Source organism: Bidens hawaiensis, unplaced genomic scaffold (genome assembly GCF_021521415.1).
Source record: "Bidens hawaiensis isolate Kalapana, Puna unplaced genomic scaffold, B.hawaiensis_p1.1 tig00003540_1, whole genome shotgun sequence".
Lineage (NCBI taxonomy): Eukaryota > Viridiplantae > Streptophyta > Magnoliopsida > Asterales > Asteraceae > Bidens > Bidens hawaiensis.
In genome coordinates this window covers 488,137-560,225 of record NW_027491200.1, presented here as the reverse complement: position 1 = coordinate 560,225, position 72,089 = coordinate 488,137, and the positions used below count along the sequence as shown (strand labels likewise).

Below are 72,089 nucleotides of genomic sequence, written 5' to 3'. Positions count from 1 at the left end.
AGTCTGTTGTGGTAGGTGATTGTCGGTAGTCTATTGTTGCCGGGTTCCGATTCCGAATCTTTGGTGGTGGTGATTGTCGGTACTCAAATCTTTTCCAACATACTATTGTCGAGGGCTTGAAATATCTTTAGGTGGTTTGTTGTTTTTAATATGAATTTGATATGAGGTATTCTGATGACGTTGTTGGAAGCTTTGCATCCTCTATGCAGGCAGTGTACGGGCTGGAAACTTTGAGTCTGTTTGGATGATAAAGTCCAATCCGACCAGTTACAAAATGCAGGCTGCAAATGCTACTTGCAAGCTAAATCGCTAGCTGAACATGTGCATACGGATCCGTTCATATGCAATCTGACCCGTTACCAACGAAATTTAAACTACAATTTGGTTTGTTCATTACTATTCGTAGGTTCTTCAGTTGCAAAAACTATAAGGTATTTGTATCTCCTATTCACAGTAGCTGCAAATTTGTTACATATTTACATTACTTATCGATTTTGCTTTAATTTGCAGCCTTAAAATGAAAAGGTTGTTAAGCATCTTAACTGAGCCAATGTTGTGTGTCTAAGGATTATATTGATGGCATGAGAGGATTGTTCGAAAAAGGTAACGTTACTTACATTTTTTAAGTCCTTTAAAGGGTTACGGTAGGTATTTCCTTATTGATTGCTTTCTTCTTTAAGGTTTGTGGCTTCTTAAACTACACTTTTAGGATGTATTTTGGTGAAATTAACGGTGTTTGAATTAAGATTTTGGATAGTGTTTTTTGGGTGCACACCATGTGTTCGATGAGATGTCATTTGTTTCCGTTGTTGTTAAAGGTTATGTCAAGTGTATTTTCTTTGAAATTGGGGTTCTTGAATTTAGTGATACCTTAATATTTTTATTATTTGGTTTTCTATGGTTGTGGCAGAAGCAGTGTCACTCCCCAACTTAGGGCCTATGAGTGTGACCAATAGTTGGTACCTGTTTTGTAAATATATCAGAGTATATGGGTTGATTTTAGCGGAAGACTTTAGATTGATTAAAATATTAATTTACATTGAAAATTTACTTGGGAATTAAATACCCAAGTATTCGTTTACAAAACACTTGTTATATTACAAAGATTTCATTATCAAAAACTGAGTCATCTTGTAACGCGCTTCTATGTCCATGATGATTCCAGTCCTTGCTATTGCTTGATAATACTTAGTTACTTGCAATGGGTGGGAAAATACGTCAGCTATGTGCTGGAGAACATGTATGACTCTAAAAATGTTTTAAGTACAGTTACAATACATATATAGTTTTCTGTACAAACTCAGCAAATTCTTTGGATTTGTACCACTACCCTACACACACAAAAGTGTTCCCCGAGCCACGTAGCCCATAATGGAGAACTAATTATGACTGTTAGCCCATGGCCACGTAGCCTTTGACTGTTTAGGCTGAACAGTAATGTATGAATCCAGACACATATGTAATCGGTTTGAGTTGCTTTTATTTTCTATTTTGTATTATAACGTTTTAGAGATCACGTAATCTCATGTAAACGTTGACTGACTGTAACATCATGGTGGTTAACAACGGATGACGGCTCCGGAATCGAAGAAATACCTTAAAACACGTAAATAGGAAGTTGACCTGCATATAAGGCGTAGAAGTTTATATGCCGTATATGTATGGACCGTATACGTATGTATGCAACGTATAAAGATTAGACCGCATAAGTATATATGAGACGTATAAGTGTGGCAGCGTGTATGTACAGCGCATATGCATGCAGGCGTATATGTATACGTGTAAGCTATATATGTTATAAAAACGTATATGTATGAAACGTGTATGTATGCAGCGCATATGTATGACTTATACGCCTGTGCACTTACACGCTAGAAGAAACCGATATGTCCAGAAGGAGCTTATACGCCCGTAATAATTTATACGTCCAGAGGATGACATATACGCTTGAAATGATTTTTTAAAATAAATGAACGATAAACGACGTAAACGACAGATATGGACTTATATGATATAATGACTAAAAAGTAAGCAATTAAAACTACTGAAAGGTAACGTTTAAAACGAAGATATGATTTGATTAAATAATTAAATTTCAGTTTTCTGAAGAGGTTTTTAGTAAAGGTTTATTAATAAAAATAAAATATTTCTCAGCTTAACCCCAGCTAGAGGCTGCCGCCCCTAGAACCCCGCTATCAGGGGCGCTTACCCGGACCCCCGTAGCTAGGGGTTACAATAACCTAGGAATATGATATAATTATGAGTAGTTAAGTGATGTATGCTAATTGATACACAGTTAGCCGAGCACAACTCAAGATGGGCATTACCGTAAATTCAGAGAGGGATCGTTTATAGGTGTGTTTCTAGCCCCATTTCCTTGTTATGTTTTCGGGGCTATGTGTATACTCGATGTGATTAGTTAATACACTTACCTTAAGTGGTAAGTGTATGCCTTATATGATTTATGTATGAATGAATGCTTGACGGTGCATGAACGATCTTCGGATATTACATGTTCTGGCAGGTGATAGTTTGAAGATATGACTGTTTTGTATATGATGTATGGATGATGTTTGTATGTTATGTACGAAAGTTATAAACAAATATAAAAGAATGGTATGGTACAAAAGAAGGGACCGGACCCTGCTAACATCTGAGGCAGAAAGGGACCGAGCCCTAATAATACTCTAGGTAGAAGGGACCGGACCCTAATAATATCCGAGGCAGAAAAATACTTGAGTCAGTAGGGCTTAATGCTCTTTAAAACGTATAAGTCTGTAAAGTATGAATAAATGTAAAGTATGAAAGAAAGAAAGAAAGAAATGAAGAAGTTATATAATTATGTATGTATGAAAGAAAGATAAGCAGGTTAAGTGTATAATATGTGTCTTTGGATGCGTATGTGAACGTATTGTATGATTAACTAGAACTCACTCAGGGTAGCTGACTTTTAGTATGCATGCACGTAAATAGATTGAAGCAGTTGGCTTGAGAGGGGGACACATGGCATGATTTGAAGGGACTGACATCCAATGAAGATTTTTCATGATCTTTCAATAAGATACTTAATGTTATGTATCAAATACAAGTTTTAAATGTTTGTAATGAATGGTTGACTTTTATCTATTCCGTGAAAGTTTTAATTAACTCTGCTATTTAGAACTGTGTTTATGAGTAAATCCAACACCAAAGTAGGGCACCGGGACCGGGGCCTTACACTGACTCTTTAAGATAAACAACCCGTTCATCTTATAGAGTGTAAACATGTTTTGACTGTTTGTAAAGGTTTAACGTATTCACATGTACCGTAGGTGTGCGTTTGAAAACCTTGATTGTGAATGAGAATGATATTAACCTATACATAAATAGGTTTGTATAAATATTTGAATGGTGTTTCTTGATTAAGCTATTTCCTTTAAGCTTAACCTTGATAAAGTTTCCAATTTTGTTCGTGAATGAAAACAATTTTGTTTTATGTGACGTTTGATATAACATGCTTTGGCTTGTTGGTGCATGTTTTGTAACATATATCTTTAGTGTTTGCTAGAATTGAGAACAACGGTCAAGGGGGAGTCTGTTGGTGCATTTTGTGACCATCGCTATGCAATTCCGACCAGCTAAGGAGAAGTTTTGGACGGAGCCAACTTCGCCCTAGATGAAGTTAGGACAACTTCAACTATTGGTGAAGTTAGAACAACTTCACCATTGGCCCAGGCCCAAGCCCAAGCCCACCAGTTTGTTTATCTATATATATGCGTGTCATGTTTAGGGTTTAGAGTTTCGATAAAGTGAGAGTATTTGTGTAGCTGTTATCGTTTAGAGAGAAACAGATGGAGAGAGTCGAGTGGGCAGACCCGAGGTTGAGCTCACCTCGGGTCAGCCGTAATTTGTTTTCTCGTTCGGTATGTAATGCGTTTTGATTAATATATAAAGCGGTCTGCAGATATGTTTATTTCGTTCGTGTGTTTGTTTGTGTGTAATCATGTTCTTCGTCTCCAACACCATAAACAAGTCTAGGAGGATTCCGCACTCCTAGACATCGTGCGGATCTCGCATCGATCATCATCGCACCGGGGACTTACAATTGGTATCAGAGCCTTAGGCTCTTATGCTATGGTTCGAGATCTGCGTTTTGGTGTTTTTGGCACGTTTCAGATCGGTTTTTTTTTGTTGGAACAGCCGTCAGAGGCGAAGTTATAGGGTTTTGGCGAAGTTATGGAAGGTGAAGTTAACAAAGGGCGAAGTTATAACCAGGCGAAGTTAAATTTTGATGAAGTTAAAGTTAGGCGAAGTTAAAGTTTGGTGAAGTTAAAGTTTGGCGAAGTTAACAAAGGGCGAAGTTATCTGGTGGTGAAGTTATCAGGTGGTGAAGTTATCAGGTGAAGTTATCAGGCAAAGTTCACCCGTAGGTCAGACTTTTGATATGCGAAGGTCAGACTAATGATATGTTTTCCTTTCTTCCGACGTTCAAGATACGGTATTCCCAAAAAAAAATCGGGAAATTTTCTTGAACGAAAATTTTCATATGTCATTCATATGAAAAGAGGATTATTGAGGAAAAATTTGGTGATAACATTTTTGGAGATCATAGATGCTCGGGTAATAAAGATCATGGAGGCTTGGTTAAGCTATTGATGATTATTACAGGGCAAGTGTGTTAGATTCTATCAAGGTGGTTTTGTGATGAAACTGATCATTTGCTGTTGAGTAGTTGAAGATTGAACCTTATCTTACGAATCGGTTATGGTTGAGATGATTGATTAGGCACCAGGATGCAGATCAAAGATCTCGATCGATATAATTTGGATGGGCTTACACTGAAGGGGAGATCTGATATGGAAGACGTCGGGTGATTGGTAGATTTGTGAAGCTACAAGACAGATTCAGACACTGCTGGTTGAGGACATGATTGATGTTGCATATATATGTGAAGTTCAACCTTGAAGATCACAGTGCAATGTTTGAAGATCGAGTCCTACCAGAAGAAGAACACAGAAGATCATCAGTTAAGGGGGTGTCTGTTCGTGCATGTTTTGTAACAGATGATCTTTAGTGTTTGCTAGAATTAAGAGCAACGGTCAAGGGGGAGTCTGTTAGTTCATTTTGTGACCGTCGCTATGCAATTCTGACCAACTAGGGAGAAGTTATGGACGGAGCCAACTTCGCCATAAGTGAAGTTAGGACAACTTCACCTATTGGTGAAGTTAGGACAACATCACCTATTGGTGAAGTTAGAACAACTTCACCATTGCCCCAAGCCCAAGCCCAAGCTCGCGAGTTTGTTTATCTATATATATGCGTGTCATGTTTAGGGTTTAGAGTTTAGAAAAAGTGAGAGTATTTGTGTAGCTGTTATTGTTTAGAGAGAAACAGATAGAGAGAGTCGCGTGGGCAGACCCGAGGTAGAGCTCACCTCGGGTCGGCCGCAATTTTTTTTCTCGTTCGGTATGTAATGCGTTTTGATTAATATATAAAGCGGTCTGCAGATATGTTTATTTCGTTCGTGTGTTTATTTGTGTGTAATCGTGTTCTTCGTCTCCAACATCATAAACAAGTCTAGGAGGATTCTGAACTCCTAGACATCGTGCGGATCTCGTATCGATCACCATCACACCGGGGACTTACATGGCTTAATAAGTTCTAACACGTTGGTGAGTTTATACAGGTAAGTAAACGGGTCCCGCGGTTGATTGGGATTTATACGAATTACTTTTCCATTGGCAAGAAACTCACTACTAGTGATATCCCTCTTACAGATTACTACATGCCCGTCAAAATATATCTTTGTTAACATTATTTCATAAAGAAATAACACTTATGAAAAATTCTTTGTGAATGTTATAAAATACTTTCAAGGTTAAAGGCCATAGCCTCGTTTAATGTCTAAGCTATAACTTAAATGACTAAAACATAATGTCTACCTTAATGCGTGTATTTGGAATACTAATAACCAGATAAGAGTAACGGATTGACGGGTAGGATCATAATATAAGCTCGTTTAAATGATTGATAACTTTATTGGGACTTAGATACCTGCACGTACTTCGAGAAAACGAAATGTTGGCTCGTCGTATAAATCGGGCACGCTTTCCTAGGTTGACAATGTGAAAATTGAGAGTGTTTTGGGATGAGATTGCCTCAATGCCCGTTACCCCATTTTATAGGCAGATTTTGCAACCTGTCGCGATACACGATTGGTTTCTTTTAAACCTGTCGCACAGCGCGACACCGCAATTTACACCGCCAAGCCACGTGGTGACACGTGGTCTGTCAAAATGTGCCACGTGTTGACATGTGGTTGAACACGTGTACCTGATTACTTAACATGGGTATCATGTATCGCGATGGTCCTATTGATTTAGCAATCGCGTATTGTAAAGATGCCCTAACATCATTTTATGTGCAAGTCCATCGTGTTACACGGTGGGTATATAGTTATCCCGTCGCGTATCGCGATGGCATGAAATTGTCAAAATTCCTATTTTATGTCCCTAGACTTTTGGAATTGACATTATTGGCTTAAATTTATACGAGTAATTTCCGTGGTGTTACATCCTACCCACCTTTTGAATAGTCTCATCCTCGAGATTTTATTGGAATAAATGTGGATACTTCTTCTTCATTTCTGGCACGAGTTCCCACGTATACTCAGGTCCTCGTCTAGAATCCCATTTGAGTTTTACTAGCTTGAGTCGCTTGCATTTGAAGAACTTGATCATGCTGTTTTCGGTTTGAATTGGTTGTTCTACAAACTTAAGTTTGTCACTGATTTTAACGTCCTTCTAAGGCATTGTTAGAGTTTTATCAGCTAAACACTTACGTAGATTAGATACGTGAAACACATCGTGAATGCCCTTCATTTCCTCGGGTAACTTCAGTCGGTAAGTAACTGACCCTATCCGTTCAAGTATTTTGAGTGGTCCAACAAAACGTGTACTCAATTTCCCTTTCTTTCCAAATCGTACTACACCTTTCCAAGGTGACACTTTGAGTAGTACTCTATCTCATTCTTTGAATTCTAAGGGCTTACGGCAGATGTCCGCATAGCTTTTCTGCCTATCCCTTGCTGCTTTCAATCGTTCACGAATTTGTGTTACTTGATCGGTGGTTCTTTGAACAATCTCGGGTCCTGACAACTAGTTATCACCTGTCTCAGACCAACATACAGGTGTTAAACATTTCCTTCCATACAGTGCTTCAAATGGTGCCATTTGGATACTCGTATGATAATTATTATTGTACGATAGTTCCATTAGAGATAGATGAGTATCCCAACTTCCTCCTAAATCAAATACATAGGCACGAAGCATATCCTCTAGGGTTTGAATTGTGCGTTCACTTTGTCCATATGTTTGGGGATGATACGCGGTACTTAGATTCAATTGTGTCCCCATTGCTTTTTGAAAGCTTGTCCAAAAATTTGAAGTAAAACGACTATATCTATCAGAGATAATGGATAGTGGCACACCATGTAAGGATACTATATTTTCTACGTACAGTTGTGCTAACTTATCCATGCTGAATGATTCTTGTATTGGAATGAAATCAGCAAACTTGGTAAGTCTATCAATAATAACCCAGATTGAATCATTTTGACAAGAAGTGCTGGGTAACTTCATAATGAAATCCATGGTTATCATAAGCCATTTCCATATTGGTATTTCTGGTTGTTGTAATAATCCTAACGGCTTTTGATGCTCAGCCTTCACCTTAGAACACGTCAGGCATTTGGCAACATATAAAGCAATATCCTTTTTCATACCAATCCACCAATAATCGCCTTTTAGGTTGTGATACATGTTGTCGCCACCCGGATGCATCATGTATTTGGACTTATGAGCTTCTTCAAGAATCTTTTTTCTTAAATTTCCAATCATAGGTACTCAAATCCTTGTACCAAGTCTAAGTATCTCATCATTTCCTTTCACTAACTAATCAATGGTACCATTTTATTTTTCGGCGTTAATATTTCCTTTCACCAGTGCCAATTTCTGAGCTTCTTTATTTTGATTGTTCAGGTCAACTTTAAGTTCAAGTCTAAGAGCTCAGACTCTTTTTGGCTTATCATGCTCTTTTCTACTTAAAGCGTCAGCCACTATGTTGTCTTTTCCTTCATGATATACGATCTCACAATCGTAGCCGTTGCAGTTTCCATCCAACGTATTTGTCTCGTATTCAACTCTTTATGATCAAAAATATGCTTTAAACTTTTGTGATCCATGTATATTTTGAATTTAACACCATACAGATATTGTCACCATAATTTCAATGCCAAAATTATAGTGCCCAATTCGAGGTCATGTGTGGTGTAATTCTTTTCATGAATCTTTAATTGTATAGAAGCATATGCAATAACTTTCTTTCCTTACATTAAGACACATCCCATTCCCGTGTGTGAAACATCACAGTGTATGATGAAGTTATCTAATCCGTCTGGCAAAGCCAAGATAGGTGCATTAGTTAACTTTTATTTAAGAGTCTCAAATGCTTCTTTTGTTTTGGTCCCCATTCGAACTTAGCTAATTTCTTGGTAAGTGAGGTTAATGGTACAACTATTCTAGAAAAGTCTTGAATGAATCTTCGGTAGTATCCGGCTAATCCTAGAAAGCTTCTAACTTGAGTCAGTGTCTTGGGTTTTTTCCAGTTGGTAATGGCTTCAATCATTGCTAGATCTACTTGGAGACCTTTCTCGTTTACAATATGACCAAGAAATTGAATTTCCAGTAACCAAAATTCACACTTAGAGAATTTGGAGTACAATTTCTCTTTTCTTAAGGTTTCAAGTATGATTTTGAGATGAACTTGATGATTTTCCTTGGACATGGAATAAATAAGAATGGCATCAATGAATACGATAACAAATTTATTCAAGTGTGGTTTGCAAATAAGATTCATCATGTCCATTAAAGCTGTCGGAGCATTAGTGAGTCCAAAAGGCGTAACTGTGAACTCATAATGTCCATATTGGGTTCTAAATTCCTTCTTTGGTATATCTTCTTCTTGTAATTTCAACTGATGATACCCTGATCTAAGATCAATTTTGGAAAAAATAACTTGCTCCTTGAAGCTGGTCAAACATATCATTAATCCTTGGCAAAGGGTACCTGTTCTTGATTGTTACCTTGTTTAGCTCACGATAATCTATACACATTCTCATCGATCCATCTTTGTTTTAAACAAATGAAATCAGAGCTCCCCAAGGTGACGAACTTGGTCGTATAAATCCTTTTTCCAACAGCTCATCCAATTGTTTCTTCAATTCCTTCCTTTCGGTGGGTGCTAATCTGTAAGGAGATTTGGCGATAGGTGTCGTTCCGGGTATTAGATCAATCCTAAACTCAACTTCTCTATCAGGTGGGACTCCTGGTAGCTCATCGTGAAACACATCCTTGAATTTAGAAGCAATTGGTACTTCTTCCATCTTCTTGGGTTCGGGTTCCTTGATTTCATTGGCCATGAATGTGAGGCACCTCTTACCTAAGCAACGACTTGCTTTTATTTTGGAAATTATTCCCACTTTCCCCGCTTCTTTATCTCCAGTTAGCCGAATGGTTTTGTTATTGGGTGTTTAGATATCTATTGCCTTATCATTACATAGGATACAAACTTGATTATTTGATAACCAATCCATACCTAAAACTACATCAAAACTTGCCATTGTCATGGGTAACAATCGTACATGTGTGGCGTGATCGGCAAAAGAAATTGTTGCATTACTTAAAGCCTCGGTTATTCTAATCGAATTTCCATCAGCAGTTTCTACCTCATAATAATTATCTAACTTAACTAGAGGTTCATTTAATAGACTATAAAATGTATAATCTATAAAACTCTGGTTAGCACACCTGAGTCAAACAAAACTCTAGCATAAATGTTATTGATAGGAAACGTACCGGGGACCACGTCTGGTATGTCCGCAGCCTTCTGAGTGTCGAGCAAGAAGACTCGCGTATTACCTTTCTTGGCATCAGTCTTGACACCACTACCGCTTGCACCTACTGTTGCTGCTGTTGGTTTCTTTTTCGGACACTCAATACTAAATTGCCCTTTTTCTCCACAATCAAAACATACCACAGTTTTTTCTTTTATAGTCAGCTTCAACATGACTCGTCTTCTTACAGAAGTTGCAAGTGATAGTACTTAAGGGTCTTTGGCACCTCCCATAGTGCCTTCTTCCACATGTTTTGCAAATCCGACAGGTATACATAAACGTTCCATCCTTTTTCTTTTCTACTTTCTTTGTCTTTCCTCCAACAGACGGTTTCCCTTCATTGTTCTTCTTCTCGTCTCTATTCCGGATCACCCCATCCATCAAATACCCAGCCAACTCCATGGAAGATTCTATTGTGGATGGCATATGTGAATGGACTAGATCACGTATTTCTAGGGGTAGTCTGTAGATGTAACGAGTCACTTTATTGAATTCGGGAGTGACTAAGTGTGGAATAACCCTACAATATTCAAGGAATTTTGTGTTGTATTTCTTAATATTTGTTCCTACAACTTTGTGGTTCCATAATATTGTTTGGATCTGGTCTACTTCATGAATCGGACAAAACGTTTTCAATATCATTTCCTTGAACGTTTTCCACTCGAGGTTATACAAGTTTTCTCTACCCTTAACCTCAATTAGGGTATTCCACCATTCCAATGCCTCTCCCTTGAACATTTGGGAGGTATAGTGAACTTTCTCCATTTCAGTACATTTGCTTATCAATACAATGGATTCCATTTCCTCCAACCATCAGAGAGTAACAATTAATCCTTTGTCCCCATGAAATTCTTTTTAGTTGTAAACTTTAAAAATTTTGAAATCACAACCTTCCTGGATTTTGAGTTTCTTAGTTTTATCACGAAGCTCGTTTTCAGCAGTCGAGTTTTGAGCACTTTCTTCTTTCTTCTTCTCTGATTTCTTCTTATTACTTTCTTTCTTCTTGGTTTCTCTTTTAGTTTCTTTTATTGAATTTACTGTTTCACTTCTACTTCGACTAATTCTTTTGTTAGAATGAGAAGCAGTTCTACTTGGATCATTTTTCATAAGTTCATAGAGTGGATTTACGGCTTCTTTAATTAGATCACGAATATCAAGAACATATTCATTTGTTATCGCTTGAATATTCTCTTCTACAGACTTTTCTTTGTCGTTTACTTGGATTTCAGGATCACTTTTAGCCTTTCCTTTTCCAGACATACTGTAAATAAAGAAGACAATGTTTTAATTCAAAGGAAACACGCTGTCTTATATTACATTATTTATGGTACAAGAGGGAAAGTACAACATCAAACAACAGTTCTTAATAACTATCTTTAATCTTTAACCCATTTCTTAACAAGATGTTTCATTTTGTTACACTTCTTGATACTTTTCTTTCCTACTTTCTTCTTGTACACTATATCATTCCTCAGCTTATCCATCACCGCATTTGGTGGGTTAGGATATCCCGTAGGTGCAGATGCAGCTGGGAAGAGATATGCATTCTCCCATGGGTACAAATGTGAATTTGCAACATAAGCGTGCATTTCCTCATCGGGAATATTATTAGTATAAAATCCCTCGATATGGTTAGCTTCATCTCGTATTTCTAGGGGTGTTCAAAAAAATCCGAATCCGAATTCGAAATATCCAAAAATCCAAATCCGAATTATCCGAAAATTCGGATATCCGAATCCCGGATATCCGAAAATTCAGATTCGGATTTGGATATTAATTTTGAGATATTTCGGATAGTTCGGATATCCGAACTATCCGATATATTAAATTTAATATATTTAAATATTAGTTTATATATCAACTATTAAGAGTTAAAACCCTAATTCCTATTTCAAATCTATAGCCTCCAGCCTCCCATCTCTATTCTCTTATTTCTTCCACTTCTAGTCTTCCACTATAATCACAAGTATCCACAACCAACACTCCAACATGTCTGTAGCAGCTCCACCTTCCGTCATCTCACCATCAGTCTGTCACGGCTCACCACCTCCGACCCTCTTCTCACCGTTGTCACCAGGCCGTCAGCAGCCATCACCAATCACCACAGTCTTGTCAGTTCGTCAAGAGTCACCACCACAGCCCTCATCAATCGTCTCACCATGTGTTATTTGCTTGTTTTTTTGTAATTTGAACAATTTTTGTTTGGTTTGTTGGATTGAAATTTTGGATCTTGAAATGTTTTATGTTAATTTTTAAAATACGTTTAGTTTATTTTAAAATAGTTTTTTCTTCATATTTTCGGATATCCGATCCACTATCCGAACTTCGGATATCTGAAATTTCGGATTCGGATTCGGATAGTGAAATCCATTATCCCAAAGGTCCGGATATCTGAATTTCGGATATCCAAAACTTCGGATATCCGGTATTGAACACCCCTACGTATTTCCTTAGCTTGTTCGGAAATTGTAGGTATTGGCCCTACATATGGTGGAAAATGAGGATTTTCATTCTCATCTTCTTCTTTGGGTTATTTCTCAGTTTCTGAGGGATTATTGATCGGCATTTGAAATTATATCTTCTCATAGGGCATAGTAACCCCCATATTTGGTTTCCGATTAGGTCCTGCTATAGGTTGGGGAGCCTGGTATTGGTAATTTGGTGGTGGTGATCCAAAATTCCACTTGCTTTGATCGGAATGACAATCCATTCAGCTTGATGATTCAGAGCTAGTCTCCTATTTGATCTTACTTTGAACTTCAAGTTCTTCTTAAGGGTAATACGGTGGAATTTCCGATGGATTATATTGGGGAATGTTTTCGGTAGTATCATCGGATATTTAATTGACATTTGTTGGCTTCCTGGGAGATAGACTGGTTGACTCCCATAGGGTAGCATTGGAACTATCGGTTGGTTTTGACCAAAGAAGTCAATATAATAACTATTGTTGCTCGCCATGTCAGATGGTTTGCGAATAGGTGTTGGCTTAGATTGAATGGCTACTCGACGTCTATGTCCAAGATAATTTATGTAAGGCATCTGCACCTAGTTAGATTTATGGATAGGAAGATTATCAATCCTATCTTATCCCTACGAAGTAATAATAATAACTTTAAGGTTAAAGCTTAGGTACTAATGTTTTAATACCTAATTCGCTGAAACTGACGGCTTTGATACCAACCTGTCACACCCCAACTTAGGGCCTAAGAGTGTGACCAATAGTTGGTACCTGTTTTGTATATATATCGGAGTATAGGGTTGATTTTAGCGGAAGACTTTAGATTGATTAAAATATTAATTTACATTGACAATTTACTTGGAAATTAAATACCCAAGTATTCGTTTACAAAACACTTGTTTATATTACAAGGATTTCATTATCAAAAACTAAACCATCTTGTAACGCGCTTATATCTGCATGATGACTCCAATCCTTTTTATTGCTTACTAATACTTAGTTACCTGCAATGGATGGGAAAATACGTTAGCTATGTGTTGGAAAACACGTATGACTCTAAAAATGTTGAAAGTACAGTTACAATACATATATAGTTTTCTGTATAGGCTCAGCAAGAAGTATTTCATTCTTGGGATTTGTGCCACTACCCTACACTAATAAAAGTGTTCCCCGAGCCACGTAGCCTCTAATGGAGAACTAATTATGATTGTTAGCCCGTGGCCACTTAGCCTTTGAATGTTTAGGCTGAACAGTTATGTATGGATCCAGACACATGTGTAATCGGTCTGAGTTTCTTTTATTTTCTATTTTGTATTATAACGTTTTAAAGATCACGTAATCTTATGTAAACATTGACTGATCTTTAAGATAACTAACCCATTCATCTTATAGAGTGTAAATATGTTTTGACTGTTTGTAAAGGTTTAACGTATTCACCTGTAACGTCGGTGTGCGTTTGAAAACCTTGACTGTGAATGAGAATGATATTAACCTATACATAAATAGGTTTGTATAAATATTTGAATGGTGTTTCTTGATTAAGCTATTGCTCTTAAGCTTAACCTTGATAAATTTCTAATTTTGTTTGTGAATGAAGGCACTTTTGTTTTATGTGACGTTTGATATAGCATGCTTTGGCTTAATAGGTTCTAACACGTTGGTAAATTTCTCCAGGTAAGTAAACGGGTGAAAATCTAGTGGTTGATTGTGATTTATACGAATTACTTTTCCTTAGGCACAAAACTCACTACTAGTGATATCCCCCTTACAGTTTACTACATGCTCGTCGTATCAATTGGGCATGCTTCCTAGGTTGACTCTATGAAAATTGTGAAAATTGAGAGTGTTTTGGGATGAGATTGCCTCAATGCCCGTCACCCCTTTTATAGGCATATTTTGCAACCTGTCGCGATATGCAATGGGTTTCTTTTAACCCCGCCGCGTAGCGCGACGCCGCAATTTACACCGCTAAGCCACGTGGTACACGTGGCCTGTCAAAACGTGCCACGTGGTTGGGCACATGTACCTGATTACTTAACATAGGTATCGCGCATCGCGATGGTCCTATTGATTTAGCAATCGCGTATCGTGAAGCCGCCCTAACATCGTTTTACGTGCAAGTCCATTGTGTTACGCGATGGGTTTATAGTTATCCCGTCGCGTATCGCGATGGCATGAAATTTTCAGAATTCCTATTTTATGTCCCTATACTTTTGGGATTGACATTATTGGCTTAAATCTATATGAGTAATTTACGTGGTGTTACAAGTAAGACAGTTGCGTTTCCCCCTGTATGTGCTCCGCTTGCGACTATTGAAGGATTCCATTTTGGAACACTAGGTAGCGGGAGACCAATCAGCCAACATACACAGATGGGTAATGTCATCTTACCATGATATAAGCTCTTATGAATTTTAGGGCCAAACTGCAATAACTAACAAGATACTGTTACTTTGGTTCTTTTTTGGGATTTTGATACAAAATACCTTTAAAACATATTGATGTGGTTGAGTAATAATAATCTCAACTAAAAAAGACCCAAAAAATTAATTTCATTAATGAAAAAAATAAAGAGTTGAGAAATTGCAGGTTTATTCTTATCTATGTGTAGTAGACTGGATGACTGAACCACTTTTATGTGAAATTGCAGGTTCTTAAGAGGATATGAAACTCGGACAAATAAACATATAAGGGATCAGTTGGGGTGATTAAGAAAGGCTTAAGGCAAACTTTCGCCAACTTAGATTCCAAGTGCATATTTGTCTAGTTACGACCTAGAAATGCGAAAGACACTTAGCAAATTTGCAACATCTGTGCTTAATAATAAAATAGATCTTTGTCACTACATAAATTTATCCGGTAGAAAAAAAATTATATGATAAGTTGAGGTGGCAACTAAATTTGCTATATGTTAGCTAAGGTATGATAAAAATTACAAATACTTGAATTCATTTATACTTGATTAAGTAAAATTAGAAAAAAATTATTCTTCAAATTGAATAATATCTTAGGAGTCAGACTTGAATTTTTTTTGTATGTAATGTACTTATTCTTGATTCCAATTCGAAACCTAGGTACCTACTTGAAGCGAATTTAGGAAATTGTGTTTTTTAATGAAAGACCTGCTAGAGGGTCATGGAAAGAGTCTAACAAGCATTGGTGTGGCTTTTTAACATCATAATCAAGGTAAACTCAACGGAATTTGTATCTTTTTAGTTTATATTAGTTGCATTCTAAGTAAATTTCAAGAAGATAAACATGATTTGTCGGTTATTGCAGGCAAAAACATGAAAGCAATCAGCAAGCGAGCTTCCTTGGCTTCTTTTAATCCCTTCCGATTTGTTTCTTTTATAACTAGCTCCTGTAATGAGTTTTAATGATTTTTTTTGCGTTTAAACTACTAAAGCATTATCTTTTATGATTTGGGTTTTGGTCACAAGATTTGAGATCCTATTACGGTTTTACCCAACCCCCCACAATGCGGAGGGTCTGAATACTAGTTAAAAGAAATAAAGAACTTTGTACCACATATATTCTTTCGAGAATATTAATAAAAACAACTTTGTAAAATAGTAATCAAGTTTCAAAATTGCTAATTAAATATTAAACTAGATTAGAAAATATGAAATATCAATTCATATACTCTTTAATAGTAATCCTAAATTACACATTTAGTTAACAACAATGAAACTTGAAATCTCACACGTTGTAAAAGCAAAACTTTAGCCAACATTTTGGTACCACTAGGCCAAAAGTCATTTTGTAAATATCAAACTAGTTAAAAGTTAGAACATGGTCATCCTATCCCATTTTTGAGCCTACAACGTTTAAGGGTGTTATTGTCTCTTGGCATTTTTGGAGAGGACGTCTTCAAAATTTCATGCAAAAATATGGAATTTATAAAATTGTGAGTGTCATTATCAAGGTACAATTTAATAATTAAGTGGTCTTTTTGATTTTTTTTTCATCGACACAACTCACAAATCCATGATGACAATTGACAATCGACAAGCGACGAGCCTGTAAATTATATTATAGTCTAACGAAAGAATTATGTTATGTTAATGGACAAAAAGTGTGTCGTCCAAGTAAAATAAGCTGGTCGCTCATCATGATTAACAAAAAGCTAAATGTCATCATAATGTTTCTACTTCTCATGTATAAAAGTCATTGAATACTCTAGTTCTTTGTTATTGCATGCCACCCATATATATACATAAGACTTAATTGCAGTTACGGTTCTTAACCCCCGGACCCCCGTTCGTTGAGGGTTATAATTAGACTAGAAACGCGATATGGGTAGTGGTAGTTAATTGATATGTGTAATTGTTATACAGTTAGTCGCGCACAGCTAAAGAAGGGAATAACTATTAACGGTGAATGCAACCGCATTCAGGTGAGTCTCTAGTCCCACTTCCTTGTTATGTTTTCGCGGCTGTGTGCATACTCGATGTGAAGTGTGAATACACTTACCTTAAGTGTAAGTGTACGCTATAATGTTTGATATGAAATATATATAGATGTTATAAATGGATGTATGTCGATGCGTGAACGATCTTCGGATATTGCACGTGTAGAAAAGGAAAGTAATGCTTGTCGGTGCGTGAACAATCTTCGGATATTGCACGTATCGCCAAGGAGAGTGATCTCCAAGTGGTTATTAGTGTGTGTAAATGTTATGATGTAACTTGCTTATTATATAAATGATGTAATGATAGAAAGTGTGTTGTAGATAAGTAGAGGTAGAGTGTGATAAAAGCGGCAAGGCTCTAGTAAGGGTGTTAGTGGCATGACGATAGTACGTGGTAGGGTAAGCCTATGCGTGCCTTCGTTATTAAAGTAGCACAACGTGAGTGCGTGGTAGGGTATGCCTATCCATGCCTTCATTATTAAGTGGCATAACATGAGTGCGTGGGAGGGCAAGCCTCTATATGCTTCCATAAACAAGTGGCTAAGATGTAAGGGGCAGTTAAGTGGGTAAGCGGTAAGGTGAACAGGTTAGACAGTGGACTATGTGTCTTCGGATACGTATATAATGCATGTAATAGTTGTATGGTCAGTTGCTTGGTTAACTAGAACTCACTCAGCGTAGCTGACTTTTAGTATGCATGCAGGTGAGCAGATTAAAGAACTAGCATGAGGATGGCACATGACGTGGATTGAGCGGCTGGCATCTAAAGATGGAAGAAATGATGTTTTAAATTTGATGTACTATGTTACGTTTTTAAAGACAAGTTGTATATTTCGTAACGAATGATTGAAGTTAACGTTTCCACGAAAGTTTTAATTAACTCCGATGTGTAGAACTGTGTTTATGAGTAAATCTGACGCTAAAGTAGGGCTACCGGGAACGGGGCCTTACAGCCACCCCCTGCCACCTCACCCAACTTTAATCTTCAACATCATTACACCGAGTGCAGTGTGTGTCAAATGAAGTTTCACCCCATTAGGTGCTAACCGGGTAACGGCATTAGTGGAAAGGTGTGTGGAGGCAACTCATTTCTAAACCAATCTAATAATTTGTTTCTTATTTTTTATACACAAAATATTTTTTAATAATAATTGGGGTGTTGATTAGTTAATTCCCCTCCACTAATGCCACACTATCTACATGGCAGTGATGTCACACTTTAACTAACCAAAGCACAACACTTAATGTAAAAGTGGATCGGTAAAGGTAATCAATAGCCAGTTAACCAAGCCGATCCAAGACTGAACTGGTTTAGAATCGATTATCAAGAAACCGGTATGGAAGCGATTGGAACCGTGGGTCTAGAACCGGTTTGTATTCTCCCAGCCGAAATTGGTTACAAACCGATTTGTAATCTCAAATGATTTATGATCGGTTTTGATTCGGGTTGATCCTGATTGGTCGTTCGTATTCTAAAATGATTCCGTCTAGGGTTGTTGGTTTGGGATCTATTGGGCTATAGGTATACTTAGTGCTAGGGCTTAATAAGATGTCTTTAGTTACATTTGTCAATTTTGGATTGTATTTATACTCGTATTTATATTTGTATATCCGAATCGGTTTTGTTTTCAGATTCCTTTATATTATTAAAATAGTGAATTTCATGTTGTGATCATGTATCATACTTGTCATGTTCGTATATCATCTATACCGGTCCTTAACTCACTTACTTGATACACAGTAACATACACTAAACAAGTTATGAAATAAATTATTGTATGCAGAACCCACTTATTATGGCTCTCTCTAATCCCACTATGCAAGCAGAGTGTACCGTTGAACAAGCTTACACGTGGAATGAGGTAACCAGGGCCGTCTCCGAGGATTTATATACCTCGGCCGAGCCGAATAAAAAGGCTCGTAGGCCTTAACGAATAATAAAATATATAAGCTAATTTTTATAAACGACGATTAATGTTATAACAATAATATTCACTTTTTAAAATTGTTTAAAGGATTTTAAATGACATGTTGTAATAAAATAAAAGGGAGAAGTATATTAAAACAAAACTAAAAGGGACGGGTATATAAATAATATATTTAATTATGAAACAAAGAGCAGGGGCTATTTAACATAAATCATTAATGGAGGTAACTTAAACTAATTACCTTGAACTTGCATCATATATAAACTATAGGAGATCCGTTCGTAGAATAATGATAAAACACAAATTATATTAATATGAACTACAATACAAAATATATAAAACGGTAAATTAAAATATATAGAATTGAAAGTTACAACTAATTAAACAAATACAAGTAGATGACATAAATAAAACATGTAAAGCGGGGTTGAGAATTCGTGTTCAACACCGGTCCCTTAAAACAGATTGCGAGTCTCCCAGGAGAATCCGTCTGTTTCCCAGGGTACAACAGCCGAAGAAGTTAGTACTACCGGGGAGGACCGAGCACCCGAATTGGAACTCATAACTCAAAGGAAGGAATACTCCACACAACACTCATCCTGGTCTAGTAAACCCCTCATTGGTGTGTCCGTTATGGTCACGGAGCACTTGTTTGGTTCTACGAGAGATCTAGGAATTGCGCGTCCCACATTACATTAGAAGCAACCCTTCTCTCTCACATAGATGATTTTACACAAATCATTAAAAGCCACATGCTTAACCTCGTCGATATCACTAATTTGTTATAGGAATGGTCAAGGAAATATAAATCTCAATTTTTATGTTTGAGGTACTCCTCCATAATAACCTTCGTTCATCCGATTAGGTTGTCCTATTTAACCTAGATTTTGGGATCACCAATTCTATATGTTACATTTTCCTTTGCACTCACTTACTTCATGGGCTTTAGTCCCATTACTCTTGACGACTTGTGAACTAACATTTTTCTTAAGCCTTTCATTAACGGGTCCGCAATGTTATCCTTTGGCTTCAAATAGTCAAGCTTGATAACAACACCCATTAAGAGTAGTTCCCGTATCGTGTTTATGTGTTAATAGTTCCCGTATCGTGTTTATGCCTACGCTGAATATGCCTTGATTTTCCATTGTACATTGAGCTCTCAACTCTACCAATCTCTGATTAGCTGTCACAATGCATGCAAATAGCCGACAATGGCTTTAACCATCTTGGAGTATCTTCCATAATGCTTAATCCCTTGTTCTTGGCAGTTTGACTTTTAAAGTCATATATAAGCTATTTCTTGTTTAAATCGGATTCTGACTTTTTAGTATTTCATGCTTATTGTTATGGTATGGATGCGTTGGAACCAAACTTGGTCTCATATCAAGTCTCGGGCCAGCCAAATCAAACAAACCGAACTAAACCGATCTTTGCTTAAACACACACTAGTTGTTGTTTTGAGCCATCAATTCATGTATTTCCTTTAAGATTCTGTTTTAGATTAATTTCAAAATGTTTTCTCAAATTCTTAGCATGTCAGGTCTCATATCAAGCTTGGGGCCGATAAAATCGAACACTTACTTAACGTTAATGTTTGGAGTTTTTCTTAATAATATTTCTTACGTTGTTAAGTTTTTGACTCATATGAGTTATCTCATACATTTTACCTTTATGGATTGTCATGTTCAGACATTATACGAAGCCCCAAACCAACTAAGTTGAACACTCATTTAAGTCCCGTGTTGGTGTTTACTTACAAATGGGTCTTGCACTTTGCATTAAAATAATCTTCACTCAACAAAGGTTGAGTAAAACCAATAGCTAAAACTTTTGAGACTTGATTTGTTTACTTTTCCCCTCATTTATTTCAAATACTAAAGCTTTATGTTCTAACTTAAAATCCCAAAAGACACTAAAACTAAGTTTTATTTATTTCATTTTACTTTATCTTATCAAACCAATATTAATCCAAGCACATTAAATCTAGGACGTGCACACTAAACCGCACCTTTCGGTTCGTCTTCTTGAGGATCTTCTAAGTCTTCACCAAGTCGTATTTCCAAGTGAGTAGTTTCACTCCCCGTTTTTCATATTATATTTTGGGGGTAACTTGTATAACATATTTCCAAATCACATGATATAAGACTTAGATCCTCAAACCATAATTCTGTATTTTATGTTACTTAGATAAATTTGATTGATTGTTGTTATATGTCTCATATGGACTTTGGCCACATCCACATATAAGTATGATCATACGGCTCTACTTTTAATTTGGTTATTATTCATTAGAAAGGAGCCTCATTGACTTATAATTTATTTACCACAATTGCTGCACTTATCTTGAGTATCACATGTGAATTATGTATTTTGGTCACATATTATATATAACAAAACTAGTGAACTACTCACCAGCATTCGCGTTGATCAAATTTATTTTTATACAATGCTACATGTGTGATAGTAGGTTGATTGAAGAATTGAAGACGTTGTCATTTAGTTTGGACAATTAGGTTATATTGAATGGACAATTATTATTAAGTTGTTTTGGTTGTTCCTTTTATTTGAATTGTATGTGCATTTTGAACAAGTTGTACTTGAGTTGAAATTAATGAATGGGATGTTTAATTATTGTCACTTTAATAGTGTCATGTGTTCATGTGCAATTAACGCCGGGCCCGGCATGTTCTGCCGCTTTGGTCGGGGTGTGAAATCTTAGGCCCAAGCTACATTTATTTTTTATTTTCCTTAGATTTGTCTAAGATAATATAAGAGGGTGTATGGGATTCTTCATTTTACCTCATTATAACTTTTTATCAAAAGGTAATTAGTCTGTATATATTAACTTATTAACTTAACATCTCATAACATAAACAATCCCAAACACCCCTAACACCACTTTTATCTTCATCAATTCTTAAAATTAAGTTAGGGTTAAGGGATCTAAACCCTAATTTCTCTCTAATCATCCATCATGGGTACACCAGAACCTCCCTAGAGCCCGAAGGAAGATAAATCTATGGTCTTTCTATCCAAGCTTTTCTTTCGTTTACTTAAAACTTATAACAACGCAGTGTAGATAAATTATGAATTTTAGATCCTCAACAAGCCACTCATAAGCTCTGCTAATCCTAATCAGAATGCTTTACATGGTCACCGCAGAGCTGTTACGACAGAAAAACAATCTAATTAAGTATAACCGTAACTAACTACAACTAACAGGCGTGCCATGTGCACCATAGGATAGGATAACATGGATCATGATCTTTTTCCTTGTAGAAAAAGCTGTTGGCATGCTAAGATGACTACTACTAAAGCATTTTTATGTCATCATATACACAATATTACGACGATAATGTTGCAACTGCTGCATTTGGTCAAGATATAATGTGATCTAAGATATCATGTAAACATAAAGGCCAAAATCTTGTTTTTGGAGAGATGATTCCTGTGCAACCATTTTCAAGGTCGGATCCGAGAAAGTGAAAATTTTTTTGAGCCTTAAGTAAAAGGAGCACTATGTTGGATTTAAGCAATGTAATTTTAAATGGGCTTACTTGATTATGATTTGAGTTGTGTAAAAATCTTCTGTATGGAAATAAGCTTAAAAATTTCTCAAATAAGACTAGAAACCACAACCATTTGGTTAGATGTCATACCACTTTCCCACTAGACCAAGCTAGTGGTTATGTAATTGTGTTGAAATACATATAATTTGAAAAAAAAAAACAAAAAAAACAATCGGGCCTAACGGGGTGTCGGGCATGTGGTCGTCGACTATCCTGCCATACACTAAGGCCGGTCGTGAACCATTTGATATAACAAAATACATTTGAGATTTCGAGTTTGTCGCAAAGAAATGTGTTTTTATTGGTCCATGCAGGGGTTATCATAAACTGGGTAACTCTAGGTCTGTGTACGAACCGAACAAACACGAACAAGGCCTGTTCATGTTCATTTGTTAAGAAATAATGTGTTCACACCGGAGGGGATTTTATGTTCGTGTTCGTTCATTAAGGAAATTAATGAGTTCAAGAACCGTTCACGAACACAAATAAAATTGGCAAGGCATAGAGATTGAGGCCAATGTATTCATCAATGAGAATAATGAAAGCTTGTAATGAATCAAATGAAGACAAACAAGGGAATTTTTATGTTTTTTCATTTAACTTCGAACCAACACGAACACTTAATCAAACAAATATTTATGTTCATATTCGTTTATTTTTCATATATGTTCATTTATCTGTGTTCGATTATGTTCGTTTGTTTAAAATCTAAACGAACATAAACAAAGATATGAAAAAGTGTAAATGAACACAAGCAAACATAAACAAACATAAATGAAAACAATTAAATAAACACAAATTAACAAATATAAATATTTAAGTATATGACACTCATCAAGATAATATTTAATTATTTTCTATTAATACATAAACAAACATAAATGAACGTTTATGAACATAAATGAACGAACGGAACATGTGTTCATGGTCGTTAGTTTAATTAAACGCACATAAATTTTTTGTTCATGCTCGCTCGTTTATTAAAGAAACGAACTTCACGCTGTACGGTCTACGAACATTTCACCGAATGGTTGGTTCGTTTATAGGCCTAGGTAAGTAAGTCCCATAAGACCCAAACCCGTTTGGTTCGCAGGTAACTATTTTGAAGTTAATCGGGTCCTGGGTTGGGTTGGTTCACTGAAATGATTGGGTTGGTCTACAAAATTGATATTCTCAGCATCATATTCATACAGGTTATCATCATGGGCGGATTTAGTGTGGGTTCCCCGGGTTCACGGGAACCCACTGATCTTCAAATTTTGCGTTAAAATGATATATAAAAAGTATTAGTGAACCCATAAGAATGTTAGAAGTCAACCAATATCAAAAAGTTTAAGATGGTCTAGTGGTAAACTCCTTTAAAACCTTCCTATCTAATCTCTTTTAAGGTCTCAAGTTCAAGTCTTTCAAAAACCCATTTAATTACTTTTTTTTTCTTTCTTTTTGGTAAATCATCATTGTGTTATTAGTTAGGGTTTTACTTCAAAGAGTTCAGGTCTTTTTAAGTCCCATATAGATATATGTAATCTTTTTTCTTTCTTTTTTTTTTGGTAAACCATCACTCTCTATTTAGTTGGGCTTTCTAAGAACTAAAAAGAGAAAGTTTTCGCTTCCCATTATTTCCAAATTACCTATTCATACATCACGCATCCACAACTCATTTACTGTAATTGTTTTTTCATTTTTAATGACCTTACATGTTTTTTAAATTAACATATTGTTTTATTATGGTATCGTATTACGTCATATTCTCCGATAAGGCCCGACCGGCCCGAAAAATTTAACATTTGGTTGTGTGATACTTGAACACCGAAAAAAGGTGAACCCATAGAAAAAAATCATGCATCCGTCACTGGTTATCATGAACCGATTAGCATATAGATCCGCAAGAACAGTTTCATACCTGAACCGCAATGGAATAATAGCATCCAGTGTCGGTTCTAACTTTCTCTATAACCAGGTACCGGGTCCGGCTCCTGCTCGGTTTTGACCCATTGCACAGGCCTAGATAACATCCACTTCAATTTATTTACTTTTTTAATCCCTAGCTTTTAACCACCACCCTAGATAATATCCACCACCACCCTCACTACAGAAAAAGTAGTAATTATAAAACCAGACTATAATCCACCATTTGGTTGACCAATCCATTTGGTATATAAGAGTCTTTAAAGTCTTTAATATAATTTTATATAATGATTCGAAGGTAAAATTTGGAGGATTTTTAGTCGTCATTGTGGTGTTGGGTAAATAGAAGGTGGTATTAAATCATGATATCTAGAAATCTATTGATGTGCGTTGTCTTGTCATATATGCTTGACTCCTTTGTATAAAAAAGAATTCTTGGACATGAACCTAACTACCTAAGTAGGGGTTGGTGCCGTGCATATGCATATGCATATGCATATGCATGAACTGGTACAGTCGTCTTTTGAATATATAAGTTGTGATTCCTTTTCTTCAGTCTAACTAGAATAAAAATTATTTTAGTGTTGAGTGTGTTAGAATGCCTTTTAGACATGGCTGCTCTTGACTCGCCCATAACTTTAATATACAAGAGAAAAGAGATAAATTTATGAGAGAAAATGGAAGGATATTATTTAACTTTGTGTTTCTAAGTTTGAACTGACAGTAAATAATTTTGAAGAAGATTAGGAAGAGATTTTACTTTCTCAATAGTGGAAGGAAAGTTAGGAGGAAAAAGTATTACAAGTTTTTCTTTCTTTTCTTTTTATTTTGTTTCATTAAATAACTCGGAAACACAAATATGTTTCACTTTCCTTTCAATTCTTTTCAAATCCTCTCTCTTGCCTCCTTAATCATATTAATATTATCATGTGTAGGTAGAATATGACGCATGCTTAATTAGACAGATAGTAAAAAGACATTATGGTATCTCTAATCTTTGAATGAATAATGGATGTTGGGAACTAGCAAAGCTTGTGCGGTGCATTTTTAAAATAGCTTTGTTTATCTACCTATATAATAAAATAGTGGATTTTTAACAACAATTTTTTTCTACTTTTCATCAAATCTTTTTAAATTGTCACATGTTATTTTGACATTTTTTTTTATTTTTTCATTTTCATTAAAATACTTTTTATCAAATATTTTTAAATTACCATATGGTATTTTGGCATTTTTTTTTATTTTTCTCTTTTCATTAAAATACTTTACATCAAATCTCTTTAAATTGTCACATGTCATTTTGGCATTTTTTTTTGTTTTTCCTTTTTATAAAAATATTTTTCATCAAATCTCTTTAAATTGTCACATGATATTTTGGCATTTTTTTTATTTTTTCATTTTCATTAAAATACTTTTCATCAAATCTTTTTAAATTGTCACATGACATTTTTTTTTCCTTTTCATTAAAATTAAAATTTAATTCACATATAACGGGTTATGTAATCAACCAGACTATGTTAAAAGCAATTCCATTTCCATTCTTCAGGCTTAAACCTAACAATTCTATATAATCCTTAACCCTAATTCTATAATTAAGGTATCCTAATTCAAAGTATAAATGCGATTAGACTATACATATTCATTTAACGATCGTCCTCTGCTTTTGCATTCGTTTTCTACATTGGAATTATAAGGTTTGTTTGATTTTTTTCTTTTTACATGTGTTTCAATTGATATTCATCAACATGGGTATCGATTTATCGAATGCAACACAAAATTAAGACATTCATAGGAGATTCGTTGGTAAAAACATGGGTTTCGATAAATTAGTTATATCCTTTTAGCTCTTTGATTAAATTCAATTTATGAAATGAGACTTCTCAAATTTTCTCTCTTTGGTTTAAAATTAAAGAGTTCTATTCAAATTTCTATAGAGTTAAGTGTCATTTTAGTACCTGTGGTTTGGCCAACTACGCAACTTTGGTACATATTCTTTATTTTGTGCAGATAGCTACCTCAGTTTCAAAAAACTTGCATTTTTAGTACTTTTTTCTAACTCCGTTGATTTTATCTGTTAAGTCAGGGGTATTTACGTAATTTCTTATTTAAATGAGTGGTATTTGTCAGTTTTAATTTCTTTCTTTTCTTTTAATCACATTACCCGTTTATGTCACTGCTCGATTTGTTACAGACCCAACCCCTTTTCATTATCATAAAATCCAACAAACCCAATTCACTGCTCCACTTCCCCCAATCTTCAAAACCCTAACCAAAATTCCATTATATCTTTCACATCTTTATTACTTTTCCCCCAAAACCTGAGTGTTCTCAATTCCATTCCAACTTTCTTTCTCTCAATTCAATTCCAACCATGTTACACCGAAACCCATCTCTCCATTTCCCACCAACCCGACCCCAACTCCGTAACAGCCGGCATCCGTCGTCGGCTCTCCTCCGTCTTATTACGGATCCAGCCTTCTTCCGCCACCGCATGGGTCTTACGCCACTCCAAATCCGTGTCTTCAATGGGTGAATTTGCTTCCACTTCCATCAGAAACTGGTGGGACTGGGGGTAGGGTTGGATACTATCCCGGAAACCCATGTTCGCTCCATATTCAAGTTTAACCAACACCATAATAATAATAATAATAATAATAATAATAGTAACAACAACGGAAGAAGCTGGATACATGTGTTCCACAAGGTAAGATCCGAGATCCGGAAGATTGTTAGATCCGATAAAGTCGGACTTCTCAACTATTCGGTATAACTCCTGTAGTTATGCCCGGAACTTCGACGACGGCAACACCAGATGTTGATCTAGAGACCGGTGTATTGGATACTTATTATGTTGTTTTAGTAAATTTTTTTGTTTAGAGAGAGAACGTTAGTGTAATGTGTGCCGTCGATGGTGGTTTTCCGGTAAGGTGGGAATGGGTGTCGGTGGATATGGATGTTTACTATGTGATAAAATGTTATTTGTATAATTGGTTCATGTAATTTTTAAGTTTTGTTATATAAATGAAATTATTATTTATTGTATTGTTTACAACGAAATTACCAGATTACCCCTGATTTAATGGATAAAATAAACGGAGTTAGAAAAAGTACTAAAATTGCAAGTTTTTTGAAACTGAGGTAGCCATCTGCACAAAATAAAGAATAGGTACTAAAGTTGCGTAGTTGGTCAAACCACATGTACTAAAATGGCACTTAACTCAATTTCTATATAACTTTGTACAACATGGCCTATATATATAGTCTCCATGAAAGCTTTCCAATAGAAAACTTCGAAGTTTTGTAACGTTTGTTAACTACTACAAAACACTAATGTCTATTACGTGAATGCTATTGGTATTTTATGATATTAACAAAAATGTTTGTAAATGTTTATATTATCTTTTATTTATCATTTTTTTGTTTTATGGAGTCTAGTTCTTGATGAAGTGTAGCATTGGATGATCCATTACCATTGGCTGGTCCATTTTAATTGTAACAGTCCAGTTAAACAAAAGTCCAAATGTTAAAGCCCAAACTAAACAGATCAGGCCCAAGTGTAGAATCAACCGAGAACAGATCACAGTCATCGTTGACCGAGAACAGATCAGGTCAACAAAGAACACTTGTAAACCGAAAACCAGATTTCACCGAGAACAATGTATACCGAGAACACAATAATTTCACCGAGAACCCTAAAATTTCACCGAAAACAAACAAATTCAGCCGAGAACCCTAGAGTTTCACTGAGAACTCTAAGATTTCACCGAAAACAAACAAATTCAGCCGAGAACACTAGAGTTTCACTGAGAACTCTAAGATTTAACTGAAAACAAATAAAATCTGGCTGAAAACAATGTTGACTGATTCAGATTTGCTACCAACTAACTTCCTTGAATTATGGAATTCAAATATTTTCCAAATCAATCAAATCTATAACCAAATATAAGTCTCATTCTCCTCTGATGAACAGCTCGCCGGAAAAATCACCCAAAACACAAGAAAACAACACAAAAAAAAAACAATGAATCAAGATCTTGAATCTTTTGATATCACAACCGAGCCTAATTTAGGTTAATAGGCTCTGATACCAATTGTAAGTCGTATGAACGGATCTTTCAATATGATATCAACTATCTCGATGTTATTGTGGAATATAACACGAGATGATTCAAGACGATTAACCAAGAACACACAAATCACACCAAGTAATGCTTCAAAACATAAGTATATTACGTAGGATGCTTAAGCAAGCTTTACACAAAACTCGTCCAACTCAACTCTCTTGAACGGCCAACCTAATCCCTATACATAACATCTATATATATCGGCGAAACCACAACCTAACCCAACAATAAGCCCAAGCCCACCGAGATCACAAGTTGATCTCGGTTTTCATATACACATACAAAACACAAAGTACATTAAGCATAGACTAAGTACAAACCAACTAAATATAGACCCAACAATTAGAAAGAAAATATATGAGTTTTTCGTGTAACTATAGAAATAGAGGTAGGGGCTGAAATGCTCTTAGAAGCATTATAGCTTCTTTATAGTTGTTATCTACTTTAATAAAGATACTAAAGTAGTGGTGATTTTAATAATTTCTTAAATATTTCCCTAAAATTTAGTGAAATGGTTGAGATGTGGAGAACCTAATGTGAATGCACTAATACGCTTAATATTGGAACTAATTTAATACAATGTGTGTATATTTGAATAATTCGTTAATATTATTTGACAATAATCGGTTTATTTTAATAGCTACTTGCGCCATCGGTAATAGCTACAATCGTTTACAACTTCGGTTATCAACGTAAACTAGATTGTTCAACGATAAATAACTAACTTACTACTAAAAGATTTTCTGCTGACAAGGTTACTACCGATAATAACCAAATTAGCCGCCAACTAACCATTATTTCACGGAGCATTGTGTTTCAACTAAATATTGTGATGATTGGCTGATTGCTTAACTATAAAACACAAGTGTTTGGTCTATTTTTGGTGAGAAACAAGTATAAATCTATGTTGGTTATGTTATCGGGATGGCTCTTAACAATAAAAGTAAAAGTTATGATTATCATTGGTCAAAGTATAAATATGAATCAATTATCAGCCAAAAATCATAGTTAGGGTTATTTAAATATGATTTTCCTTTTAAGTTTTATCCTAATACATGGTTACATTTATTGGCATATTAGCATATAGAATGTAACAAAAATACAAGCACTCTACCTTAAATAAAACATGTTTGCCTTTTTGCCTGTCTTGCAAGTATTGTTCGTCACATGTGTAGTCAGATGAATACTCAACGTTCTAGAAGATATTATTAATAGATTATTTATTAATCATCACTCGTCAACCAATCAACCATGTAGGCAACTTCCAACTATATTCCTTCAGTTTTCTACCCCTTGAAAATCTATTATGTGTATTCATTACCCCCAAAGTTTGCATTTACACTTCTATATATTGCTAGCCTTTTTACCACCACCTTGACCAAGGTTTGGCCAATCGCATCATGTTTAATAATAATACTAATTTAATTAATCTTCAAATCTTAGTTTGCAGTGGTATGATGCATTGATGCTCAAAACCCTCTACAAACACAAAGTAACAATAATGGAAGTAATAACAGTTAATCATCACAAAATTAGACCGATGCACGTTTGGTTGACCAAACTTATTGATATTTCCCTTGAAATCATCAAATCGATGACTTTTGATAGGCCATCGTTGTAACGTTAGGTGAATGGAAGGTGGGTATCAAATGATGATATCTTAGCTCTTGACTCAAACCATAATCTTTCAATTTCAAGATACACACAGTATCATATTATTGGCTTTGGTTAAATATGCATATCCATGTATGCTTGTTGTGCCTCTAGTATACATGTGTATAATAGCATGTATACTAAGATATAGCATATGTATATAAGAGTGATTTGAAATGATTGATGTAGTAGAAAGAACATGAGCACAATAAGCTAAAAAATGATGAATGAGGTGAGATACATTTAGCACAACCCCATATTCAAAGACGTAACCTTAGGCTTACCAGACAGAGTCATGTCATAAGATATAGTTGATGTTTGTCTGATTAGATAAACATTTGTAAAAGGCATTTGTTTCATCTTGTAATGTCTATGTAAATGATGAATTTCCACCAAGTTATGTGTTTTACAAGGCGTGATGTCTCCGAGCTTTAGTCCGACTAATCCTCATCAACAAAATTGGTAACTACTTATAAAACTACTTTTGATACATGTTCAAATTTACATATTTTTATCATTTTTATTTGACGATAGGCCTCATTACTGTTTTTTAACAAAATTATGGTAAACTTCAAAATCAAATAACATTAGGGCCATGGAGAAAAACGTGAATCTTGCTAAACGTCATTGTTGATGATGATTGATAACACAAGAAATGGCCTACTTGCTTACTTTTTAGACTAGTTGACTTTGCAATTTTCCAAAAACAAAATAATATTTTTAGACTCTACCCTTCAGAATCTACAATCTACAATGCGTTTACATCACATTTTTAATAGTGTTTAGAACAACCCCATACTCAGATGAGTCTCCGTAAGACAGGATGTCAACCACCAATACTGATTTCAACGCTCCATACCTGACTCACCCAACCACCACTATAGAAAAAACGCCCTTGAGTCAGGTTTCGAATATGTCATAAAAATTTCGAGCCTCGACTATTACCCCTACGACATTGGATTAAAAGGCCATTGCATCTGTTTACATTTACTAGCCCCTAAATATCGTTACTTTGAACTTACACTTTTAGTTACAAGTGATCATTATTCAAACCGAATTTGAAAATATCAAACTTTAAACTAGACTGGAATCAAAATATGAACTCAAATTCGGTTTTAAGCTTTTGAATGTGAGTCGAATTCTTATTTCAGTTTTCGTATACAAATATTCAAATTAGAATTAAATGTGGGTTATAATTCAAATATTAAACTCAAATAACCCCAAGAACTAAGCCGTTAAGCTAAAACAATGAGTTTAAACTCAGATAACCCCAAAAACTAATTCGAATATTAAGCTCAAATAACCCCTACTTAGTTATAACATATTTATAGCTAAAACCATGACAATATTTTATCTAGTTCAAGGTCCTTATCAATAAAACAACAAAAACTACATGTACCAATCTTGTAAATTCCCTCTATATAATTGTCAAAAACCCGCCAACATTGAATCAGTCAAACTCAAACCCATAATTTGCTGCTTCCACACGTGTACAACTCTCAAGTCACCTAATCCTACATGCCACCACCATAATCAACCACCAGCCAACCGTGGACCATAAAACCAATATGCCAATACTACCCATGTCTCCTCTTCTCATCCTCATCTTCCTCCTACCCTTTGATGTAATTTCACAACCCCAAAATGACCAAACCACCTGTTGGTACATGATGTCAGTAGTTCAGTATCTAGTGTTATGTTTGTGTCTGTAATCGTGTTAGTTTGTTTTGGTTTAGATAGGTTGTCTCACTAGTTCGCCTGATATAAGCGAACTTGTGGACAAGCGAAGTTATTGACAACTTCGCCTAGTCTGTTAGGCGAAGTTGTCGTAACATATATATACATATGTTACGGGTTGTATGAGATAGTTAATTGGCAGTACGTGTAATTGTGATTGAACATCACGTGTTGAAGGGTTGCAATACAAAGTGTCTTTTGAGTATTGTAACGTGTATTTGTGCTTGGTTTTAACGTATATCGCATCCTACGCTCGTATCGTCTTACGTAGGGATTCCGCACCTACGTAGAACGAGATACTTCCGTGTAGATCCGGCTGGGAACCTACAATTGGTATCAGAGCATTTTGCTCGTGATTGTGTGGTTCGGGATTATCACACGAGTGTAGAAATCGTTTCGTTCGACTATTCGCGGGACGAGTTTACGTTGAAATACAGAGTTTTTATGTCCTACACATCTCCCACTATCAAATATAACCCATTACACCTTCGCATACCTCACAATACGTCAAATTAAAACCTGCAAAAACCTTGTGTTCATCAGGCGAAGTTGCCGTCACTGTTCGTAGGGTTTGGGCGAAGTTATACGTTTAAGCGAAGTTATCAACCAAGCAAAGTTGTCATCAAGCGAAGTTAAGTAACAAGCGAAGTTAAGAGTTTCAACGAAGTTAAGCTTAAGCGAAGTTAAGCATAACTTCGCCTACTGATCACTGTTCAAATTTAAAAAAAAAAATTGTGTGTTTTCAAGTCGTGTTTCTTTCAGCGATGACTTCGATAAACATTACGGAACTGGTAAAAATGGAAGTTGAGGCCGGTTCAGCAACTAAGGCTCCGAAAATGCTTAAGGGTACCGATTTCGTTGCTTGGAAAGATCGGTTTGAACAGTATGTTAAATATCAAGATGCTAAGATGTGGGTGTGCATACAAGATGGATACATTCCACCAACGGCCTTGTTTGAGGGTCGTGAACAGATTAAGAAGTACAATAAGATGGAAGAGGAAGAAAAGAAGATGTATGAGGCAGAAAGTAAAGCTCATGCTGCAATAACAATGGCTCTTCCACAAGAGATTCTTCATACATTCAAGAAGTACAAAACTGCTAGAGAGCTATGGGAAGCACTTGAAAATCGATATGAGGGTAATGTGGGAATACGTGCTTCCAAAACAAAGCTACTAAAAACCCAATTCTCTGTGTTCAAGTACCTGAAAAATGAATCACTTGACGATATCATCACCAGATATTATCACTTGATGATCGAACTCAGCAATTACTCCATTGTATACAAAGAAGAGGAGATAGTAGAGAAACTTCTTGATGCTCTTCCACCGAAATGGGAAATGTATACGGTTTTAATGAGAGAGGATAAAGAATTTGCTAATATTGATCTTGAAACAGCAGTCAATAAGTTACGAAATTTTGAGCTCAACATGGTTCGAAAGGAGACACCGACTGATCAGGTTCAGGATTCGGGAATGTATGGTGCGAAGGTCTCTCCAAGTGCAAGTTCAAAATCAGAATCATCTGCCTACTACACAAAGGGAGAATCAAACTCCAACTCAACTCGTGATGGTCATGTGACTCTCAACATGGATGGTGATGTATGTTTCGTAGCTGCAGGAAGTAATTCTTCAAAACCTCAAGCCACAACTGGTAACTTTTCATCAAATGTTCCAACCAACAACTACTCATAGATGCCCATGAGTGTTAAATCAGCTGAACAGCAGTTTGCTCTCTATGCATCTTTCATTGCATCTTATGAGAATTACATCAAAGGTAAAATAGTCGATCCTGCAACTTTGGACGAAGACTATGATCAAATCGATGCTGATGATCTAGAAGAGATGGATCTGCAGTGGCAGATGGCTATGATAGTAAGACGGGTTAAACGATTCATGAAGAAAACAGGTAGAAAGTTCGTTGGCGAAAGACCAGGTTTTGATAAGTCAAAGGTTCGATGTTATAACTGTCAACAGAATGGTCACTTTGCTAAGGAATGTACAAATGAAAGAGTCGAACGTAGTCAGAACAGGTCGGCACAACAGAATGGGGGAGGTAGTGAGAATAGGGCTATGGTATCTAGACACAATGGTGGGTACAACTGGAATCTACAGGTTGAGGAAGTCTTCGAACAGGCAAATTTGGTGAACGTCGAAACTGCAGGAAGTGAGAAAGAGAAAGGAGAAAATCAAGCTTATATGGCAGAAGTGAACGATCAGCTCTCTGAGGTAAGTTCTGAACTTCATTGTATGCAATGTGAAAATCTGTCTGAACAATTGAAAACAGTAACTGATCAGTTTGTTAGTTTGGACGCTCAATTTAAAACGTTAAAAAAAGATCATCATTACACTAAAACTAGAGAAAACAGTTACTCGGTAAAAATAAAAGCTAGTGAAAAAGATATCAGAAGTCTTAAAGCCAGTCTAGCTGATAAAATACAAGTAATTAATCTTAGTTATGAAGAGTTAGAAGAAAAAAACCAAACTAATTGCTGAAAGGGATAAACAGATAGCTGATTACCAGGTAAAAGTGGTGGAATTAAACAGAAAAATTGAACAGTTTAGAAATTCCTCAGCAATGCTTGATCACATCGTAAGTGTTCAACGTTCCCCAGTTAACAAAGGGGGAATTGGATTTTCTGAAGTTCCACCACCATATAACCATAACTATACGTATGATCCTAGTAATCAGAAATCTGTTGATTAGATTAGTCAGACAGTTCCTGTCAAAGTTTCGATTAAAGAACCTGAAGTTAGTAAAAGCGAAACATGTAAGCCTGTTTCGAATGTTAAGATTTCTGTTCCTAGTTCTGTCTCATCAAATTCGGACAAGACATCCGAGTCTAGTGAGATAAAAAAAGAGGTAGTGTTACTAAAACGTGGGAAGGAATATAAGCCAACTGAAAAGAACTCTCTCCTAAACCCGTTTGTCCCACCATATGTTAGACAAACGAATAGTAATGCAACCTCAACATCTGAAACAACTGTTGAGACGAAAGTTGAACACAAGAGTTGTTTCAGATGCAATCAAATAGGACACCTGATTACAGATTGTCCTCTAAATCAGAGATTCAGAGGTATGAGGCCTCCGAAAACTGAGAATAAAACGAATAGTAATTACTATAATGGTAAGAATGCTAACTCACCAAATTTCAGATATTGGACTAATCCAAGATTTCAAAGAAATCGATCTCAGTTTTTCCCAGTTAACAACCAAACCAACAATTATAACTCAGTTAATCCACTAAGGTTTGGATGGCCTCATAGTCAATTCTCAAGAAGGTATCCTTTCAGAACTTACAGAAATCACTATCAAAATGCCTTTGGGCAATCAAAGTACGGGATGCCGTTTAACAGATTTAATCGACCCAAGACCGGTAGGTCTTGGGTCCCCAGATTTTAATCTTTTCGTTAACTGTGCAGGAACAGTTGAACAGGACTGTAAACAATCTGTGGGTTGTGGATAGTGGCTGTTCCCGGCACATGACTGGTAACAAGAATTTGTTACACGAAAGGAAACCTGTTCAAGGAGGTAGGGTAAGTTTTGCTGGAGAGAGCGGAGGTAGAATTACTGGTATTGGAACTGTGACAAATGGTAAAATGAAGTTAGAGAAGGTGAATTTTGTTGAGGAGTTGAAGCATAATTTGTTGAGCGTGTCTCAGATTTGTGACAAAGAGTACACAGTGCACTTTACTAAAAATGAAGCAATTGTTCTGTATCCTGGTTTCAAGATACCAGAGGCATGGGTGGTGATGAAAGCTCCAAGACAAAAGAACACTTATATAATGGATATGAGGTCAACTGAGATGGCAACAGAAGAGTCATGTCTTCTGTCAAAGGCAACTGAATCTGAGTCAGAATTATGGCATCGAAGAATGGGGCATATACATCTTCGCAAAATGAATTACATTGTCAAGAATGGCCTGGTGCTGGTGTTCCCTTGAAGAATTTTAACTTTGAAGATCAATGCGTGTCGTGCAAGAAGAGAAAGCAACACAAGAAACCTCGTCACTCCAAGAAGGTTAACTCAATCGTCAGTACACTAGACCTGCTTCACATGGATCTCTTTGGTCCCGTGAATGTAAAGAGTCTAGGTGGAACTTCATACTGCTTGGTAGTAACCGATGATTACTCTCGATACTCTTGGGTATATTTTCTGAAGGCAAAAGATGAAACGGGTCAGTTGGTAATTAGCCTTATTACCAAGGTTGAAAATATTGTGGGGAGAAAGGTTAAGTACATCAGGAGTGATAATGGGATAGAGTTCAAGAACTACCAGATGGAGCTGTTCTGCTTATAGAAAGGGATAGACCACCAGTACAGCGCCCCGTATACTCCGCAACAAAATGGAGTGGCTGAGAGGAAGAACAGGACGCTAATTGAAGGAACCAGAACTATGCTGGCTGATGCTAAACTTCCTGTGGTGTTCTGGGCTGAAGCTGTTGCCACGGCCTGTTATATCCTTAATCATGTTTTAACTGTTAAAAGATTGAATAAAACTTGTTATGAACTTATGCATGGTCGAAAGCCAAACTTGAATGGTCTCGAACCATTCGGATCCCCATGCACGATATTAAAGACAAACTCTAAATTTGGTGAGAAAGCCGACGAAGGTATTTTAGTCGGATATGTTGTTGGGACACCCAACAGAAGAGTCTTTAATTTATCGAACGGCAAGGTTGAAGTGGTATGTAACACCGACATCACGAGTTACAAACCACCAATGCCCACCACGGGACCCGCTGAAGCTTTTAACTATGATAAACTGTTCAAATCCTTTAATATGCCTTACTTGGATTTTGCAGAAGTTGATGAGAAAATTGCTTCACAGATTCTGTATGATGAAGAAGAAAATATTGTGCAACGTCCGCGATACGATGAGTGTCATCCTTCCTCGTCAAGAACCGCTGATATTCCTGCTGCCTCTACTGAGGAAGAATTCTACAATCCTTTTCACTCTCAACACCAATCACCCACTGATGAACTCTCTTCGAACTTGGAAAAATCTGGAAGTCAGTACGGTTCCGACTACTGGAGTTCACAAAAATCATCCTTTGGAGAACGTGATAGGTGATCTGTCTGATGGTGTACAAACAAGACGAAGCTTGAATGAGCACACCTGTGTTTACGCAAGCATTAAGGAAACATGTATCATTAATGAGTGCTTGTACACCTGCTTCATCAGCTAGATTGAACCAAAGAACTATCAAATGGCTCTCAAGGATAGCTCGTGGGTCGAAGCCATGCAAGAAGAGTTAGCTCAATTCGAGAAGATGGAAGTATGGAAATTAGTTGCAAAACCGAAGAATGAGCATGCTATTGGCACAAAGTGGGTCTTTAAGTGTAAGAGAGATGAGAAAGTGATAATCATAAGGAACAAGGCGAGGCTGGTAGTAAAAGGGTTTAATCAGCAAGAAGGAATCGACTACAATGAAGTGTTTGCTCCTGTGGCAAGATTGGAGTCAATCCGACTATTTTTTGCATTTGCTGCACACAATGAAATGAAGGTGTTCCAATTAGACGTGAAAAGTGCTTTTCTTAATGGTAAAGTCGATGAGGTAGTGTACGTTGTACAGCCTCCGGGTTTCCCTGACCCTGATTTTCCTGATCATGTGTACAAGCTGAGTAGAGCGCTATATGGCCTACATCGGGCCCCTCGTGCCTGGTACTCAACCTTGTCTGATTATCTGCTTGAAAATGGGTTCGAAAGAGGAAAGATCGACAGCACGCTGTTTGTCAAGAGAAATGGGCGAGATTTTCTACTAGTTCAAGTCTACGTGGACGACATCATATTTGCTGCATCAAAAGTCGTCATGTGTCAGGAGTTTGAAGAAGTCATGAAAAAGAGGTTTGAAATGAGTGCAATGGGTGAATTAACTTTCTTTTTAGGATTGCAGGTTGATCAGAAGAAAGATGGGATGTTCATCCATCAAACTAAATATGTCCAAGACGTTCTCAAACGCTTCAAGATGGAGGACAGCACTCCATTTGATACTCCGGTTTGCGTCAACCACAAACTGGGTGCTGATTCGGACAGTGATGAAGACGTGGACCCCACCCAATATCGAGCAATCATAGGTTCTGTAATGTATTTAACTGCATCTAGACCTGATATTATGTTTGCAGTTTGTCTGTGTGCTCGATTTCAGGCAAGCCCAAAGGAATCTCACATGAAGGGAGTGAAGAGAATACTGCGGTATCTCAAAGGCAAGCCTAAGCTGGGATTGTGGTACACGAAAGGGGGGAGACTTGGATTTGGTCGCTTACACAGATTCTGACTATGGAGGTTGCAATCAGAACAGGAAGTCGACAACCGGTGGATGCCAGTTTCTGGGAGGAAGATTGGTGTCATGGCAGTGCAAGAAGCAGACCTCGGTAGCCATTTCCACTTGTGAAGCAGAGTACATGGCAGCATCAAACTGCTGCTCCCAGGTTCTTTGAATACAACAGCAATTGCGCGATTATGGTCTGAATTTCACTCAAACTCCTATTTGCATTGATAACATTGCTGCAATCTCAGTAACTAACAATCCCGTAAAACATTTCAAAACTAAACACATTGACATTCGTCATCATTTTATACGGGATTGTGCTGAGAAGAAAATAATAGTGCTCGAAAAGGTTGATTCGTTAGATAATTTCGCTGATCTTTTTACTAAAGCGTTTGACCGAACTCGTTTTCAAAATCTTGTTGAGTTTAATGGGATGATCAATCCCGAGTAACCGTGTTTCTCGTTTCTATTATTAAAAAAAAATCATCACTATCGCTTAAAATTATGTCGGTTGCTTCAGTTTGAAGGACACATCTTCGGATATGTTTGGTTCTTACTTCTACTAGTAGATTATGAGGATAGCCATTACCCAGATGACTGAAAGTGACCGGGGCGGTTTATGGTGTGTTTTTATTCTTTCGCTGAAAAGTAGTCGTTCATACTTAGTTAAAAGGACGCATATTCGTATGTGGTCGGTCCAGCTGATCCATTGGATCTTCAGGATAGCCGTTTACCTGATGGCTTTGACTTGATCGGGGCGATAGAATTTAAATTTTTTTAGGGAGATGATATAATTGTTCAAGTCTATAACTTCGTAAGAAGTTTCAATACAATGTTTCTAAGAAAATTGATCCAACCTTGGAAAGTGATACACAAACTAATTCTGTGTGCTTAACTAGTGAAGTTATTAAGCCTAAAAGACTCTAGAACAGTCATTGTATGTTATGGTAGCTTTTTATGCTGCGTAAAAGTAGAAGTGATACTAACTAAATCTTCTCGATTTAAAGTGGAGACTCATTCAGAGTTGTGTATGTCTCCATATACATATTTCCGAATGATAGGCATAAAAGCGATTACCCAGTCATACACGAGCCCGTGAGTGTTCTGATTTCCGAGAAGATAGTATGTCAAGTACCTGCAGTGATCCAGATTCGGGACTTGCAGTAGTCTACTGTTATGAAGCTATGTAAATCTTTATTATTTAAATATATATATATATATATGATGATGTTAAGCCTTCGGAAGCCTATCATGTTATGCTTATCAATCAAGAGGCGATAAAGAGAACGGGAAGAAGACTCTAAAGATTAAGATGTACTTACTGTTTAATCAGACACTACGGGTCGAGGTCAACTCGGGGTGACTCGGGGAAAGTCAAATAAGCTTTGAGAATAGATGGGAGGCATCACAATCTCTGATGTTTGTCCGTTTAAATTTTAAGCTTAATTGAACCTAATCCGTATCACAGAAGCGATGAAAACCATACTAAGTTGTTTACCTGCTTACAACCTGTTTCTTTATGTCATAATACCGCTGAACATGGATCTATGTGACAGCCATCTAATTAGTATGATTCCTGTTCGGATCTTTTCTAAAACATTCTGGTCCCCGTCAAGACTGAAATTTGATCCCGTGTACTTTATTTCTAAAATTTACTTTACATATGTCGTTTTATGGTTTAATACTTGGTTACTTGGTCTTTGATCGTAACATTTAAATCTTTAAAGGAAGTTTTAAAAGATAATTGCATAACGTTCAAATTTATGAGGGCCTATTTTGTAAATTTAATAAAAGGTTGCAGAGGCGAAGTTGTTACAGGGCGAAGTTAAGGGTAAGCGAAGGGCGATGAGTTGAGGACGAAGAAGAGTAATGATAGAGACGATGATCCCAATGCATCGAAAGATGTAGGTGGTGAGTTGCCAAGAACTGAACAAACTCTTGGGACTTCCACATCTCAGGGGGAGTCAACTGGTGCAACAAGTGGATCAGGGGGTGATGATGTGGTGGTAGTGGATGATGAGGAGATGTTGGATGATGATACTGTGGGTGACGACGATGTGTTACCGGTTGAAGAGATTGAGAAGATAGGAGCCGAGATTGTGATTGACAGTGAGATTGAAGAGGGAGAGATTGTGGAGGATAATGTAGAACATGAAATTCCAGATGTTGATAAGTCAAATGTGGGTCAAGATATGGGAAGTGATGAGACTGAATGGGAAGAGCAGCCGGGATGGAAAGAAGGCTACGCTCAATGGTTCGTAAAGACAAAGAAGCCAGCGGTTCCAACTATGTTTAAAAAGAGTTATAATATCAAAGGGTATGCTGAATCAAATAAGGGGATTATATGCTGGTTGTATGATGACCAGTTGAGGCTGTTTGTGATTAAACGTTTTGACGGAGTTCAGTACTTCAAAAGGTTGCTGAGATCATTGAATACCTTGCCGGAGTGTGAGGTGAAGGATTTAGCCAAGTTGGGGTTGATAAACAGGAGTGATGATAATATGGCTAGGATTGTTGGAAAGATCGTGTGGAAAGAAAGTATAAAAGAGAAAAAGTTCGAGTTGTTAAAGCCGCAGAAAGGGAAGCTTGTTGAAGATAAAGACAGAGGAATGAGAGCTGATGGCAAACATTGGATGGTAATGAAGTATAAGCCTATCTGGTGTTTAAAAGAAGTGCCGATGAAACAAATGCCCAAGGATGTCCTAAAGGATCTGAAATGGTGGTATGTCGACAGTCAAACAGCTGAAGCGGTTATGGAGGATGAAGATGAACAAGAGGTGCTGAGAGTGTATGATCCTATGCACTTGGTGAATTTGTCTCAAGCTGACTTGCAGGTGCTGAACGAGAAAAAGATATTCTATACTCCTGCATGGAAAGAAGAAGCCACAAAATACCAGAGAGTTGTCTCTGTCTGTGTAAAACAGGGAGTTCATGCTTGAAGACGGGAGATACAAGATTTTGGGATTACCAGACACGTGATTAAAAATAGAGATATGAAGCTACTGCCAAGGGGGAGTCTGTTGGTACATGATGTCAGTAGTTCAGTATCTAGTGTTATGTTTGTATCTATAATCGTGTTAGTTTGTTTTGGTTTAGATAGGTTGTCTCACAAGTTCGCCTGATATAAGCGAACTTGTGATGTCAGTAGTTCAGTATCTAGTGTTATGTTTGTGTCTGTAATCGTGTTAGTTTGTTTTGGTTTAGATAGGTTGTCTCACTAGTTCGCCTGATATAAGCGAACTTGTGGACAAGCGAAGTTATTGACAACTTCGCCTAGTCTGTTAGGAGAAGTTGTCGTAACATATATATACATATGTTACGGGTTGTATGAGATAGTTAATTGGCAGTACGTGTAATTGTGATTGAACATCACGTGTTGAAGGGTTGCAATACAACGTGTCTTTTGAGTATTGTAACGTGTATTTGTGCTTGGTTTTAACGTATATCGCATCCTACGCTCGTATCGTCTTACGTAGGGATTCCGCACCTACGTAGAACGAGATACTTCCGTGTAGATCCATCCGGCTGGAACCTACACCACCCTTCTCAACCTTAAACGCTTCTGGTCTAATCCACCCTCACTCAGTCACTGGAACCAATCCTCCAACCCCCTGCACCTGGCCGGAGATTACGTGTAACGCTGCCACCATCACCGGAATCCACGTACCAAATAAGGAAATACACGGAACGGTTCCTCCGCTCATTTGCAGCCTCAAAAACTTGACATATCTTGATCTCAACTACAACTACTTCACCGGAGACTTTCCGACCGCTCTCTACAGCTGCACCAATCTGCAACACCTTGACCTTTCTCAAAACTTCTTTGTGGGACGTCTCCCGGACGACGTATCGCGATTATCCCCTGAGCTACGCTACCTTAACCTCTTTAACAATAACTTCACCGTGGACATTCCGGTTGGCATTTCAAAACTATCAAAGCTTACATCACTTCAACTATCACAAAATCTCTTCAACGGTAGTTTCCCAGAAGAAATCGGTTATTTAACCGATCTTGAATTATTAGACTTGTCGTTTAATGACTTCACACCATCAAGACTCCCACCAAGTTTTAGTCAGTTGAAGAAGCTTAGAAGCCTTTACATGGCGGAAACCAATTTGATTGGCGAAATATCCAGGAATTTATCGGGTATGATCGCACTTGAGCTGCTCGATTTGTCTCAGAATCACATAAACGGATCGATACCGAGTGATCTGTTCACGTTAAAAAACTTAACAGAAGTTTATCTTTACAGCACTGATCTAACGGGTGGGATTCCAGATTCAATTGAAGCAATGAGCATGAAGATGATTGATCTCTCAGCAAACAAGTTGACCGGTCAAATCCCCGACGGGTTTGGGAAACTAACGAGTTTAACCAACTTGAGCCTCATGTTTAATCAGTTATCTGGTGAGATTCCAGTGAGTATCGGCCGCTTACCAAGCTTGCGAAATATTAGAATTTTTGATAATAATTTATCGGGTCCGTTACCGCCCGATTTTGGAAGCTACTCTAACCTGGATATATTCGAGGTTAACCAAAACCGGTTCACCGGGAGCTTACCCGAAAACTTGTGCTACAACGGGAAGCTTATAGGCTTGATTGTTTTCAATAACAGTCTCTCTGGTGAGATACCGAAAGCCCTTGAAAACTGTAACAGTTTAAGGCGTTTTCATGTTTCCAGGAACAGATTTTCCGGAGCAATCCCGGGTGGGTTGTGGAAGGTTTCTTTGTTAGATACAATGATAATGAGTGATAACTCATTTTCCGGTGAGCTGCCAAACGAATTGGCGCCAAAATTATCAACCCTCAAAATAAGTAATAACCAATTTACGGGTCAGATTCCAACTGGGGTATCTTCCTGGACAAGTTTAAGGGTTTTCGAAGCAAGTAATAATTTACTAAATAGTGTGATCCCGCAAGAATTAACAGCAATCCCAAATTTAGAAACTTTATTGCTAGATGGAAACCGATTCACGGGTGAATTACCAGTAACTATAGTTTCGTGGAGGTTACTCAGTGCTCTAAACCTTTAGTAGAAACAAGCTCACGGGTCAGATCCCGGGTGGTCTCGGGTTTTTAGAAAGTCTCACGATATTGGATTTGTCAAGAAACGATCTTTCCGGGCAAATACCGAGTCAACTTGGCAGACGCCTCGTTGCTCTTGATCTTTCAGATAACAATCTAAATGGAATCATACCAAGTCAGCTTAATAATGGAGCCTTTGAGAGAAGCTTCTTGAACAACCCGGGTCTTTGTTCAGATAACCCGACACTAGGGCTTAAATCTTGCAGATCCCTAACCGGATCATTTAGCAGGATTTCAACTAAGTTTGTGGCGATGATTGCACTTATAGCAGCGATATTGTTGCTTTTAACGGTGCTAATGACTCGATATGTTATTGTTTGGTATCGGAGAAGAAAGTACGGTTTGGATTCAAACTGGAAGTTCACTTCTTTCACGAAATTAAACTTCACGGAAACCTTGATCTTGCCTCGATTAACAGAAAATAACGTGATCGGCCACGGTGGGTCCGGGAAGGTGTACCGGATAGCTGTAAACCGATCAGGTGAGTTCATGGCGGTTAAGAAGATTTCAACCAAAAGAGACTTAGATCAACGCCTTAAAAAAGAGTTCTTAGCAGAAGTCGAGATACTAAGCACGATTCGTCACTCAAACATAGTTAAACTTATGGGTTGCATTTCGTGTGACAATTCAAAGCTCCTTGTGTATGAGTATTTAGAAAACCAAAGTTAGGACCGTTGGCTGCACCGAAAGCAAGCTCCATCGAGTCGTGGGCTCAACGGTTCTGTTCACCATGTAGTACTCGACTGGCCTAAACGGTTGCATATAGCATTAGGGGCGGCTCGAGGATTGAGTTACATGCACCACGATTGTTCACCTGGGGTGATTCACCGTGATGTGAAATCAAGTAACGTGCTTTTAGATAGTGACTTCAATGCCAAGATAGCCGACTTCGGGTTAGCCCGGATCTTAGCTAAAGAAAGTGAGCTCAACACAATGTCAACCGTAGCTGGTTCATTCGGTTACATGGCTCCAGGTATGTTTAATAATGTTTCATATTATACTTTTCATTCTGTTACGCTATATAATATATTAACTTATTTTGCAGAATATGCTCACACGATTAAAGTAAATGAGAAGATAGATGTATACAGCTTTGGATTGATCTTGTTAGAATTGACAACCGGGAGAGAAGCCAGCAATGGAACTGAGCATTCATCACTAGCCGAATGGGCTTGGCAGCATGGTCTAAGTGGCGCGCCAATAGTAGATGTTTTAGACAATGAGTTTAAAGATCCGGTTTACTTGAATGAGATGACTGGTGTGTTTAAACTGGGGCTGTTGTGTACCAGTAAACTGCCAACCAATAGACCCTCCATGAAGGCGGTGTGTCAGATGCTGCTACGGTGCAGCATGGCAGCCGGGAACGGGAAGAATGTTGCTGATGTGGCAGATCATATTCCCCTTCTCAAGCTCGAAATTGTCTAAACATGTAATATATATATATATAGACTATATATAGAGTGCGATTATATGCAATAATTTTGTAGCTTTTCATGGTAAAGAATAATATAGTTTGACATTATAGTGTAACTACTAATACAGTAATAAAAAAATGTGTTCACGCCTCTATACTGAGATAAGTATAAATCAGTAAGTAACATGCCTGGGTGATTGATTATCCACCAAGTTCTGCGCAGGTTGGAACAACGGGCACAAGAAAGTTCCCAAAGGGGGAATCAAATATTTTGAAATTCGCTTGGGAGCCATCTTGTTGGGCCTGTGCAATTGCATGATTCTTTGCGTGTTGAATCCTCAAATCAGCCACTTGAGCCACATGAACCTACAATTAACTTATTCATTATTCATATAAACACTAAGAACAATCCGGATCATTACAAAGTAAGAAAAACACCTAAAATAAATAAAATGCATACCGGTGGCTTAAGTGTTGCGGTTGAAACTGCAGGATCTTTGTTTTCGGTTGGTGAAGGAGCTGCACTAGAGCTAAACGGATGTCAGAGTCACTAACTATCATGCGGAACGATAAATACGAATAACTAATAGATGTTTAGATTCGTTTAATTCGAGCAACTAACAAAGAATATGACAAGTAGAATGTTATAACTGCATTCAACTCGCTATATTGAAAATCAATGTGGTGAATTTTGAGCTAATATTTGGGCAGAGAAGAATTAACAAAATATTAAAGGAATGAGAATCAATGACGTAATTATTATATTATGATTTAGAACTAGTCCATGTAAATGATCAGATTTCTATATAGGAGGGAGGAGATTAGTAACCCACCGGCGGAAAGTAGTTTTCCTCTTCTTCCTTTCAGATTCCATCTCCTTCACGATCAAATTCGCTCTTCATAAACCCTAACGCCGCCCTTTATTGAGTTTATTTTAAACGTGGAAAAGAAAACTCTTGATAGTTAAAAAAACTCAAGAACAAGAAAATCCAAGACGATGAGGTTTTCAAAACCCCCTCAAATTACATTGATTTTATTTAGAGTAAATGCTAAAATCGTCCATGGGGTTTGGTTAATTTTGCGACATTTATCCAAATAGTTTATTTTTTGTAACTGAACCCTTGAGGTTTTCCATTTGTTACCAATTTCGTCCAAGTCATTCACTCTGTTAGTTTTTTTAACATGAAGACAATGGTATTTTGGTCTTTTCTATTTACTTAATATTTTATCTAATTATTTAATACTCTTTATGAACATGTTCTTAATCTTCAAGGGGCAAAATATAAAATTACAAAGTAAAACAAACATTATATTTTACAATTTTACTCACAAACCTTGACTCTCCATCTCCAATATCCAGAACCGTTGAAATTCTGGTCACGTTGGCGGCGATGAGCAAGAACACATCTCCATCTACTCCGTCTCTCTTTCTATCTCACATTTATGTTTACTAGCGAATATCAAACAAACTACCAAGTTGAAAATCATAGCGAACATGGTAGGGTTTTGACGAAGATGACGAATGGAGATGCAGATGGATCAAACAAAACTGAAGATGAAACCCCCAATAAAACCCTTAAATCTGTGTTCAAGATTTGACACCCTAGATTTAAAAAGTGATGAGGGTCACCGGAGATGCATATTTGGCCGACAACCACCATCTCGATCTCTCTCGCTCTCCACCACTAGTTGAAACCAAGATTTGCATGTTTCCGGCCATTGAAATCAGTTCGCAGGCAGCGATGGTGGCGGAATTTTCTAATGAGGGTGAAGGGGTCAGTCACGCTTTTTCAGTTGAGTGGATGGTTTGGCGGTGGTGCTTTGGTGGATGGGTGGTGTTCGATGATGATGTTGGTAAATGTTAGGGATTAAAATTTAAAATACTTATTCTTATACATTAAGTATAATATTATTTATACATAAAATAAAGTTCGTTCATGAAGTAAACAAATAGGATTAAAAAGACAAATTTATCCCTAATTTAACATGAAATATTAACTAGGTTAATAAGATTTGAAAGATATTGGCAACAATTGAGAAAACCTCAAGGGTTCAGTTGCAAAAAGAAACTATTTAAACGAAAGTCGCATAATTGACCAAACTTGAAGGACGATTTTGGCACTTTACTCTTTTATTTATATCATAAAACGAACTTAATAAAAAAACACACGTCCAAAACGTACCCGAGAGTACTATTTTTATTGAAAATTTCATTCTTAGTGTCATATATGTATAATTGAAAGAATTTTTGGTTATGAACCAATTTAGGAAATAAGACTTCTCATACGATAATAGTTATAATCACTCAGCCTAAATACAGAAGGAGCGTTACCTTTATTGATATATTTATCAATTTACCACCTATCAAAAGAATGAGAACCTTAAATTGTAACGACATATTTTTTCAAGAACTATGTTTTTCTAAGATAAACCATGAAAAAATTTTTGATAAATTTCAGGGAACTTCTCGACTTTATCATAATGACAACATAAAAATAACATGTTAACTCGTTAGATTTTGTGAATATTTTGCTTCACTTGAGCATAGTTTTGCATGACATGCTTCCCATAAACGTTCGGATCACAATTGAAGGAAAAGTTGATGATGACACAAATATTTCAAACTTGATAAAAGTTAAAATCATTTATAGGTATGGGGTAGCATGTCGAAAGCGTTCACAATCTTATTTTAAATTTTAATAATCAAAGGAAAAATAGTCAATTTCTCAAATCCCAAACCTTCTAATTATTTCCAAAAATGCCCTTGAAAATAAATTTGAAACCCGAATCATGTTTAAAATTCTAACTTTCATTCGTTTGACATTTTCAAGTCAACACTTTGAACCCGTAACAATTTGACAATAAGTCTATTTACATTCTCAAACTTTTAAAAATACTAAGATCTCACATTCTTGACCCGTAACAAATTTTGACCTAAATTTAATTAACTTGTATCAAACAATCTATTTATCAACTTTTAACCCATAAAAATCAAATTTAAGTTCCACAAAAAAAACCCAAAACAATTCTTGATAAAAAAAACTAAGAAATTAAATATGATATACTTTGTTATGTCTAAAAGTGATTGGTATATACTATCATTACATTTTAACACACACACACACATATATATATATAGTTTACTAAATTAACCTAAAAAATAAATGAATTGATTTAAAGCATATATATATATAATTTATAAATTTATATGACAATTTACAACAACAACAATAATAATAACAATAATAATAATAATAGATAAAAGGATTGATTTAAAAAATGATCGACTTTTAAACATATGTTTATAATTTAATGATTAAAAGACTTTGTAAAATAAAAACGTATTCGAGATTTGTTTTTCTTTACAATAATCTACGATGTACATAGTACAATATGTTAATGATAACATTTGAAATTATATTTTTTTTCAATATTTAACAAACATGGTTTGTTCTTGATTTTTGGATTTCACCAAGTATTTTGGAATATATATGTTTTGATCAAAAATCGGTTTTAAGGATAATGTAACCAAATCAGTTTGTGAGGCAGGGTGCTTGAACAACAATAATGATTATGTGACTGAAATAAGAATGAACACAAGGATTTATTATAGGGAAACCCCATTGATCAGCAGGTGATCACCGGCATAAAAAACCCCGGGGTGATGACAAATCGTCTATCACCACGTTATTAATAAAAAAATATGGTGTTACAATGGTGGAAGCTCTAGCAGTGATTACAAGAATATCTAAGTATGTTACAGGTGATTGTATGCTGCTAAGATCGCAGTGTAAAGTGTGTGTTAACCTAACTAACCAGAGATTCATTATATACAAATAAGTTAACAACTAAAAGTCCTATAATCTCGCCACTTTCCCACTAGAGCCGTTATAGCTTTTGACCACGTTGCTAATTCTCTTGGACTGTGAAATAATATGATAGACCATATCATCAATCGTTATACCTGCTAATATATCAATACACAAGGAGAACAATCGTTAGTGGTTGGGATAAGATCACAACTATCATTTTGATTTTAAATTCAAACCTCCTGCAAAACAGATGAGATTTGACAAGCTAGATATAATTATCATATATTTATATAGTTTATTGGGAACCTCCCTTCAACCTATATATCCGACGTCTCTTATTATTCTATCTTCACAATTCAGCAGAACAATAATCAGGTATCATCTCTTCTTTTTTCCTTTCTATAGATTTTTCATTATGTCTGCAATATCCGTTTCTTCTTCCGAACAATCGGACTCCGATGACCTGTGCTCACAAAATCTTCTTACATATCCATCTTCCGAGATCTGCAAATTCACCGATTCGGAAGTCGACGATTTGATTCCCCTCTTTCCATCTGGTACAATTTTTCGCCCTTTCGACTCCTCAAAAAGGAGCGACGTATGTTCCAAGACATGGGTTTGTTTTATGGCGTATCCATTCCTCATCGGATTCTCATATTCTTTCCCGAAGTTTACTCAGAGTTTCTTCACGTTGACCGGCACAAGCTATGTTTAGGCTATGCCGATGCTATGGCGAGCATTGTTCACTGTAGAGAGAGTTATTGAAAAAAGAAGATATCGAGTTTGGCCTTTCAGAGCTTGCATACCTGTATACCTTGGTAACCCAATTTTTAAACTTTGCTTTACGTGGCTAAAAGTAAATCGGGTAGAAATTGGAAAAAGATGTGCTATTAATTAGTTTATAATTCAAATAAACTTTGTATATAAAGTATTTTCAAAAGCAGAAATAATGCCACCCGATGGGTACTCCTCTGAATATGAAGGTGCATATATGTGTCATATGACTTATATTCTGCTAGAAAACCTACCAGTTACTTCACAACATATAAACAATCAATTTTGATATATGGATATCAAAGACAACACTTGCAAGTCAAGGGTTTAATGTAGCTTACCAATGGTATTAGTTTGACATTTTCAAGTCTGGAATACTTTGCTCTTTTTGCTTTTTATACTTAGAATTTTTTTTTTTTGTATAGGTTGTGCATCGGATTTTCGCGAACACATCCTATGATGATGCCATGAGCGCAGCCCTCAACTCTTCTCATGAAGATGGAGAGAAAGCTGGTTTCTTACTTGGTCTAGGATTTGCAGAGAAAGGCATCCCGCCTTCCAAATTTCCTCTACACGATGTTGATACTGAAGCTGCCTATGACCAAGCTGTGAACCAGTATGCTGCTTTCTCTCATCCGGTTGTAGAGAAGGTGAACGAAGTTGCTGCTGCTGATGACGGGCTAGCTATTCTCAAATCTTTCCTTGAACAGCCGCAGCCAACTGATGGTGCGGGTTCAAGTGGGTTTGGAGGGAGTGGTCCCGAAGCCTGAATCTTGAGATTCCTCCCAGCCGTTAGGATAGATTTGTACTTTTTGTAGGCGGGTAGATACCTAGCCATTTTGTAATGTTTGAACAACTTTTAATGTGAATATAAATGTTTTGTTAACGCCTTTCCTTGTAAACATTATATGATTTGCTCATGCATATTTTAGTTTAACTTAGCAATTTTCTAAGTGTTTTGAATAAGTTAACCTTCCGACGTGTGTCAGATAATAGGTTAATGTTCTGTTTCCTCTATCATGATTGTGCGGGTAGGACCGTCACTTTCACTTAGTAGGATGACCAAACTTCATCTATATCTGACCTGCGTGAAAGTTTTCCTCATCTTCCCCTTAGAAATTTTTATTGTTTTTGTGTTTATGCGGGTTGTGCCGCTTTCCACACGCAACGACTTACTTCCTCCCTCACTTATTTATGCGGTGACAGTCGGTTAACAGTCGGTTCAGACAGGCTATCTCAGATGGAGCATCCCCGTTGGTTCCACAGGAACGAGTGCAGGGACAACCAACTTTCAAGTCCCCACCATTTTACATCAACATCGTTCCTCACTTCAACGGGATGGCTTCGGAAGACCCGTATTCACACTTAGCTGATTTTTTGGCTATCTGCGGGTCTATCGGTGACGATACGTTTGATTAAGATGAAGTCCGGTTGCGGTTATTCCAATTTTCCCTAAAAGAAAGCGAAACTTTGGTTTAATTCGCTACCGATACACAGTATCAGAAACTGGGCCGAGATGCAACAAGTGTTTCTAAACGAGTTTTATTCACAGTCGAAGACTACCGAGGCCCGTTCCGACATTCGTCATTTTTCACAGTTACCTAGTGAGTTATTTCATGAAGCCTTTACCCGGTATAAAGACATGATCCGAAAATGCCCACATCACCAGATCGAACTGTGGGAACTGGTTAAGTGCTTTGTTTATGGGTTGACATATGAGGACCGAAAGCATCTTAAGGCCTCGTGTAATGGTTTGTTGCTGAATCAGCCTGAGGAAGATGATTGGGATTTTTTGGAGTTTATGTGTGAAGATTCCAAGGCAGAAGCAGCAGCTGAAAGACGAAGACGTGGTAATTCCTCCAGGTCAGTTAAGTCAGTTACGAGTGAATCTGAAAGAATTGCTGAGTTAGAACATGAACTGACTGGGTATAGAAAGGGTAAGAAGAAAGAAGTCGGGAAAGTTGGTGTTAAATTCCCGGTTTGTGAAGATTGTGGTGAAATCGGGCATAAGGCAGGAAATTGTCCCGAGTATTATGATGATGTGTAGGATGACACCGAGGAAGTTAATTACACTTACGGGGATTCCAAAGGCCAAGGGTTCGATTCGAACACATATCACCCGGGCTTGAGGAACCACCCGAATTTTCGTTACGGGAACGCGTCTTCTCAGTTGAACCTGAACTTTCAGGGATCGAGCCAGAACAGATCGCAGGGTAATTACCGCCAGAGCGGTTATCAGCAGGGTTCGAGCAATCAGAATCGGGGGTATAACAGAGACAGTAACCGGGGTGAAAATTTTTCGGGTAACCAGGATCAGCAGAAACGGTCCTCGGGTAATTCGGACGACTCAGTACACTCGAAGTTGGACGCGTTATTGAAGGTTATGACTGATCAAAAGGCTGAGACGAAGCAACTGTTCGAGTTACGGGATAAATTGTCGGAGGAAATGATGAAGCGAATTGGCCAGCTCGCTTCAGACATGGCGAAATTACAAAAGAACGTGGGCCAACTTCCGAGCGACACCACAGTCAACCTGAATCATCACAGTTCAAGTTCGAAAAAGCATGTCAACCAGGTAAGTATTTTATGTAATGGAAAGAAATATGATAATAAGGTTGGGGGTCCACCACCATTGGTTGATGGGGTGGTGGAAGAAATAGATGAAACTCTCGTTAGTGATGACGAGCGGAACCGATTGAATTAAATAAACCTAACCAAAGTGAAACTAAAAATAACAAATCGGTTCCGAAGGATGACACCAATAACACTAAGGATAAGGAAAAGGTGAAAACTGTTCCATATCCCGATGCTTTGTTGGTGCCATCAAAGGCGAAGATGGCATCAAAACGAGGCCTGCAACAAGAAGAAATGTGGGAAACGTTTAAACAAGTTAAAATTAACATACCTCTTTTAGATGCCATAAAACAAATTCGCGCCTATGCTAAGTACTTGAAAGAGTTGTGCACACAGAAAAGGAGTCATAAGATTCCTAAACAGATTGATTTTACCGATAACGTGAGTGCAATTCTTTCAGGTTCGCTTCCACCAAAGTTACAAGATCCGGGAACGCTCATTATACCAATTCAAGTGGGCGATTTTAAAATGACTCGGGCGCTTCTAGATCTTGGAGCTAGCATCAGTATTCTCCCAGGCAGTTTATACAATCCATATGATTTTGGCCCGCTTCGTGCGGCTGCCACCACGGTTGTCTTGGCTGACCAGACACCGAAACTGCCCCGAGGAATATTGACTGACGTTATCGTTAAGGTGGAAGACTTTTACTTTCCAGTTGACTTTTTGGTCCTCGATTATGTTTCGGGTGAAAGGACCAAATAGCCTACGGTTATCCTCGGTAGACCATTTTTGGCTACCGCAAATGCAAACATCAATTGTAGAAATGGTACTGTTGACATGACATTCGGTAACCGTAAGCTGAGAATTAATGTTTTCACACGTGGAAATAATTCTCCGGTCGATGACGAGTGCTTTATGGCCGATGTCATTGACGAGTGCATTCCGCTATACGACTCTGTCATCAGTTCGGATGGCACAACGGAGAAGTGTTTTTTGTTTGATAGGTTACAGATGGAAACAGACAAGTTGCTGGAAGAGGAAGAGAAACAGATGGAGATCACAGCTGTGCGAAGAGACCGTCCACCATGGTCAGTTCAGGGGGAACCGCTTCCCGAGAAGATTGATATCGGGTTGAAACCATCAATGATGGAAGCACCGAAAGTCGAGCTGAAAGAGCTCCCAAAGCATTTAAAATATGCTTTTCTTGGTAAGAATAATACATTGCCTGTTATTATAGCTTCTAACTTATCTTTTGAACAGGAAAATGCTTTGATGGCGGTGCTGGTTGCGAATAAAGAAGCGATCGGGTGGACCATAGCGGATTTGAAGGGAATCAGTCCCTTAATTGTGATGCACAAAATTTTAATATATCTGGCTGTCAAACCCGCGCACGATGCTCAGCGGAGGTTACCCGAACATGAGGGAAGTGGTGAAGAAGGAGGTGCTGAAATGGTTAGATGCTGGCATTATCTTTGCCATATCAGACAGTACGTGGGTGAGCCCGACACAGACAATACCGAAAAAGGCGGGCATCCAAGTCGTTAAGGACGACTCAGGTAACAAGGTCGCCACCCGGCCGGTAACCGGGTGGCGCATTTGTATTGATTATCGTAAACTGAATGCCGCAACATCAAAAGATCACCTTCCGCTTCCGTTTATCGATCAAATTGTTGAAAAGCTATTTGGTCAAAAATTTTATTGCTTTTTAGACGGGTATTCCGGATATAACCAGATAGCTATTCATCCTGAAGATCAGAAAAAGACCACGTTCACGTGCCCGTATGGCACATTCGCGTTTAGGCGAATGCCATTCGGGTTATGTAACGTCCCTGCCACCTTTCAGAGGTGCATGATGAGTATCTTTTCAGATATGGTGGGGGAGTTTTTGGAAATTTTCATGGATGATTTTTCGATTTTCGGCACATCTTTCGAGTCATGTTTAAACCAACTCGAAAAAGTTTTGAAAAGATGTGTCGAAACGAATTTGGTTCTTAGTTGGAAAAAGAGCCATTTCATGGTCCAAGAGGGAATTGTATTGGGCCATGTTGTTTCGAGTCGAGGGATCGAGGTGGACCGGGCTAAGGTCCAAGTTATTTCCACTTTACCTCATCCCACCAATGTTAAAGGCATTAGATCATTTCTGGGGCATGCCGGGTTTTATAGACGGTTTATTAAGGGTTTTAGTGACATTACCAAACCCTTATGTAATTTATTGCTTAAGGATGCCCCGTTTGAATTTTTGAAATTGAAATTAGTTGAAGCCCCGATCTTGCAATCACCTGACTGGAGTTTACCTTTTGAAATAATGTGTGATGCAAGTGATTATGCGGTCGGGGCTGTTTTGGGTCAACGGGTTGACAAGAAACCTGTTTCTATATACAATGCGAGTAAAACCCTCTCGGATGCTCAGTTAAATTATACCACAACCGAGAAGGAGTTACTAGCAGTAGTATATGCTCTAGATAAATTTTGGTCTTATATTTGGGGTAGTAAAGTTATTATATATTCTGACCATTCTGCTGTCAGGTACCTCATGGACAAAAAGGATGCAAAACTGAGGCTTATCAGATGGGTTTTGCTGTTGCAGGAATTTGATCTAGAGATTCGGGACAAGAAAGGGAGTGAAAATGTTGTTGCAGATCACTTGTCCCGAATTATGGTGGAAAATGAGGACACAGATGGGCCCATTAATGAATTCTTCCCAGATGAGCATATTCTGGCAGTTTCACAAAATCCCATGTTTGCTCATATTGTTAATTTTAAAGTTGCAGGTGATTTACCAGAGCATTGGCCGAGGAGAAAGAAGAAACAGTTGATATCCCAAGCTAAACAGTACATTTGGGACGATACGGATTTGTTTAAAATCGGTGCAGATCAGATGATCAGACGATGCATACCCGAGGAGGATGTCAGAGCGGTGTTGGAACATGCACATTCGTCTGCGTGTGGTGGTCATTTTAGTGGCCAGAAAACTGCTCGAAAAGCCTTAACGAGTGGTTTCTTCTGGCCATCCTTGTTTAAGGATGCTCACGAGTTTGCGACACACTGTTTGAAGTGTCAACCACTCGGGAGTATTTCAAAGAGGGACGAGATGCTCTTGAACCCGATCCTTGTTGTTGATATTTTTGATGTTTGGGGGATCGATTTCATGGGCCCGTTTCCTAATTCGCATGGTAATATGTATATCCTAGTGGCCGTTGATTATGTGTCTAAATGGGTCGAGGCAATATTCACTAGGACAAATGATCATACAGTCATTTGCAATTTCGTTCAAAGTAATATTTTCTCGAGATTTGGAGTCCCCCAAACTATCATAAGTGACGGGGGATCTCATTTTAAGAATTTTAAATTCGGGAAATTGCTTAAACGATACGGTGTTGATCACAGAATAGCAACTCCTTACCATCCACAAACAAGTGGACAAGTGGAGGTTTCTAATAGGCAAATTAAACAAATTTTGCAGAAAACCGTTCGGGCGGACCGAAAAGATTGGTCAACTAAGTTGACTGATGCTTTATGGGCCTACCGAACTGCTTATAAAACGCCAATTGGAACAACTCCTTAGACTTGTGTATGGAAAGGATTGCCATTTACCAGTTGAAATTGCACAAAGAGCGTTTTGGGCTACTAAACAGGTTAATATGGATTATGAAGATGCAGGTAAAGCGAGGAAATTGGCTTTGTGCGAAATTGAGGAGTTGAGAGACGAGGCATATGATTGCGCGTCCGCTTACAAGGCAAAGATGAAGAAAGTTCATGATGCTAATATCCGGTTGAAGGATTTTGAAGTTGATCAACGAGTATGGTTGTACAACACGAGAATGAAACTCTTCCCGGGCAAGCTAAGAAGTAAGTGTACAGGACCGTACTCGATTGTAAGAATCGGGAATCATGGTCAGTACGAGATTGAAGATTTTGATGATCATTTGAGACAAGTGGTAAATGGCTATAGAATGAAGCCATATTTGGAGATGAAGGACATACACGAGCAGGATGAGGAATCGGTGAATTTTATTGTAACTTCACCGGTTTATGAAGATAACTGAGTTCGATGCATTGTCGAGCTGTAGACTTTAAATTCAGCGCTTACGGGAGGCAACCCGGGGTTGGTAAGTGTCTTTCCAGTTTGTTTTTATTTTATTGAGTCTTGTACTTAGTGTCGTCTCGAGTTTTGTGCAGTAAACACCAAGTGTGGGGAAGTTCGTTGAAGATTCAGAAAATAGAAAAGTTCGGTAAGCATTGTTTGCACACGTATTCCAGGTATGTAACAGTATTTTGGGTTTTGCACGTGTCTAGGGGTGATGCCGGGATGCCGAAAGCAGCATTTTACTAATAAAATTATTTTCTGTAACATGTCCCATCGCGTATCGCGATGTGCTTGTTATTACCCCCATCGCGTATCGCGATGGAGGTTGGCATCTGCTGGCTAATGACGCCATCGCGATACGCGATGACGTCACACCCTATCCCATCGTGCATCGCTATGTGGTGAAACCCTAATTAAAATATGTTTTGGGCGGCGTATCGCTATGGGCACCATTTGACCCATCACGTATCGCGATGGGTCGGGTTTTGACCGATTCATTTCTTTAAAACCGTCTTCTTTCTTTCTTTCTTCTCGTCTTCTTCTCTGTCTTCCCGTCTTCTCCTTCTCTCCCACGAATTCCACCCACCACCACCATTAAACAACCACCGCAACCCCACCACCAAACCCCCACCACTGCCGCACCACTACCCCGTCGTTCATCCCACCACCGACACCAACAACCATCCACCGTTCACTACTTCTACCCCGCCGTCTACCTACCACCGCCGTACCCTCTTTCCGGCACCACCACTTCCGGCCACTGTCGTCTATTCATCACCACACGCCGCCCATTGTTATTATTATTCCTCAGTTAACTGACGACAAGGTATGTTGATTTAGTATTCTTATTTTATTTCGGTATCATTATGGTTGTCGGGTTATTAGTGGGTTCATTCGGGTTGGAAAGTCGGGATGCTAGATTTGTTAGGTTTATCGGGTATGTGCGGGTTGGTTATTCGGTTGACTAATCGGGATTGTTCAATGTGACGAGTCGGGTTTTGATGTTCACAGTTAAAAATCATTATTTTATTATGAAACTAATGATAGTGTTTGTTCGATATTAAACGATTTATGTGAACGTATTTTTAAAATATTTTATTAATATTTCAAAACCCAACTCCACATATTGTTGTTTGCTTTGCACGTTTTTCGAGACTGTTAGTCAGTTTGTGTTAATCTTTTGTTTTGTTTGGTTGTGTTTTGTTAATCGAGTCTCGGGGATACCGTTAGAGTTTGAATTGTTAATTGATTACCCATCCGTACTAAATCTCCATTCGAGCGGGTTAATCTGGTTTTTAGAAATATGCACAGGGTGTCCCCGAATTTTTCGTCTTTATTTATTTTTATTTTTATTATTTTGTTAATATTATAATATTATTTAATTATGTGGGACAGCCGCGACCGAAATGCTATGCGGTTGTCACCACATTGACCGTTGACATATCTAACTTACTTGTTTGATTTTACAGATATGTCTGGAGCATCAGCGTCTTCGAGGCGCAAGAGACAGAGGACTGGACCCCGCACTATACGTTACGATGGTGACGAGGTGCCGATTATCGAGGGCGTTGAGCGAGCAGATATCGTGGGCGATGGACACCGCACGCCTCATCAGGTGCTTAGATTTTCTTATCCGTCCGAGGAGTACACTAGGTACACGCGGATGAGAGGTATGCAACTTATGCGTATGAGGACGTTTGATTGGGATTTATTGAGTACTCTGGGGCAGATACCACACTCCAGGGATTGATGTCGACTCGGTGGCGGCCAGTACTCAAGTGTGACTCTATTTCATAAGTCGAGCTCACACGCGAGTTTTACTCGACATTCTCATACACCGCCCCCGATTTCGACGAGCCACATGCCGTGTCATTCTCACTCGGATGACATGTGTATGAGATTCGGTCCCTGATTTCGCTGTGGCGACAAGCTTCTACACGCGGGAGGATGTTCAGGCTCCCGCGTTTTTACAGAGCTTTCGCGGTTATACGACACATCAGCAGCAGGGTCGACCGTTTTGGTTCACTGAGCCTGATCTGGCTCAGTTTTGGGGGCAGAAAGCGGACGGGGCCCATTCCAGTTCTGTGGTGGCATCTGCTATCAGGAACCCCGTCCACCGATACTTACACCGCATCGTTGCTTACACTATCGCTGGCCGTTATTCGGGCCGTGATAAGTGTAGCAGCTTCGATTTGTTGTTCCTCCTTTCCATGATAAACAGCAGGGAGGCCAACATCGCAATGCTGCTTCTTACATCGTTCGCACGAGTCCAGAGTATACATGGTGCATCGGCCCAGTTAGCATTGGGGCCGTATATTACCAGGATTGGAGAGAGATTGGGTGTATTTGATAGATATCCGGTAGATTACTTCACTCTGGGCCCGGCTACAGCCGTTTTCGTTGGCAGATACTCAGAGGATCGAGATATGTACTTATGACGATCCACCGGTACTCATCCCAGTCCGACAGGGACCACAGGTACCACCACCAGAGGGTACTGCAGCTGACGTGGCCATGCAGCGGGGGATTCCGACTCATCGTCAGCATATTCGGGTCCCACGCATTGAGCGACCGCAGCAGCAGCATCAGCCGAGACAGGCATCATCATCATCATCATCTTCACAGCCGCAGCAGCCAGTCACATTGGCTATGATTTACCAGCAGCAGCAACAGATTTTACAGACCTTGGCCCGCCATGATGACTACTTTCGTTTATTGTTTGTTGCTTCGCAGGTACCGCTCCCACAGTCATTGATCATTACAGTGGACCCGCCAGTGGATCCGCAGGACGAGGTAGATGATGATCCGCCAGTACAGTAGCTTTTTGGTTACCCTTTTTCACTTTATTTTGTTTTTCTTAGTATCATGGTCTGTATTATATTATATTATATATTGGGGAATCATGTTTGGGTAACTGGTTGGGCTTATATGTTTATATATCTTTTGATTGCTGCTGTGCTTGATTTAATTGTATATTTTGTTGTAACCGAACTTTGTGGGTGTTGTTCGCTATAAACCCTCACGAGACCCCACTCGCCCTCCCGGGCTACCGGGGGGTTTACAGGGCTTGTTGCATACGCTAAATGCAATCGTGATTCCTACGAAAGTGAGTTAGGTCTTTTAACATTTTTTTAACTAACTTAATATAATTTCTTATGAAACGACTTAATTTGGCTCGGTAATTGTTTTAATAAAATTAATAAATATTCATTTTCATAACTCTTAAAAGACCTATGTCTTACACTTGTGAGAAGCTTGCTTTTACACGTCTCGAGATTTTGCAGGTTCGATTGTTAGTTTAGTAATTGGATGACAAGAGAGTATACGAGTGTTTATGAGAGTTCACGAGCCGACTTGGCCTTCTCCAGTTACGTTGATATCAGGTGATTTCAGTTTCATAATTTATTTTGTTTTTATTACTTTAAAATGTTAAAAGTGTAATTTTATAATTGTTAGTAGAACCGCCACACATGAGCCCCGAAATTTTAAAATTGCTTAATAATCAAAAAGTCAATTTCAACCCCGTCCCTCAAATGTTCATTAATCGTTTTATCATTTTTGTTAACTTTGAGGACAATGTAAACCTCAAGTGTGGGGATGGGGGAAATTTTGAAAAATTTTAGCCCGATTGTACCTCGAAGAGTGTTCAGAAACCAAAGTAGTTAACTGTTAATTATTTCCATTAATGCCAAGTCATAGGTTTCTGGTCATGGTTGGTTTTTTAGCGTCTCATTAGTCTTGCTAACAAATGTTTTTATTACGAGAAGTTGAAAATGGGGTCGTTTAGGCGGGGATAACGAGTCATGGGGACATGTACACATGTTTATATCGTGAACCCTATTCCTTCGGTACGTGTGTGAGTTGACCCAAATATATATAATACACATATAATATATAGTACACACATGTTATTTGAGTGCTTTCACTGATGTTCATGGATTACGGGATCGTAGTTGGCAAAATGCAAAAGTGATAGAGGCAATTAGGTTAAGCCTCATCTGGATGAGCGAGAGTGTGGGTACTGGGGGGTTGGGCCTCATACATTATACATATGAGCGTGGGTAATGTGAGGGGCGGGGGGTTGGGTCCCTAAGAAAACATTTCTTGGACTTATTTTTCGTTTGTTTAACCCCGACATTATGTTACGAGACAATCCGGCTTACTAGGTTTATTTGTAACTGTAATTGTTCTTGTTTTTGTTCTTGTATTTGTATTTGATCCATTGTTAAGCATCACGTCATTATTCTTAAAAAAATTGAGAAAAAGACAAAAAGATGTCTGTTTATATTCAGTTATGTATTCTGTAGTTCGTTTGTGTAAAAAAAATTGTGAAATCAGTATGTTGATAGTTTGTTTATTTAGATGTATATAATCAGTTAGTTAGTTGTACTTTAGTTTCGTTTATTTAGATGTTTTGTAATAAGCCGGGTCGGATTGTTTGAGCTACTTAAATATTTCCCTTCCATACCCTTACACCTGGCCCTGTTACAACCCTTTTAATGATCACTTGATTTGCATTTGTGCTAAAGCAGCTTGATGGATTAATATGTACTTACGAGTGATATTGAGAGTTGAGTGATACTGGCACATCTTTGGCTAGTCTATATATTAAACCGAGAGGAGAGATGTTATATTACGAGTGGTATGAGCATGTGTGCCTTAACCGGAAACAAAGTACACCTGTCTGGGCGGCTCTATTGTTTTTATTATAGCATTTAACCGTATTTGTGAGATGTCAATCTAAAAACAGCGTCAGTCTGGGAAACTGGGTATGACCTTAAACCTTACTAGTATTAATGGCGATAATCTACATACCTATGATGGAGGTCGATGTTTGCTTTAGAGTTTTGCTTGAGGGCAAGCAAAAGATAAGTGTGGGGATGTGATGGCCGGTTAATTTAATATGTTTTAGTTTGTTTATTATTTAGTTTTAACTGTTTATTCTAGAACTTTCGATACTTCATACGTGTATTACGGGATTTCAGGTCACAGATGTTAAAGTGCATAATTTGGACCTGTGGTGACACGGTATGAAGACCCGGGATGTCCAGCACGCGAAACTAGACAAAGTAAGAAGTTTGCTGATGACACGGCCCATCGCGATACGCAATGGGCTTGGCTGAAGGCCCATAGCGTATCGCTATGGGTTTAATTTGTTTGTTGACTTTCCTGGTCCATCGCGATACGCGATGGACCGTTGAAGACCCCATCGCGTATCGCGATGGGATGCTCAGACGGGAAATTTAGGTTAAATAATATTTTTCATTCTCAAGAACCCTAACTCGGTTTTTACGAACAAGAGGCGTTTCCAGCAGTCCTATAGGCGATTTCCACCATCCTAGCTCGTGTCAAGATCCTACATATGATTTCTATCATCCATATTGAAGATTCAATGATGTCAAGGCTTGGCTAATCTCTTAGAATCGCACCCGGGATGTATAGTTTGTAACATTTACAGTTTTTCTCATGTGATTAAGAATACTTATGTTTTGTTATTGATGATTGATATATGATTATTGATATTTAGTATTTCTGTGTGTTCGGTTGGTTTAGGTTTACGTTGGTCTGAACGATCTGTTACCAGTTGCTAGATAATTAGTCATATAACTGTTTGGTTAGATTGAATACAATAAAATGTACAATTACCCTTAACTGAGTCACACTGGCAAGGACTGTTTGATAACCAGTGCCGTGTGTAAAGTAATTGTTGACGTCTAAGGTTTTGTCCGGTCGATCAGTTTTCAGTTAATCGTTGATAATCAATCTGTTAGGTTGCATGAGATACTGTTTGGTTGCTTACTTGAATTCCCGGGTGTGGTTTGCTTTGTAAACTACATACTCGTTTGCTTGCTCGTTGCTTAGTTCTCTTAATTCAAACTATTGCTTGTGTGATCAGCACTAAAAACCAGTACTTCATAATATTGAATCCGTTACACGAATCTCATTGACCACATACTCCTTGTGATACGATACCCTACTTGCTCTAACTATTTAGAATAATTAGGTTTTTGATTGACTCAAACGACGGTCATCAATCCACTCAAAATAAGTTATGGAAGACGTGGGGTCTCACGCCCACCTAAAAGAGACATCAGAAGCTTACACAGGCAGGCCTAAACAATTTTGCGGGATAGTCAAGCTTTAAGTACAAAAGTACATGGTGCTGATGGACAAATTCCGTGCATCAATCATTCTCTAACATTCGGGGAAGGTTGACTCCAAAGATCTTCCTAGGTATAGTGCAAAAAGGAAGTATCTCATCAAAAAGGACTTCCAACCAATTGGAAGTTGACAGCGCATCGTCAATAGTACTACATAGTACAAATGTCGCCATCAGTCAGCTACTTTATTCACCAACTTTCCTTAAGCACGTGCAAGTTCTCTGATTGGTGGATTTTCTGACATGGTAGGCGACCCATATCTTATCTCCTCCCATCCGGCTATAAATACCACCAGACCTCCAACGGTAAAAGGATCTCAACTCTTCCACGAGAACACTCACATGTAGGGGTGTTCATCGGGTCAACCTGATTGGGTTTCGAGTTAATCGGGTCGGGTTATTCGAGTTTTTTTTTAAATGTAACATCCTACTTTTAATAATAATAAATAAATGAATTTCGTTTAATTCATAGCGTGTTATTATTTAGTTAAGTTAGATAAAAATATTAGAGTGTGAGCTTTGTCAATAAAAGATGTAATAAGGGATGGTGATGGTTCTTATGTCCATGGATTTAAGGGTATATAAACCCCTTAAACATCCCTAAAACCCTAAAACCCTCATTTCTATAAACCTTGCCTCCCTACACACTCAAAAACACACACAAACACTCCTCTTCCATTTCGGCTTAGATCCAATTCCAAACCAAGAAGAGTTTGTGTTAGATATTCGTTATACAAGCAAGAAACGCATCCATAATCACGTGTGGTATCAAACCGGTAGCTTGAAGTGAACCAAAAAAGTACATTTTAGATTAAAGGTTACACTTTTAAGGTTGGTTTTCCCTAAGATTTGATACTAGGGAAAATCGGGCATTTTTACACGAGAAAAATGTTAACTTGAACGTAAATAAGATATTTTGAATGCAGCGGTAGAAACGGGTAACGTTTGGACCGAGTTTGTGCAAGAAAAAGATGCTGTTATGGACCAAGGCTCGTTTCTTATGGAAGATGGGCAAAACGAGTCGAAGGGAAGGCCGGAAAGTAACGAGAATGGAAACCATATATGAATCGATCCCTTAAGTGAAATGATTCAAAAGAAAAGTAATCGAATCAGAAGTAATTGAATCGATTAGAAAAGTAATCGAATTAGGAAGTAACCGAATCGAGAAGTAATCGAATCAGGAAGTAATCGAATCGGTTAGAGAAGTAATCGAATCAGAAAGTAACCGAATCAATTAGAAAAGTAGTCGCATTGAATTGAAATGTAATCGAATTGAATTTAATAGTACTCGAATCGAATGGTTATTCGGTTAGATTGAAATCCATTCGATTAGATTGAAGTCCATTCGATTAGATTGAAGTCCATTCGATTAGATTGAAATCCATTCGATTAGATTAAAATCCATTCGATTAGATTAAAGTCCATTCGATTAGATTGAAATCCATTCGATTAGAAAGAAATTCATTCTATTAGAATAGGATCCATTTGATTAGATTAGTTCAAACTTTATTTTTTCTGATGAATTTTTAGTGTTACCATTAACTCAGAGAAGAACATGACACATGTGATTTTCTAGCCCCATTTATTTGTTATGTCTTCGGGGCTGTGTGCATACTCAATGTGACTAGTTAACACACTTACCTTAAGTGGTAAGTGTATGTTATGTGAATGTTTTATAAAGTATGTATGAATGATATAGTAAAGTATGTAATTAATTATATGATTGATAGTATGAAGAAATATATGTATGAAGGTATGAGCAAATGGAAAGAAGGGACCATACCCTTATAATATCTAAGAGGATAGAGACCAGACCCTTATAATATATGTGAGGTTATAGGGCGGAAGGCTCTTTAAAACGTAATATTATGTATGTAAAGTAAAATGAAACATGAAAGAATGAAGGTATGAAAGTAAGAAAGAAGGTATATACTTATGTGTGTACAAAAGAAGATAAACAGGATAAGTATGCAGTATATGAACGTATCATATGTTGCCTGATTAACTAGAACTCACTTAGCATAGCTGACTTTTAGTATGCATGCAGGTGAATAGGCTAAGGCAGCTGACTTGATTGAAGACACATTGCATTAGACTGAAGATGTTGGCATCTTTAGAAAAATGTTGTGATGTTTTAATCTGAATTTTTATATTATGTTTAAAGACAAATGTTTTATTGTTACAAAAAAATTTGAATGATTATGTAACATATGTTGAAGTTTTATATTCCACGAAAAGTTTTAATTCACTATGATATTTATAACTGTATTTATGAGTAAATCCAATGTCCAAGTAGGGCACCCGGATCGGGGCCTTACAAAAATATATAACCCGAATCTAGACCCTATTAAGGTTCGGGTTAGTCGGGTCAGATTAATCGGGTTGACCATGTTACTTTATAATTAAGTTGATTTTTATGCTTGTAACTTGTGGGTTGCAAAATTTCTCATTCCACTCAATTTTCAATTTCTTTCACAAGTAGTTATTTTATAATTACATATAGGCTTGTAAACGAACCAACCGAACATGAACAAAGGCATGCCCGTGTTCGTTCATTAACTTTAAACAAGCACGTTCACGAACACTTAATTGAACAAATATTTGTGTTCATGTTCGTTAGTTAAAAAATGAACATGTTCGTGTTTGTTTATGATCGTTCATTTAAAATCTAAACGAACGGTTCACGAACATAAATTAACACAATTAAACAAATATAAACGAACATGAAGGAACATGTGCATACATTAACGAACACAAACGTACATAAATGAACGCATTTAAATGAACACAAATAAACTTATTAAGGTGATATAATTTCTAAATGCAAATAATATTTAATAATTTTCTATTAATATATAAACGAACATGAAAGAACGTAAACAAACTTAAATGAGCGGTCATAAAAGAATGTTCACGAACATAGATGAACGAGTGAAACATTGGTTCATGTTTGTTCATTTATTTAAAATGCACTTACAGTCGAACTGTGACAATCGTCAATTTCAGGTTAACCCCGTTAACTCAACTCCGTCAATTCAAACTTTAAGATCGTTGAATCTATAACGCACACTTCATTACATTTAAACTAGCGTTTAAATGACGCTTAACACTTACTACATGTGTAGTCTTTCGGGATTTGCACCGAAACGCAAACGAGTTGACGCGAACGATTGATAAATAAACGACAAACGTCAAAACACTAATTATGTGATTATTATGTGTTAGATATATGTGTGTTACTTGATTGTTATGTGGAATGTTAAACAAGAAACAAGAACCAACTAGTTTAGGCTAGAGATGTAACACTTGAAAGATTAGGGGCTAGAGTGTAACTTGTATTATTATAAATATAACCTATTCACAAAACCCTAACCCATTCACCCCCCCACCCGATCGCCTCTCTCTCTCTCTCCTTGTTCTTCACGGCTGCCGTCCACCAAGATCACACATACACACATCAAATCAAGAGATTAATCCAAGAACTAGGTGCTAGGAAGAACGCTAGAGAGTTTCTACGACGCGCATCACTTGGTGATCTAGATCGGGATATTCTTCGCAAACAGTGAGTTTCACTTACCCCGCTCTTTGAACTGTTTTCAAACGTTTTTCACTTGGGGGAGATAACATACTCCGATAAACATATTTTCTGAGATAAACGCATATTTAAGATTTTGTTATAAATTATATATCACTTGTAAAGGGCTAAGCGGCAAACGTAACATTTGAAGTCCCACACATCGGACCGGTTAATATTTGGAATAGCGAGTCACTGTTGAGTAGTACTACTGGGTTTGACAAACCCCACCCGACGTTAAGCTCAACTGGAGGTTGAGTGGGTGTAATTTTGGCTAACACTTACCATGGTCTGGATTGACCTGGTGACGGCACTTGATAAACAGTCAGCTTCGGTCGCGAACCACTTAGCGATACTTGTTGTATAGATTAGCTACCTATCGATATATAATTTGACATAACACTATCTGGTAATGCAAAACACTTAAACGTTGTAACGTGGTTACACAACACTTAAACGTCGTAACGAGGTTACGCAACACTTAAACGTCGTAACGAGGTTACGCAACACTTAAACGTCGTAACGAGGTTACGCAACACTTAAACGTCGTAACGAGGTTACGCAACACTGAAACGCCGTAACGAGGTTACGCAAAACGCTAAACGATTTATCTTATTTAACTTGTGAACTCACCAACCTTGTGTTGACACTTTTAGTATGTTATTCTCAGGTAGCCGAGGCGGGCGCGCGGTTTAGGAGCATGCATTAAATGAAAACATCTTTATTCTGCAAACTTAATTTTGATAGTTACATTTGGTTTTAAGTCGTCCTGCGTGATGCAACTTTTGAATTAAGGTTTTACGCTTCCGCACTTACTTTCATTTAAACGTTTTTCTTTGGTTTGATTATAACTAATGATTCCGATCCTGCCAGTTCACACCCTCTGACGGTAAAACTCCGTTAGTGGATTTTGAGGGTGTGACAGATTGGTATCAGAGCCATTGGTTATAGCGAACTAGAAGCTGCATGCATACTAGACTATAACCGCGACGACCCATTAGTTATAATGATACGCACTGCATAGGTTTGTGTAGTCTTGAAATCTTATTTCTTTACCTCCTTCACTCATACGCGCGTATATACACGGCTTACCTGTAGGAATGTCGACGCCACCCTCATCATTATCCGATTCGATGACGCATGCTCACGGGAAGGAACCGCAGTTACCTACTGCCTCGCCACCCCGTGTAGTCCCGGAACTCGAAGCTCCTGCACCGAAGAGGTACCGCCTATCCGGAGGCCTGTATGAAAACGACGTTAGCTGGGATTGGTACCCCAACATGATCAGACGTATGGTCTACCGTGAACAAGTTCCCCCATTGCCTCACCCGAACCATCCTGCTTACCCTAACACTCTACCACCCATAACCGAACCCGTGGAGCGAGTTCTCGCAGCTGTCGTCTCTTGTTTGGAGCGTGATGTGGGTTACATGCGCTACACAAGAGAGAACGTTTCCAGATTGTTAAAAGACGAAACCGAGAATAAGGAGGAGATGGCCCGCATGGCGGCGGCAATGAAAGATATGCAAGGGGCTAGTGATCAACAGATGAAGGTTATGATGAAGATGCAAGCCGAAATGATAGACTTGAAAGAGCAACTCCAAGAAGCAAGGACCCGAACCGAAATAGCGTTAGAACGTTGTGATATCCTACAAATGCAACTTGCTCAGAACGCATCAGAACCTGAGGCAGAGCCTGAGGCCGAGCCCGAGGCAGAGCCTGAAGTAGAACCTGAAGAAGATCTCGAGGAGGAACCCGAAGAAGAACCGGAGGAAGAACCGGCTGAGGAGGAGGCACATTCGGAAGTGTCCTCAGATGACGACATCTAGTGATGATGATACTTAGATGGAGGGGTTGTCTCCATCCTAACTATTATTTTTCTATGATTTTAAGGATTGATTGGAAATACTTTGTAGCGAATACAATGGTTTTAATCATGAATTTTTATTTAGACTAATATGTGGTTGTCATGTGATGTTGTTTCTAATTTTTCTTTCTTACCTATCTTTTATTACATGTATGGTGTGTTGTATATGAAAGAAAAATTCATGTTTAACATTTTATACTATGATTCTAGGAAATGGCCGGAAGAAACGCTGGACGAGGACGTGGTAACATCAGCATGACTGCAGCTGAACTCCAAACTCTGCTGAATGACCATGTTGCTGCCGCTTTAGCTGCACACGTTCAGAATCAAACAGGAGGTCCGAATGGAACATGTACCTTCAAGAACTACCTAGACTGCAAGCCCAGTACGTTTAAGGGCACTGAGGGAGCTATAGGCTTCCTGCGTTGGGCTGAGAAGGCCGAGTCGGCCATTGAGATGTGTAACTGTCCCCCTGCCAGTAGGGTCAAATTCGCTGCTGGGACACTTGAGGATTCCGCCCTCACTTGGTGGAATTCGAACGTCCAGATCCTTGGATTGGAACTGGCTAACGCGATGAACTGGGAGGAGTTCAAAAACATGATGCGAGAGGAGTACTGTCCGAGGGAAGAGATTGCGAAGTTAGAGTCGGAGTTTTGGTCGTTGAAGATGGTGGGTTCGGAGATTGAAGCCTACACTACTCGTTCGCACGAGTTGGCAGTGATGTGTCCGCGGATGGTGGATCCGCCGAGCAAGAGAATAGAGTTGTACATTGATGGGTTAGCACCACAGATTCAGGGCATGGTGACGTCTTCCCGACCAGCCACGATCCAACAAGCGATCCGTTTGGCTCACAAACTGACGGATCAAGCTGTGACCCAGGGTGCGTTACCACCGAGGGGTTCGACTGTTAAAGCCCGTGACAACCCGAGTAATGACCACGTCAGCAACAGTAACAACAACAGTAACCCGAACAGCGGGAAGAGAAAGTTTGACAACACCAGAACTTCATCCTCAAACCTCCCACCGCAGCACCACTACCGTAAGCCCGAATTTACTCGGAGTTTCAATACTCAGAATCACAACAACAACAACAACAACGGTAGCGGGCAGGTTTCGAGCGGATATGCTGGGAAATATCCAAAGTGCAACAGGTGCAACTTTCATCATGTTGGCCAGTGTGACCGTGTCAAGTGTCAAAGATGCGGAAAGATAGGTCATCAAGCGAAGGAATGTAGAGTTAACCTTGCGGCGAAGGGTGCTCCTAAGCCACCGATGACGACTAAGGGATGTTTTGAATGCGGACAGGAAGGTCATTTTCGGAAGGATTGCCCCAAGCTGAAACAGAATGACAATAATGGGGGTAATGGAGGTGGCAGTAACGGTGGAGGAAATGGCAAAGGAAGAGCGTTTGTGATTGGATCGGGTCAAGCCCGCAATGATCCGCATGTGGTGTCTGGTAAGTTCCCTGTAAACGATTTTTTTGCTTCTGTTTTGTTTGACACTGGAGCTGATAGGAGTTTTGTGTCAAATGCTTTTAGCCAACTTTTAAACCTTACTCCAACCCCGTTAGACGCTAAGTTTCCTGTTGAATTAGCTAACGGTAAAACTGTAGTAACAACTCATATACTTGCGGGATGTAAGTTGAAACTGTCAGGTCATGTCTTTGACATCGACCTTATTCCTTTTACGCTTAGTAGTTTCGATGTCGTTGTCGGCATGGACTGGTTATCCGAGAACCGAGCGGAGATTATATGCCATGATAAGATAGTCCATATTACCACCCCTTCCGGCGAGATCATTTCGGTCCGAGGCGAGAGAAGCGGCATGACCACCAGCGTTATTACCCTTTTGAAGGCACAGAAGTATTTACGAAAGGGTCATCCGGCAATTTTGGCGCAGATTGTTGAGAAACCCGCGGAGGAGAAACGAGTTGAGGACATACCGGTTGTGCGAGACTTTCCGGAAATTTTCCCGGAGGATTTGCCCGGACTCCCTCCTATTCGTCAAGTCGAATTCCAAATCGAGTTGACACCCGGTGCAGCACCCATAGCACGAGCCCCGTATCGACTCGCACCGGCGGAACTTCAGGAGTTGTCCACTCAGTTGCAAGATTTGTTGGATAAAGGTTTTATCCGACCTAGCTCATCGCCATGGGGTGTCTTGTTTGTCCGAAAGAAAGACGGGACTTTCCGAATGTGCATCGACTACCGGGAGTTGAACAAGGTGACGGTCAAGAACCGTTATCCTTTACCCCGAATTGATGATTTGTTTGACCAGCTTCAGGGATCGAGTTACTACTCGAAGATCGATCTACGATCCGGTTACCACCAGCTGAGAGTGCGCGAAGAAGATATTTCAAAGACGGCTTTCAGAACACGGTATGGTCACTACGAGTTTTCGGTTATGCCTTTTGGCCTAACCAACGCACCAGCCGTATTTATGGATCTCATGAATCGAGTATGCAAGGCGTACCTCGACAAGTTTGTGATTGTTTTCATTGATGATATTCTCGTCTACTCCAAGAACGAGACTGACCACGAAGAGCACTTAAGGATAATTCTGGAACTACTGAAGAAGGAACAACTGTATGCTAAACTCTCGAAATGTGAATTTTGGCTTCGCGAGGTTCACTTTTTAGGACATGTGATCAACGAGAATGGTATCCATGTCGATCCCGGTAAGGTAGAGGCCATCAAGAACTGGGAAGCACCTAAGACTCCGACTGAGGTGCGACAATTCCTAGGACTGGCCGGCTACTACCGGCGTTTCATCGAGGGATTTTCAAAGATTGCTCAACCCCTCACCGCTTTGACCCACAAGGGCACTAAGTACAACTGGGGTGACGCGCAAGAATCCGCTTTTCAACTGTTGAAAACCAAGTTTTGTAGCTCCCCTATTTTAGCCCTCCCCGAGGGAACGGAAAATTTTGAGGTACACTGTGACGCATCTATACAAGGTCTCGGTTGTGTGCTGATGCAACTCGAGAAGGTTATAGCCTACGCCTCTAGACAACTACGGGTTCACGAGAAGAACTACACGACCCATGATTTGGAACTCGGAGCTGTGGTGTTTGCTCTTAAGATATGGAGGCATTACTTGTACGGTACCAAGTTTACCATTTACACCGACCACAAGAGTCTCCAACATATCTACGATCAGAAGGAGCTGAACATGCGACAGCGTCGTTGGGTCGAGCTGCTTAAAGATTATGATTGTGCCATCAAGTACCACCCTGGCAAGGCCAATGTGGTGGCCGACGCCCTCAGCAGAAAAGAAACAGATAAACCCAGACGGGTGAGAGCATTGCAACTCACGATTCATGCCAGCTTACCCGATCAGATTCGCGATGCGCAACTGGAAGCTTTGAAAGATGATAATCTTCCATCGGAACTCATGCAGGGCATGAGCAAGCAACTTGAAACCAGATCGGACGGGGTCCGATATTTTGGGAACCGGATTTGGGTTCCACGATACGGAGAGTTGAGAACTCTAGTGATGGACGAAGCTCACAAGTCGCGATATTCTATCCACCCCGGCTCAGATAAAATGTATCATGATTTAAAGGCACTTTACTGGTGGCCGAACATGAAAGCCGACATTGCCACCTACGTGAGCAAATGTTTGACTTGTGCCAGAGTCAAGATAGAATACCAGAAACCATCTGGCCTTCTGCAACAACCGGAACTCCCAATGTGGAAATGGGAACACATCTCTATGGACTTTATTACGGGTTTGCCTAAGACACCGACGGGATGCGATACCATCTGGGTGATCGTTGACCGGTTGACTAAATCGGCACACCTCCTAGCGATTAAAGAAACAGACAAAATGGAAAGACTGACTCGAGTATACATGAAAGAAGTGGTGTCTAGACACGGAGTGCCTGTCTCGATCATTTCCGATCGAGATTCTCGTTTCACTTCGCACTTTTGGAAGTCGCTGCAAAGCGCACTGGGCACCCGTCTCGATATGAGTACAGCATACCATCCTCAGACGGATGGGCAAAGTGAACGGACTATTCAGACCCTGGAGGATATGTTGCGTGCATGCGTCTTAGATTTCGGAAAAAGTTGGGAACCCCACTTACCCTTGGTAGAGTTTTCGTATAATAACAGCTACCACGCAAGTATTAAGGCAGCGCCGTTTGAAGCGCTGTACGGACGGAAGTGTAGATCACCACTCTGCTGGGCAGAGGTGGGTGATAGCCAAATCACTGGTCCGGAACTGGTACTCGAAACCTCGGAAAAGATTGTTCAAATCCGAAATCGCATGGCAGCAGCACGAGATCGCCAAAAGAGTTACGCTGACAAGCGCCGAAAACCTCTCGAATTTCAAGTGAACGATCGGGTGTTACTCAAAGTCCCACCTTGGAAAGGTGTGGTTCGCTTTGGTAAGCGAAACAAACTCAACCCACGATATGTTGGTCCGTACCGGATAACTGAGCGCATTGGTCCGGTGGCGTACCGACTGGACCTACCAACAGAACTCAGTGGCGTACACGATGTATTCCACGTATCAAATTTGAAGAAATGCCTATCTGATGAAACCCAAGTAGTCCCTTTGGAGGAACTACAAATTGATGAACAGTTACGGTTCATTGAGGAACCAGTCGAGGTTTTGGATTGGGAAACCAAAACGCTCAAACGCAGCAAAATTCCAATCGTTAAGGTTCGTTGGAACTCGAGACGTGGACCGGAGTTCACGTGGGAACGCGAGGATCACATGATGAAAAAGTATCCTCACCTTTTTGAAG

General features: G+C 38.4%; 1 protein-coding gene and 1 pseudogene across 1 annotated transcript; both read left to right on the top strand.

Annotated features, from left to right (window-relative positions):
- Nucleotides 1-18,596: 18,596 nt before the first annotated feature.
- On the top strand, nucleotides 18,597-44,604 carry LOC143623799 (uncharacterized). The gene is made up of 3 exons (XM_077094632.1): nucleotides 18,597-18,662; nucleotides 41,484-44,047; nucleotides 44,120-44,604. Exons 1-2 carry the CDS (start codon nucleotides 18,597-18,599, stop codon nucleotides 43,020-43,022), a joined length of 1,605 nt encoding a protein of 534 aa, XP_076950747.1. The 3' UTR covers nucleotides 43,023-44,047; nucleotides 44,120-44,604.
- LOC143623798 (receptor-like protein kinase 5 pseudogene) lies at nucleotides 43,564-44,499 on the top strand (annotated as a pseudogene).
- Nucleotides 44,605-72,089: the final 27,485 nt, after the last annotated feature.

Excerpts from the sequence above, each read along its gene's own strand:
- LOC143623799 (XM_077094632.1), top strand. The coding sequence starts at position 18,597 with ATGGCTCTCTCTAATCCCACTATGCAAGCAGAGTGTACCGTTGAACAA. Across the intron at positions 18,663-41,483 it reads AAGCTTACACGTGGAATGAG|AACGAGATACTTCCGTGTAG; the intron begins GTAACCAGGGCC and ends GCACCTACGTAG.